The sequence below is a fragment of the Macaca fascicularis genome, chromosome 6, assembly GCF_037993035.2.
Source record: "Macaca fascicularis isolate 582-1 chromosome 6, T2T-MFA8v1.1".
NCBI lineage: Eukaryota > Metazoa > Chordata > Mammalia > Primates > Cercopithecidae > Macaca > Macaca fascicularis.
In genome coordinates this window covers 121,794,118-121,854,512 of record NC_088380.1, presented here as the reverse complement: position 1 = coordinate 121,854,512, position 60,395 = coordinate 121,794,118, and the positions used below count along the sequence as shown (strand labels likewise).

The 60,395-nt window shown below is 35.9% G+C and overlaps 1 protein-coding gene across 9 annotated transcripts; it reads left to right on the top strand.

Annotated features, from left to right (window-relative positions):
• Positions 1 to 3,288: 3,288 nt before the first annotated feature.
• On the top strand, positions 3,289 to 59,759 carry PGGT1B (protein geranylgeranyltransferase type I subunit beta). Of its 9 annotated transcripts, none has more exons than XM_065546653.2 (10): positions 3,289 to 3,442; positions 9,804 to 9,922; positions 26,114 to 26,181; positions 30,045 to 30,196; positions 31,522 to 31,654; positions 36,996 to 37,041; positions 45,983 to 46,167; positions 51,001 to 51,109; positions 55,442 to 55,524; positions 55,722 to 59,759. In XM_065546653.2, exons 1-10 carry the CDS (start codon positions 3,303 to 3,305, stop codon positions 55,818 to 55,820), a joined length of 1,134 nt encoding a protein of 377 aa, XP_065402725.1. In that variant the 5' UTR covers positions 3,289 to 3,302; the 3' UTR covers positions 55,821 to 59,759. The 9 variants fall into 9 exon arrangements, 7 of the variants coding, with proteins under 7 accessions (XP_065402725.1, XP_005557596.1, XP_015307290.1 ...); XM_005557539.5 differs by having other exon boundaries at positions 55,442 to 55,605; positions 55,718 to 59,759; XM_015451804.4 differs by having other exon boundaries at positions 55,718 to 59,232.
• Positions 59,760 to 60,395: the final 636 nt, after the last annotated feature.

Here is a 60,395-nt window from a genome sequence, read left to right as displayed (position 1 = left end):
ATAAAATATAGAGGCTGGGCGCAGTGGCTCAGGCTTGTAATCCCAGCACTTTGGGAGGCCAAGGTGGGCGTATCACGTGAGGTCAGGAATTCAAGAACAGCCTGGCCAACATGGTAAAACCTCGTCTCTACTGAAAATACAAAAATTAACCTGGTGTGGTAGTTCACGCCTGTACTCCCAGCTACTTGAGAGGCTGAGGCAGGAGAATCGCCTGGACCTGGAAGGCGGAGGTTGCAGTCAGCTGAGATTGCGCCACTGTACTCCAGCCTGGGCAACAGAGTGAGACTCCATCTCCAAAAATAAATACATAAATAAAATATAGAGCAAGATAAGAGAATTTAAAAGCAGAACTGAGAAGCTACAAGATACAAAAAACGTTTCTTACATATTGCTTTTTACATGTTGCTTTTTGTTGCACGGAAATGCAGCTTTCAAATTCCTGTATCTAAGGTAAGCATTCTGCATGATGTGATTCTTATGGCTTTGTTTTTTGATTTTTTTTTTTAAATAAAAGTATGGAAGTTCCTCCGAAGAAATCAGTTTTTCTAGCTGAATCTGAAATAAATGATGAATTTATTATATAGATCCTTTACATAAAAGATGTAAGATAAACACAAATATCTTCAGTTACAGAGTTCATAGAAGTTACAAGTTCATAAACTAGATGTCAAATAAACATTTCTTTTACTGGTTTAAAAAGTACACTAGCTTCTTCTCCGAGAAAACACCAAATCGCGGATGACGCCAGTGCAGCAGGCCTGGGATGGGGAACTGGGGTCACAGCTGGCCCTGAGATGGGGAATTGGGATCGCGGCCATAGAGTGGGTTGGGGCCAGCCGCGGAGCTCCCGGAGGCAAGGCCAAGGCCAAGGAGTAGATGCTTGTCACCAAGCTGGGCCGCCTGGTCAAGGACATGAAGATTAAGTCCCTGGAGGCGATCTGTGTCTTCTCTCTACCTATCAAGGAGTCTGTGATCATTGACTTTTTCCTGGGGCCTCTCTCAAGGATGAAGTTTTGAAGACATGCCAGTGCAAAAGCAGACCCGCACCAGCCAATGCACCAGGTTTAAGGTGTTTGTTGCCATCCGGCACAATGGCCACACTGATCTGGGTGTTAAGCTCCAAGGAGGTGGCCACTGCCATCCACGGGGCCATCATCCTGGCCAAGCTCTCCGTTGTGCGCATGTGCAGAGGCTACTAGGGGAACAAGATTGGCAAGCCCCACACCATCCCTTGCAAGGTGACAGGCTGCAACGGCTCTGTGCTGGCCCAGGTCATCCCTGCACCCAGGGGCACTGGCATCGTTGGCCCCCATGGCCAAGAAGCTGCTGCTGATGGCTGGTATGGATGACTGCTACACCTCAGTCAAGGGCCGCACTGCCATCCTGCGCAACTTCGCCATGGTCATTTTTGATGCCATCTCTAAGGCCTACAGCAGGCTGACCCCTGACCTCTGGAAGGAGACTGTATTCACCAAGGCTCCCTATCAGGAATTCACTGACCACCTCCTCAAGACCCACACCAGAGTCTCTGTGCAGAGGACCCAGGCTCCAGTGGTGGCTACAACATAGGGTTGTACAAGAAAAATAAAGTGAAGTAAGCCTGGAAAAAAAAAAAGTACATTAATAAGAAATATAGAAAAAACACTAAAGAAGAAACGTTATAAAGTACTCATAATTCCAGGGTAACTTTTACAAAAAACATACCTACATATTTTTAAATTGTTACAGTCATATAGTACATATTAATTACTATGCCATAATTGCATTACACATTTTCGTACATTTCTACATAATTCAGACATCATCATGTAGTGGCTAAATAATATTCAATTATATAGATGTTCTATCATTCCCATTCTGTTATGCATATGCCAAAAATCTTACATGGCTAAAATCACTCATGGAAACCTTTTACCAACCCAGGAGGCATTCTATATTATCTCTCAATGAGTCCCACATCGCAAATTTTTCCTCCAGATTTGGATCAGATTGCTAGTCCTTGAACTGAGAATCAGATGAAATATTTGGTTTCCCTAACTTAAGGGCCATGTTTATTAGAATTAATTTTCTGAGAATGTATAGAGTGTCCATAGCTGATTCCAGTAAGTTAAACGTGTATAAGACTCCACATTGAAAATCTTCAGGTATTTGGGGGTATGTGTGCTAAGTGAGAGATCTTAATTGTAATAACAGTGAAAACTCCAGACTGGGCATACCTGATGGGCAAGGACTGTGAGCTCCGTATTTGTAGGAAAGTACCGAGGACAACCTAGTATCCATCTCTGGCAGTTTGTTAATGTAGTATTTTGTAAAGACATGCAGGAATACCGCCCCATAGAGTATAAGAATTACGTTTTCTAAGAAAGCTAACAAAACTATACCCAAAATTTTATTAGTTAAGTTGATTACAGGTAACCTAGTTTAGTTCTATTATTGGGTGGATCCCCCCACTCCGCTACCCAGGAATGCCTCATGAACATTTAAAGGGCATAGTATAATGGCTAAAACAACTTAAATCCCTATTTGGGGGAGGGGGGGACTAGAAGCATGTTTAATTTTTTAGAATGCAGGTAATTGGAGAAGATGTTGGGTTTATTTTGCTGTTGCAGATTGATGCACCATTGATTCTTGATAACACGTTGACTCAAGGAAAGTAAAATCTAGGATTTGTAAAAGCATGACGCAAGCAGTCACACATAGATATGAATATGCATGTTGTATATGTTTGGGGGCATTATATACAGATTTTTAAGTGATTTCTGGTATCCAGAAAGGATTAGGATTAGGAAAGTCTCTGAACTTTCGTAGTGTCAATAAACATTTATCTCCACTGTTTTGTTTTTGCTTTTTGTTTCGTTTCCCTAACCGTTCAGCTTAAAACTGGCCCTCCAAAAATGAATCTGTTAGCAAGTTTATAGTGATCCATCCCCGTTTTCAGATATACCATCCTCAGGTTCCACAGAGCCAGCATTGTCTCAAAGCGAACTTGATGCTTTTGACCTTGGGCTTCCCAAGATAAAAATTCTGACGGAGGGATATGTGGACTGGATTTTCACAAGTCTGCGAGGTGTTTACAAGCCTCGAGGGCTTTGGGTAGAAATGGCTGGGTCATGCTCTAGCTAAGGAGATATGGAGAGAGGAAGTGCTGCACAAGACCCAGATGATAGCGGTTTCAAATACTGGCTTAGTCTGCGGCGAGCGCAGGTCCCCTCACCCGGCACCTCCGGGTCAGCCCAGGAGGGTTCTTTCATTCCGCGCGCCAACTGATTCCGGGTCGCGGCGGACGTCGCTTCCGGAGCAGCATGGCGGCCACTGAGGACGAGAGGCTAGCAGGGAGCGGTGAGGGGGAGCGGCTGGATTTCTTGCGGGATCGGCACGTGCGATTTTTCCAGCGCTGCCTCCAGGTTTTGCCGGAGCGCTATTCTTCGCTCGAGACAAGCAGGTAACTGGTGGCACAGTCAGCCAGGCTGGCACAAGGCCCGGGCCCCAGGGGAAAGGCGCGGCGGAGTTGGACCGCAAACTGGGCGCCCGAAGGGGACTGCGCCGCCGCCCACCTGGCACTGACTGGTTTCAAGCGGGCTTGAGGTTACTCTCACTCCCCCGCCGTACGGTGGGAAGGTCTGGAAGGCTGTACATCCAGGGCTGTAGAATCTCCAGTTTCCGCCGTTTTCACTTCCCATTATTTTCTGGCAACTCTGAGCTTCTTTTTTACTCCTTCTCATAGCCTGTCGCTTTGCCTCGTTACTTCCGAGTGTGAAAGGAAAAGGACAAAGTTTGTCGTCGTATTTTTAGATGAATACTCCTATGCATCTCTGTCCTCTGTAAAGTCATTAACTCTTAATAGAGTGTCTGTATGGTGTTTTATATGTAGGAGCGGCAGAGAACCTCTAAGGTCTTAGAAACTTCATGGGAACTGTAAATCTAATGGTAGGCGAAAGAGGTGCGGTGTTGCGTGAAGCAGCCTGTTCAAAGTATCGCAATAGCTGAAGAGTGTGATGCGGCAGAGGCTAAGCGACTTCATTTACAGTAGAAGCCGGGGATGAGAAGAAAGGAGAAGGCGATCTTTGCTCCGCAATGCTGTGTTTTGAAGTGAGGCTCAAAAGCTGCTTGAGACTGGATGGGAGGAAAGAGCAGATTGTTTTTGCTGTGTTCTCTCCCCACGTTTTCTAAATTCTGAGTTACTGGTGTATTTTGAACACTATATGACTGGATCAGTTTGGGGAGCTTTGCAGATTACTTCTGCACACTTGGTCAGGAACTATATTATGGTAGGTGCTGGAGTACAGCTGAACAAGACAAGCATTTGTATAGATTTCTGTGCTATATGTTAGTGTAGGGTTCATAAGAGTATATAGACAGGCATGTACATAATCCAGATTTCTTTAGAGAGGCCTTCCTTAAACACCCTTCCCAAAGGGACCACTTCCAAGACCACCTTAAACATTATGTATTTATTGGTTTATTTGTTTAATATCTTTCTATTACACTGGATTATAAACTTCACAAAGGTAACATTTTTGTCTATCTTGTTTACCTCTATACTTAGGACTGGGCTGCCCTGTCCAATCTGGTGGCCACTAGCCACATTTGGCTATTTCGATTTGAATTAATTAAATAAAATTAAAAATTAAGTTATTCTGTTTGCAGTAGCCACCACCCTTCAAGTGCTCAGTTGCCATATTGGCCGGTGGCAATTGTTTCTACTTCAACATTTGCAACATCTTAGTTTGCACTAGGTCCTTAAATAGTACCTGGTATATGAGAAGCACTAAGAAATATTTGTTGAGTAATGTGACCTGAGCCCTGAAGGATGAACAGATTCTTACAAAAGAGTGAAACGCGTGTATCCTTCCTTCTCCCATAGTTGTTGATTGATTAGCAGAGCCCATACTTTCACTGAAAGATTCAGATTTCCATATCGAAAGATTATGATTGTAGTGATATGAGATGTTTTAAAATGTTGATAAATCATTTATATCTTAATGGGGATTAATTTTATGTGATTCAAAGCGTTTGTATAAAAAGTCTTCCATCCTGTTTTTGTTATTGATACATAATATGCATATTTATCGTATACATACACTGTTTGGATACATGCAGTGTATAAGTCTTGTGAGCTGATTAAATTGTGATTGTTAAACAGTTGAACTTTGCTTGCAGCTATCACTGTAAGTCTGTGATTGCATTTTCAAAGTGCGAATGTGTTTGGCCTGTTCTATAAAATTCCAGCTTGGACAAATCCATATAGAATAAATGTACTTTGGCATTAAACTGTGTAATTCCGTTCACAGCATAAGTAAAACAGCACAAATTTCTGACTTATTTAACTTCAGTATAAGCATAGGGTCGACAGCAAGTGTTACGTATTAGATAACAGATATATAACACCTTAGTGCATTGGTTAAGCAATATTATATCTTTTTTGTCTAATGTTCGTCACATGAATAGAATTTTTACGTCATTTTGGTTTTCTTATAGCCCACATAACTGCATTTAAGATAACTGCATATATCGGTTTCTGTAGTGTTTTTTAAGTTTTTCTCTTTCCTAACTCACAGACTTTATTTTCCTTAGCACTAAGTTCTTTTGTGGTGCATGTGATTCATAACTGACTTTAAAATGCTTGTGAAGAAACTCCAACCTTTTCAGCAAAGGTGACTGGTCACAAAGTTTCTGCTGATTTTTAAGACAAAACAATACATTGGGCAAGCCACAAGTCTTACCTGGTTAATTTCCACAGTCATTCATAGAGTGCCTCCCCGTGTGTCTAGGTACAGGGATACAGTGTTAAACCAATGATTCAAGTGTTCCTCTGTTCATTTGTTTTTACCAATAGGTATGAAAAAGCTGACTTTTGAGAAGGCTAATATTAGACTGGATATTTAGACACTTATTTTCTGATTCACTATTTTGGCAAAATTACTCTTATTTTCCTGTTTCTTTTAGCCTGACCAATAGGAATAATTTTTACTTTTCTAGTGACGATAACTTTATGAAAATAAAAAGTGTATTGTCTGTTGTTTCATCAGAGATTTTTCTTTTATATTGACTTCTTAAAATGATAGTTACTAGTTTAGAACTCAAGTGAATATTATATCTTGCATTGGGAGCTTTATCAATCACCAGGTTTCTTTTATAAGTAGTTTAGGGAGTTTAGTGTGGTTTATGAGTTATTGTTGCCATATGTATTTGGGTAATAGGAATTAGAGTAGTCCTTTTTATTAAGGAACAAATTAGTGACAATTTTCTGTTATTTTTACAGTCAGCTGTTCTAGAAGAAGGGTTTAAGCAGTTAGCTTTTATTTCACAAGGCATTTACAATCTAGCTAGTCTTCGTATTCTCATGTCCCTCTATTTTCCCCTATGTATCCTGTGTTGTAACCTCTCTGCTGCCTCCCATTCTGCAACTACTTTGTTCTTTCATTTCCTCGCTTTTTTTTTTTTTTTTTTTTTTTTTTTTGAGACAGAGTCTCATTCTGTCGCCAGGCTGGAGTGCAGTGGTGCCGTCTCTCCTTACTGCAACTTCCGCCTCCTGGGACAAGTGATTCTCCTGCCTCAGCCTCCCGAGTAGCTGGGACTACAGGTGTGTGCCACCATGCTCAGCTAATTTTTTGTATTTTGAGTGGAGATGGGGTTTCACCATGTTGGCCAGGATGGTCTGGGTCTCTTGACCTTGTGATCCACCCGCCGCAGTCTCCCAAAGTGCTGGGATTACAGGCATGAGCCACCGCCCCCATTGTCTTAAATATATCACAGTCTAGCAGTACATCTTTGAAAGTGTATTGGTCGGAGGCTCTAAGTAATGACCTGTATGTGCTTATAAAAATGTACATACCTGGGCCGCTTCCCAGACCTTCACTGGATTCTGTATGGGCCTTGGGAGTCTGCATTATAACAAGCATCTCAGGTGGTTCTAATGCAGGCTAAAGTTAGAGACTGTTTGCCTTACAGTAGAAACAAATACGCAGTTATTACAGCAGTGATTCCCAACTCTAATGGGCATGTGAATCACTTGGGGATCTTGTTAAAATGCAGATTCTGATTGCATAAGCCTGCGTCATTGTATTTTTAGATGAATACTCCTGTGTATCCCTGTCCTCTGTAAAGTTATTGACTTTTAATGGAGTGTCTGTATGGTGTTTTATGTGTAGGAGCAGCAGAGAACCTCTAAGGTCTTAGAAATGTACTTTATGGGAACTATAAATCTAATGGTAGGCAAAAGAGGTGCAGTGTTGCATGAAGCAGTTTGTTAAAGTATATTGCAGTAGCTGAGGAGTGTGATGTTGAATGTGAGCTGAAGATGCTGCATTTCTGACAAGTGCCCAGATGATTCTGATATGGCTAATCCCCTGACTACACAAAATGATTGTGATATTCTGAGGGCATTCTGAAAGTACCTAAGTAGCTCCGCCTGAAGAGAGACAGGGACTAGAGAAGGCTTCTTGGAAGAAGTAACCGCAAAGCTAAATCTTAAAGAATGTGTTCCAGTGTTGTTTTGTTGTTGTTGCAAATGGACAATAAGAAGAATAAAGCTGGAGAAGTGAGTGTTGAGCAGAAAACTTCACTTAGTTCTCTAGTAGTGGTTCAAAATGTAAAGGGATGTGGTAGGAATGTAATCTAAAGAGGTAGGCATGCATCAGATCATGGAAAGCTTTGTGTGCTTATCTAGAAACATGAGTTGGATATCATGTAAGTGACAGGAATAGTCATTTGTATAGCCATATATCACATGGTACAGGACCAGAACCAAGGAGACCGATGAGGCCACTGATGTGGTACTCCAGGAGAGAGATGCTGAGGCAGTGAAGTAGGGCTAGAGAAGAGGGGATGAAGAAGAAGGAGTCGTCCCAGGATTCTTGAATTGGAACTACCATCTGGTCTGGAGAATAAAAGGCAAAAGGAGCCAGTTGAGAAAGGAAGAAGATGATTTCTATAATAGCACTTAACATGTAACCTCCTTAAGGTTAGGAAGCTTTATTCATTTTTGTCGTGACATCTAATCTCTAGTAGGTGTTCAGTAGATGTTTCTTACTGAAAAATTATGGTAGTACAAAAACTATTTTACAAGTTAAATAATTTCACAGATATGTGACTGTACTTAAAAGTATTTACCAGATGAATCAGCCATTGAAAAACAATTGTAAATGAAGAATAATGCTTCAAATTCCAGAATTCGTGCAGCCTTTCAGTCATTTGTTTCAAAGTATTATGGCAGCATCTATGTGCTAGTATTTTAACTTCATGATTAAGTCTAATATATCCTCTAAGGCTCTCTCTTCACTGACATGGTTATCAATTTTATTTGTGTTATTTCTTAATGTAGATGCTTGTTTATAATTTTAGAACTCTGCAATATGATGTAGCCATAGGCCCATCTGGTATCTAGGCATGAATGTAGTCCATTGTTTAAGACACTTGGAGAGACTAGGAAAGGAAGGGGTTGCACCAGACAGGGTCAGGACAAGTTGGTACAGATTAAACATCCCTAATCGAAAACTCTGAGAGGCTCCAAAATCAGAAATGATTTGAGCACTGACATGATGCTACAAGTGAAAAATTCCACACATAAGTACTGAACACAAACTTTGTTTCATGCACAAAATTATTAAACTATTATATAAAATACATCATGTGTGTAAGATGTATATGAAATTTAAATGAATTTCATATTTAGACTTGGGTCCTGTCCCAGTGGGATATCATCTCATTATGTATATGCAAATATTCTAAAATTTAAAAAAATCTGAAATCTGAAACAGTTCTGGTCCCAAGCAATTCAGATAAGGGATACTCAACCTGTAGTACTATTCTGTCTATCTATAGATAATACTATTCTAGATGCATAGGAGAGAAGTAAATTTGTTACATACAGTGGATACCTCAGGGCATTAAGGCTTCATTCTTTCTTAAAATCTTCATTGAAAAGGTTACAGAATACATCAGGTAGCTCTGCTGTAAAATTTTAGACCAGATAATTTGAAATACTAATTTATTACTATTAGTCATATAAATTGTTAGATTATGGAAGTGATATAACAGTACTCAAGCTATACTAGAGACTGCTTCTCAACATGAAAAGAATTATATATAACAGATTCTTTGTGTTCAGAGCAATCAGTAAGATACTGATTTTTATATGAAAGCACAGGTTTAGATTTCCAATTTATAGTGTACAGTCTTAGAGGGGGAAGGTTTTGCTCTATAGTTTTTCATTCCACCAAAGAGTGCTCCTCTCTGGGAAAACAGACTGTAAGTACATTTGTATTTTTTTAAATGTTTTGTATTTCTCAAAACTTATTATAAATCTTTTCCCAAGGAGTCATATTATTTGTTAACAGCTTTGAATTAAGATACTGTTCTCATATTCCTCCAGAATTTAATATAAGCTATAAGTATAATTGATCCTGACAAATTAGTGAAAATTGACATTTTCATATATTTCTAAGCCCTGTACTATTTGTACTGATTAGTTGTAGAGAATCCTTTTTTAAATCTACTTTAGCCTTCAGTTTGCTGATATTGTGGCTTTAGTGGGTCATGTTTGTGTCAGTGGGGTAGGACTGGTTTCTTAACTCCCAAATGTCCCCTTTTGAAAAATTGAAACAAAGGCTTGACTGATAATATTAAGTTACAAGAATATATATATATACACACACACACATATATATATATGCTTTTGTAAGGTGGAAGTATTGTTTAAATATTGGAAAATTAGAATGATTTTATTATTTTTCTAGACCAGAAAGACTTCAGACTTAAGTGGTTTGATAGTTAAGATGGAATTTTACATTTTTTTCTTTTAGGTTGACGATTGCATTTTTTGCACTCTCCGGGCTGGATATGTTGGATTCCTTAGATGTGGTGAACAAAGATGATATAATAGAGTGGATTTACTCCCTGCAGGTCCTTCCCACAGAAGACAGTGAGTGAGTTTTTAGCATTTTATTTTTAGTGTGACTAGTTGTACCTGACATAACATGCGTTGGACTAGAAAATCTTAGTACTTACTTGTATACTGTTAACATATTTTATTTATCTGTGATTTCCTTGTAATGCAGCATTGCCATTCTGTTGAAATATAGTACTTAACAAATCTGATCATAATCTCTTAAGAAAACAATTTAGAATTATCTGGAATTTAATAGAGATTCACACTTGTGGCACTGTACTATGCTTTTCCATATTAATGACTGATTGTTGATTATTTATAGTCAGTGTTTATTTTTGATTAGTTCTGTGGCATTAACTCTGTTTTTCATTCCCAACAACTCTTGTCTTTTCAGTGAAAAACTCTTTGCCATCAAAAAGTTTTCTTTCAGTTTCCTGGTTGTTTTCCCTCCAGTGTTTCATTAGCATTTTTAATGGTTTCTTAAAGCTCTTATGTATGCTTCAGTCATTTTTATACTTCATAACACTTTAAAATTTTTTATTAATTAAATGAATTCTCAGTTCATAAATTACATAATCAACTACAAATATGTACGTTTTATAAACTGTATTACTCTGTTAAGCATAAAATATCTAAGATAGATATAACTTATACATATTATATATTCTAACCTGAAAAACATCAAACAAATAAACTCCTAGAACATCATGCTTTTTTTTTTTTTTTGAAGTGGTCACCACTTACCTGTCTTTAAAGAGTTAGCATTTTGTGGTTCACTGGTTGGAGTAATCATATGTAAATCTCATCCAGTGAACTTTGGAGAAATAATAAGCTAAAACTTTACTTACAAAGAAAGATTTTCTCTATTTTACAGATGATCTTGAACATAGTTTGTGGCTATTTTATTCTTGAAGTTCATAGTGTCTGTTTTTATATAATTTTTTAATCTATGCCTGTTTACAAAGTCTTATTAAAAATTGATTAAGCATTTTGAACTAGGTCTATCAGAATTAAATATATAAATACCTAATCACTTTTTTTTACCAGCTCCATGAAAAGCATATATAAGAGTTTGGTCAATAGTTACAGATCTACCATGTTGACGAGTAGGATTTGTTGAACTTTCTGCTAAGAGTTCTACTCTTCTAAATCTGTAGAGAAGGGCTGTGATAAGTTGCAAGATATGGTCCTCATTTTCCAGGAGCATGTGGCTGAGGCCACGTCTTAGTCCTGGTCACTTGCAAAATAGAAGTCATTTATTGTTTTCCCTTTTTTCCAGGATGTCTTTTAATAGTTTAAGGGAAAGTCTGGGATTTTTAAGCAGTTAATTATTAGACTGATGTATGGTAGAATTATTACAGATTGTGCTTGGTTTTTTTTTTTTTAATTATAAGTACATGCCCGGTTTTTAAAGAAATGTATCTTCCATGGTACAGATAGGAAATTATATACACACTATGGCACATAGGAAAGCTCTGTTCTTGCTGAAATATATTTTTATGTTATTTTTTAATTAAAAATTTACTGAAACTCATACTCCTGAAATAAAATAGCTATTGTCTTTATAGAAAAGGATGGACCATAACATTTAATGAGAGAACTCATGATGTAGGTTATAGTTTCCAGACCATTGGTCACTTACTCACCATGCTTCCTACTTTGTCTTTTCTTCTGTTTCCCCCGACTTTTAAGGACTATTTGGTGGCTCCATGATTGAGCAATTTTTTGGTCTGTTCTTTAATAAGTGTTTACTTTCCCCCATCATTTTATTAGTGAAATGAGTTTTTTATAACACTATTATCTCTCTGTTGTTCTAAAAAGCTACATACTTCTCATTATTTAATCTTGTGTTGTGAGAGATTTGCTGTTATCTGGAGTTTCATATTATCCATAATAATTTTGTTTGTTATGTAATCACCAGAATGGCTAAAAATGAAAAAGGTGGAAAATAACAAGTGTTCACAAAAATGTGGCAAACTGGAACTCTCATTCACTGCTAAAGGAGTTTTACACCTGCTTTGGAAAACTATTTAGTTATATTTGCTAAAGCTGAACATGTGTATGTTCTACGACTCAACAGTTCTAGTGTATACCCAGCAGAAATTAAAACATGTTCCCCAAAAGATATGTTCTAGGATGTTTATAGAAGTATTTTTTATAAGAGCCTAGAACTAGTAATTATACAGACTACCCGTCTTCAGTATAATGGATAAAGGATATATTAGCATATTCACACCATGGAAAATGATACAGTAATGGGAATGAACAGTCTACAACTACGTTCAGTTCTTTGAGTGTCACAAGCATATTTTTGAGAGGAAGAAGTACATTCTATATTGTTCCATTTTTACAAAATACAAAAATAGCTAAAACCAGTCTGGGCTTTTGGGGAGTACTAGAAGGAAGTGGGAGAGGCTTCTGGAGTGCTAGTCATGTATTTTTTCTTGAGCTGAGCACTGGTTATACAGGTGAGTTTATTTTGCAAAAGTTCATGGAGCTTTTTAATTATTATAGGAGTACTTTTTTATGTTTATTACACTTCGGGGAAAGTTTAAACATTTTTTGGAGGTAGAGTTGCAGCTCACCACCCCTTTTGAGACCCATCAGAATTATCTTTCCTAGTAAACTGTCAACTCCATGGACTTCATTGGCTTGAAGCCCATTGCCAATTTTTTTCTTCAGTCATTACTGCTTAAAAGTTACTTAAAATATTTTTGCTTCCACCTGAATTGCAAACTTCTGGAAGGCAGATGAGTGAATGTGTCTTCTATTTCTTTTCCCTCTCAGTGCTTAAATCATTGTTGTGTTTCAGTAGTTGTTAGACTGTTGAATCACCTTCCCCTTCTCCAACTTTTTTCTCTTCCTCTTTTATATATTTTCTCATTTAGCCTAGGACCTCGTCTGGCTCCTCAAATATTTCCTAATTCGTAAAGCATTTGCAAACTGATAGAATATGCTTTCTGCAACTCATAGGTCTGTATTTGTCCTACTTTGAGATACCACGTAAAATCTAGGCAATTATAATATCTAAAAATGTTAAACAACCTGGGGATTATAAAGGAAAAATTTGATAGATTTGACTAAATAATTATTTAAATACTTTATGTAGTAAAAGATAACAAATAAGTGATGAATTTGCAGAAAATTATGGCATGTATAATATTAACATTGACTATTAAGAATTGGTAAAGATTCAGAAGAAAAAGATACATTGTCTTTTAGAAAATGACAAAATTTATTGAGTAAGTAGTTAACAAAAGAAGTACAGATAGTCAATCAATACATAAAAAGATGATTAACCTTACTAGAAATCAGGAAAATTCAATCAAAACAATGTTACATTTTTTTTTTTAACCTAACATGTCAGTTTTGCTAAAAGTTGCCAAGAATATGGGGGAGAGAGTACTTTAATATTCTGTTGGTGGAGGTGAAAATTATTACAGCCTTTTGAAGAGCAGTTTAGCAGTATATATATATATATATATATATATTTTTTTTTTTTTTTTTTTTTTTTTTTTTTTGCCCTATCTAACGTATTCTCATGTATGCTATAATGGGTCGAATAGTGGCCCCATAAAGATATATCCACTCAGAACCTCAGAATTTGACCTTATTTGGAATAGTCTTTGCAGAAGTAATTAAGGATCTTGAGATGAGATCATACTGGATTTAGGGTAAGCCCTAAATTCAATGACTGGTGACCTCATAAGTGAAAGGAGAGGGAGATTTGAGACACAGGGGGAAGGCTGGATGAAGAAAGAGTCAGGAATTAGATTCATCAAGCTAAGGAATGCCAAGAGTCCCACAGCCAACAGAAGCTAGGAGGGAAGCACAAATCGAATCAGATCTTCCCTCAGGGTATCCAGAAAAGCAACACTCCCAACACCTTGACTTTGGACTTTGGACTCCAGAACTGTGAGAGAATAAATTTCTGTTGTTTTGAAACATCAAGTTTGTATTAATTTGTTCCTGACCTCTGGAAACCAATACATGTGCACAAAAATATATGTAGATTTGGTTTGGGCATTGTTTGTTACAGTAACATATTAGAAGCAAAATAATTGTTCATCAGAAGTGAAAGTTACATAAACTATGGCCCAGTAAAGAATATTATGCAGTAAATAAGGTAGATCTCTATATATATACTGACATGAAACTGTCTATCATATATATTAGATATGAGTTTTAAATTTCTCTTCAAAGAATCAATATGTCAGTATGTTCAGTTCTTTGCCTCCTACTTTTATTTTTTTTTTATTATTATTTTTTTTTTACCTGAGAGCAGCTATTTATTTATTTATTTATTTATTTTTTTAAAATTTATTTATTATTATACTTTAAGTTGTAGGGTACATGTGCATAACGTGCAGGTTTGTTACATATGTATACTTGTGCCATGTTGGTGTGCTGCACCCATCAACTCATCGTTTACATCAGGTATAACTCCCAATGCAATCCCTCCCCCCTCCCCCCTCCCCATGATAAGCCCCGGTGTGTGATGTTCCCCTTCCTGAGTCCAAGTGATCTCATTGTTCAGTTCCCACCTATGAGTGAGAACATGCGGTGTTTGGTTTTCTGTTCTTGTGATAGTTTGCTAAGAATGATGGTTTCCAGCTGCATCCATGTCCCTACAAAGGACGCAAACTCATCCTTTTTGATGGCTGCATAGTATTCCATGGTGTATATGTGCCACATTTTCTTAATCCAATCTGTCACTGATGGACATTTGGGTTGATTCCAAGTCTTTGCTATTGTGAATAGTGCTGCAATAAACATACGTGTGCATGTGTCTTTATAGCAGCATAATTTATAATCCTTTGGGTATATACCCAGTAATGGGATGGCTGGGTCATATGGTACATCTAGTTCTAGATCCTTGAGGAATCGCCATACTGTTTTCCATAATGGTTGAACTAGTTTACAATCCCACCAACAGTGTAAAAGTGTTCCTATTTCTCCACATCCTCTCCAGCACCTGTTGTTTCCTGACTTTTTAATGATCGCCATTCTAACTGGTGTGAGATGGTATCTCATTGTGGTTTTGATTTGCATTTCTCTGATGGCCAGTGATGATGAGCATTTTTTCATGTGTCTGTTGGCTGTATGAATGTCTTCTTTTGAGAAATGTCTGTTCAAATCCTTTGCCCACTTTTTGATGGGGTTGTTTGTTTTTTTCTTGTAAATTTGTTTGAGTTCTTTGTAGGTTCTGGATATTAGCCCTTTGTCAGATGAGTAGATTGCAAAAATTTTCTCCCATTCTGTAGGTTGCCTGTTCACTCTGATGGTAGTTTCTTTTGCTGTGCAGAAGCTCTTTAATTTAATGAGATCCCATTTGTCAATTTTGGCTTTTGCTGCCGTTGCTTTTGGTGTTTTAGACATGAAGTCTTTGCCCATGCCTATGTCCTGAATGGTACTACCTAGGTTTTCCTCTAGGATTTTTATGGTATTAGGTCTAACATTTAAGTCTCTAATCCATCTTGAATTAATTTTCGTATAAGGAGTAAGGAAAGGATCCAGTTTCAGCTTTCTACTTATGGCTAGCCAATTTTCCCAGCACCATTTATTAAATAGGGAATCCTTTCCCCATTTCTTGTTTCTCTCAGGTTTGTCAAAGATCAGATGGCTGTAGATGTGTGGTATTATTTCTGAGGACTCTGTTCTGTTCCATTGGTCTATATCTCTGTTTTGGCACCAGTACCATGCTGTTTTGGTTACTGTAGCCTTGTAGTATAGTTTGAAGTCAGGTAGCGTGATGCCTCCAGCTTTGTTCTTTTGACTTAGGATTGTCTTGGAGATGCGGGCTCTTTTTTGGTTCCATATGAACTTTAAAGCCGTTTTTTCCAATTCTGTGAAGAAACTCATTGGTAGCTTGATGGGGATGGCATTGAATCTATAAATTACCTTGGGCAGTATGGCCATTTTCACGATATTGATTCTTCCTATCCATGAGCATGGTATGTTCTTCCATTTGTTTGTGTCCTCTTTGATTTCACTGAGCAGTGGTTTGTAGTTCTCCTTGAAGAGGTCCTTTACATCCCTTGTAAGTTGGATTCCTAGGTATTTGATTCTCTTTGAAGCAATTGTGAATGGAAGTTCATTCCTGATTTGGCTCTCTGTTTGTCTGTTACTGGTGTATAAGAATGCTTGTGATTTTTGCACATTAATTTTGTATCCTGAGACTTTGCTGAAGTTGCTTATCAGCTTAAGGAGATTTTGGGCTGAGACAATGGGATTTTCTAAATATACAATCATGTCATCTGCAAACAGGGACAGTTTGACTTCTTCTTTTCCTAACTGAATACCCTTGATTTCTTTCTCTTGCCTAATTGCCCTAGCCAGAACTTCCAACACTATGTTGAATAGGAGTGGTGAGAGAGGGCATCCCTGTCTTGTGCCAGTTTTCAAAGGGAATTTTTCCAGTTTTTGCCCATTCAGTATGATATTGGCTGTGGGTTTGTCATAAATAGCTGTTATTATTTTGAGGTACGTTCCATCAATACCGAATTTATTGAGCGTTTTTAGCATGAAGGGCTGTTGAATTTTGTCAAAAGCCTTTTCTGCATCAATTGAGATAATCATGTGGTTCTTGTCTTTGGTTCTGTTTATATGCTGGATTATGTTTATTGATTTACGAATGTTGAACCAGCCTTGCATCCCAGGGATGAAGCCCACTTGATCATGGTGGATAAGCTTTTTGATGTGTTGCTGAATCCGGTTTGCCAGTATTTTATTGAGGATTTTTGCATCGATGTTCATCAGGGATATTGGTCTAAAATTCTCTTTTTTTGTTGTGTCTCTGCCAGGCTTTGGTATCAGGATGATGTTGGCCTCATAAAATGAGTTAGGGAGGATTCCCTCTTTCTATTGATTGGAATAGTTTCAGAAGGAATGGTACCAACTCCTCCTTGTACCTCTGGTAGAATTCAGCTGTGAATCCATCTGGTCCTGGACATTTTTTGGTTGGTAGGCTATTAATTATTGCCTCAATTTCAGAGCCTGCTATTGGTCTATTCAGGGATTCAACTTCTTCCTGGTTTAGTCTTGGAAGAGTGTAAGTGTCCAGGAAATTATCCATTTCTTCTAGATTTTCCAGATTATTTGCGTAGAGGTGTTTATAGTATTCTCTGATGGTAGTTTGTATTTCTGTGGGGTCGGTGGTGATATCCCCTTTATCATTTTTAATTGCGTCAATATGATTCTTCTCTCTTTTCTTCTTTATTAGTCTTGCTAGTGGTCTGTCAATTTTGTTGATCTTTTCAAAAAACCAACTCCTGGATTCATTGATTTTTTGGAGAGTTTTTTGTGTCTCTATCTCCTTCAGTTCTGCTCTGATCTTAGTTATTTCTAGCCTTCTGCTAGCTTTCGAATGTGTTTGCTCTTGCTTCTCTAGTTCTTTTAATTGCGATGTTAGAGTGTCAATTTTAGATCTTTCCTGCTTTCTCTTGTGGGCATTTAGTGCTATAAATTTCCCTCTACACACTGCTTTAAATGTGTCCCAGAGATTCTGGTATGTTGTATCTTTGTTCTCATTGGTTTCAAAGAACATCTTTATTTCTGCCTTCATTTCGTTATGTACCCAGTAGTCATTCAGGAGCAGGTTGTTCAGTTTCCATGTAGTTGAGCGGTTTTGATTGAGTTTCTTAGTCCTGAGTTCTAGTTTGATTGCACTGTGGTCTGAGAGACAGTTTGTTATAATTTCTGTTCTTGTACATTTGCTGAGGAGTGCTTTACTTCCAATTACGTGGTCGATTTTGGAGTAAGTACGATGTGGTGCTGAGAAGAATGTATATTCTGTTGATTTGGGGTGGAGAGTTCTATAGATGTCTATTAGGTCTGCTTGCTGCAGAGCTGAGTTCAATTCCTGGATATCCTTGTTAACTTTCTGTCTCGTTGATCTGTCTAATGTTGACAGTGGGGTGTTGAAGTCTCCCATTATTATTGTATGGGAGTCTAAGTCTCTTTGTAAGTCTCTAAGGACTTGCTTTATGAATCTGGGTGCTCCTGTATTGGGTGCATATATATTTAGGATAGTTAGCTCTTCTTGTTGAATTGATCCCTTTACCATTATGTAATGGCCTTCTTTGTCTCTTTTGATCTTTGATGGTTTAAAGTCTGTTTTATCAGAGACTAGTATTGCAACCCCCGCTTTTTTTTGTTCTCCATTTGCTTGGTAAATCTTCCTCCATCCCTTTATTTTGAGCCTATGTATGTCTCTGCGTGTGAGATGGGTCTCCTGAATACAGCAGACTGATGGGTCTTGACTCTTTATCCAGTTTGCCAGTCTGTGTCTTTTAATTGGAGCATTTAGTCCATTTACATTTAAGGTTAATATTGTTATGTGTGAACTTGATCCTGCCATTATGATATTAACTGGTTATTTTGCTCGTTAGTTGATGCAGTTTCTTCCTAGCCTCGATGGTCTTTACATTTTGGCATGTTTTTGCAATGGCTGGTACCGGTTGTTCCTTTCCACGTTTAGTGCTTCCTTCAGGGTCTCTTGTAAGGCAGGCCTAGTGGTTACAAAATCTCTAAGCATTTGCTTATCTGTAAAGGATTTTATTTGCCTCCTACTTTTAAACTTAACTTCCTCATAAAGCAACCTTTTTCCATCACCTGCCCCACCCTGACTCATTCCAATTACCTGCTCCTCCTTGACTCATGCTGATTACCTGCTCCACCCTGACTCATTCTGATCTACCCTGACTCCCGCCAAACCACTCACCCTGTCTCTCTTTTTAAATTAGCCAATTAGAATTAGTTTAGCCTGTTTGGTCTAACTCTAGCCAATAGGGGAACCACACAGCAGCAGGGGCCACGTGCGTCAGGGATAAGAACCCCTTCCCCTCACTTGTCCAAGTGTGCACTCACCGTTGCTCCATCTGTAAGGGTGTACCCTTCTATAGAAGTAAATCGCCTTGCTGAGAAGAAAAAAGAAAATTCTATATTTGAGTGCTATTTCTTTTGTGGCACCGAAAGTTTACTTATATATTATTAAATGATAAATTTAAAATATATACAGAGGTGCTTTAACAATCTATGTATGTAAATGTACAGGAAAAACTCAGAAAGGATACATAGAAAATCTTTGTGGAGGGGGAGGTAGGTGGAAACAGAGGTGGGGGATGGCAAGATAAGATACTTTACTGTTTTTCTATGTATCTGAATTGTTTGAATGTTTGCCATAAGTAAATATGTTTCTGTATTTAAAGCTTTAAACTAGAAAAATACTTAACTTCTCTTCAAAACATACAAAAATAAAAACTAAAAGTTCATAGTTATACATAAATACTGGTATTTTTGCTAATGGAAGAAATAAGGCAGTACATTATTTACTATTTTATAATTTTCAAAGCACTGCCAAATACATAACCAGATAGATTTGTTCTTCACCTAATTGGCCTGTCCCAGAAGAGGAAACTGAGAGGCAAAGTGATTCAAAGACCTGCCTGAAACCTCACACAGATGATAAGAGATAGAATCGGATTGACATCCGGCACTTCTGACTCCAAGTTTCAATGTTGTTTTACTGTTTAAGTATATGGGTCCCTACTGGAAACAATCATGTTTGGCATATAAGGACATTGTGAATATTTAATTAAAATTAACCCTGACCTCCACTTAACTCCAGGATTATAAAGACCCTAGTGATTTCCTAGTAATAAGTGTATGGTGAGACCACTGGAGGATCGGGTCCTTCTCGTTAACTTCAGGAACGAAGTATTAAGGAAACACAAGGGGTTGGGTTGGGAATTGTGTGTGCCCTTCTTTGAGGGCACAACCAGAGAATTTTAGACTTAGAGTGAGGACTGTTACAGTCCATCATTTTACAAATGAGGATATTAAGGTTCAAAGAGATTAATAATTTGTCCTCAGTAATACAGCTAGTTAATGCTAGAGACAAGATTAGAATACAGTTTTCTAGTCCTTTGGATATTTTATTTATATGTGCTGATTCAGGGCAATAGGTGGTCTGTTTACCATGCATGTTTTTCTGTGAGGTACAGATTTTTCTCATGGGAACTCGGAGACTGTCTTATAGCTTTAAAGGAAAATCTAGTATCTGTTCCATAATAGATCCCATAAAGTATTAGGATTAAGTGTTTGGAAACATAGATAAGAAAGTTTAATATTAAAGGGTAAAATGTTTAATGCTTTCATTTTTTTAGTGGATTCTTCAGATTGCTCACTTTAAAAAAATAACATGGGGGAAGTAAGTATGGTTTCATGTGGCTAAGTCAAGCATGTTGCATATTTTAAAAATTATAAGTCATCTGTTTTGGAAATATTATAGATCAAGACATTTTGGCAAAAATAGTTTTATAGTGGTCATTTATATATCTAGCTTTCCCAGGTCAGATGTCTGGTAGACGATTCCACAGACCTTTTCACAGTTCAGCTGCAATTCTGAATTCTCAATTTGCTATCTTGTTGAGGGAAATATTTTTAAGTCTCTAATATCTGTGAAAGAATATCTCCTGTCTGCCTTTTCTTTAATTGGTGTAGGTTCAATTCTAAAACAAATCTGTGAAATTTGGAAAACAGGTATATTTAAAATTTCTTTTTAGCTATAGAATGTTTCATTTACCTTGTCTGGTACTTTCTTGATATCCTTAAGGAGTTGTGTAAGGCATGTCTTCTTATTAGGAAATTATGTTTCTTGAGATTTATGTGAAATTATTTCTCTATCCATAAAATATAAATGTTCATTTTAAAATCAGAAAGTAGCCACATTCCTCACTTGAATTCTGTTTACTTAGGGCAAAAACTTTTAAAATGAGGATTAGAAAGTTAAGAACATGATCTAATCAGTTTTGAAATATATTTAAGAAGCATAATTATCATTAACAGTATGGTGATATTTTGGCCCAAGAGCTGTCCTTTATTATACCTAAATATAATTTTGAATGTAATTTTATATTTCACAATACAGTTTATTACTTTTTATGAAAAACAACTCCCCTGATTAAAATAAACCTCTTTATACTCTCAAACTTTTATATTCCATAAGTTTATAACCATTTTTTAAAGAATATCTAAATGTACTGTCTGTCAGTGCTTGACATAAAGTTGGTTTTATGAGCTTAATAGTAAAACACTAAGTTTTAAAATGAGATATAACTCAGTCATCAGGCAAGAGTCAGCTTAATAAATTTCTTCCCTGTGCAAACGTGCAAATAAATGAATTATTCTTCCTTATAGTTGATAACTTTAAATACATTATATTATCTAATAGCATACCTCCTGCATACTTACACATAAACACACACATAGTACATCCATGTACATATTCCCATTTTTGCTACCTCTCTCATCTACCCAGTTTTCATTTTTCTTAACCTTAATTTTTATGATATAGTGCTATCTAAAGTACTTCTGTTTAACAGCATAAACTAGTTTGACTCTATGGTTCTACAAAAGTGGAGAATATATTTACCAAATCAGTAGTTCTTGACTGTGACTATGTGTCAAACAGGGATTGTTTTTCTTTTTAAATACAGTTTTCCAGGCCCTATCCTCATGTTTTTGTGGAGGCATGGGGAGGGGAGATGCAAGAGGCATCTCTGTTTTTTCAAAATAGGCAGTTGATTCTGATGGCCAGCCAGACCACACAAAGAATTTTCAGTTTGTTTTGCAACTGTTAAATAGGAACACTAGATGGTGCAGTTTGACAACCTGGAAAGAAATTTATCCTGTACCCAGAGTATGCATTCAGTGATAAATTTCCAATGAATTGTGTGTGTATACGTTCTTCATTATCATGAAAAGGTATGCATATTAGAATTCTAAAGGAAAGCACAAGAGCAGACAAATATTGACAGAAACCACAAAAGAGTACCTAATAAATTTTTTTAAGTGGTGATTTTTTGATTTTTTTTTTTTTTTTTTTTGAAATGGAGTATCATTCTGTCGTCCAGAATGGAGTGCAGTGGTGCAATCTTGGCTCACTGCAACCTCCATCTCCCGGGTTCAAGCAATTATTCTGCCTCAGCCTCCCAAGTAGCTGGGACTACAGGCGCACACCACCACACTCGGCTAATTTTAGTACTTTTAGTAGAGATGGAGTTTCTCCATGTTGGTCAGGCTGGTCTCGAACTCCTGACCTCAGGTGATCCACCCACCTCGGCCTCCCAAAGTGCTGGGATGACAGATGTGAGCCACCGTGCCCGGCCTAAGTGGTGAAAAATTTTAAGTGGTGAAAATGTTACCTCCTAATGAGCATCATTTTTTAAAACATTAGGATTTAAGTGTGTGACTGATAACTCAATTTAGTGAATGAGTAATTTTCTTGATTTCTTAGTTACTTTATCTTAGCTTTCCATAAGAAACAGTAAAACCCCTTACTATAGAATAAAGTATACACTTTAAAATAAATAAAGAATAAACTTCTTTATCCAGCTTCGTAGTCCACAGATGATTAAGAAGAGGGCAAGAAATATTACATTGTCTTTTCCCTATACTGTGACTGTGGTGCTTAAGATCCAAACACTTTTTACATGACAGTATACAGTCTTTCTGGAATAAAAGAAAAAAAGAAAAACATTTTTACTTTAAAAAAACTTTCCTTGATAAGTTGCAACAAAAGCTATTCATTTCTTCCCGTTTCATTTTTGATAAAATATAATTAACTGATTTTGAATGGTTACTGTTTATTAAGCCTTGTTTCACTTTGGTAAGTACAATCTAAACATGTCCTTTAACCTTTACAAGAAGCCTGAAATATATTACTTGCAATGTGTTATTGTTACTAGTTCAAAAATGGAGGGAACTGGCTCAGAGAGGTTGTTACTTGCCTGTAGAACTCATTGATAGGAAGAATAGGATCCTGAGTTTGATTCCAAGTGTCCATGCCATAATCTCCTAACCTTATATGGTACTTTTCAGTATCAATATTTCTGCTGCTTTTCAGAAAAGTTATTTATTTAATCAGGCTAAAAACAGAAGTGAGCAAACGGAAATGTCATTTATTGATTTACCTCTAAGAAAATGAATACATTCATTTATTTCTCTCAGAAGCAGATATTTGATTGAACCACTACTATATGTCTACCTCTGTGTAAAACGCCTGGCAGAATTGTTTAAGTTGGTGGGGGACTCAAGAAAGGTGTCCAGTTGCAAGTATAAATTCAGAACTGACAGATGGTATCAGAGCTGTCTTCCATCAAAAGTGGAAGATCACATTTTCATGGAGGACTGTTAGCAAATTAGTAATTTGAAAGGATGCCCTTTAAAAAAGACAATCCCAACAACAAAAAGAGAAAAAAAAGATTAAAAAATTTTTAATCAAATAGGAAAATATGCCTTTTGATACTGCCCCTCATCCAACTAGAGAGGGATTAAAAGAAGTGATGATAAAAGGATAGGCTGGGTGCAGTGGGCTCATGCCTGTAATCCCAGCACTTTGGGAGGCCAAGACAGGCAGATCTCTTGAGGTCGGGAGTTCGAGACCAGTCTGGCCAACACGATGAAACCCCGTCTCTACTAAAAATACAAAAATTAGCTGGGCATGATAGTGCATGCCTGTAGTCCCAGCTATTCGGGAGGCTGAAGCAGGAGAATTGCTTGCACCTGGGAGGCAAGGTTGCAGTGAGCCGAGATCATGTCTCTGCACTCCAGCCTGGGCAACAGAGCAAGACTGTGTCTCAGAAGTAAAAAGGATAAAGGAATTCATAACTTGGTAAGAGAAAGATAACTTTTTTTTTTTTTTTTTTTTCAAGTATAGCATGTACCATTTGGAATATAAGGGTTGTGTTAGGTAGAATTCTAAAGATGTTGCCCCAGGATTTCTGTTCCCTGGTAATTCAGTCAAATACTAATCTGGGTACTGCTGTGAAGGGACTTTGTAGATGGGAGTTAAAGTTATACTAATCAACTGACCTTAAAATAAAGAGATTATCCCAGGTGACGTGTGTACAGGTGGGCTCAGTAAAATCACATGAGCAGCAGCAGAACGCAGAAACGTTCGTCATGGCATTGCAGAGAAAGGGAGCAGAAGAGAGAAGGGAGAGTCAGAGAGGGTCTAATGGAAAGGATTTGAATGCCATTGCTACTCTGAGATATGGGGCCCACATATGAGAAATGGCAAGAGAGGATCTAGGAGCAAAAAGGGATACCTACCAGCAAAGAAATGCAGAACTCAGTCACACAACTGCAAGGAAGTTGATTCTGCCAGCATCCTGAATGAGCTTGGAGGCGGATTGTTCCCCCAAAGCCTCCAAGTAAGGAAGGTAGCCCTACCTACACCTTAACTTTAGCCTGATGATGCCTGTGTTAGATTTCTGACCTTAACAGAACAGTAAGGCAGTAGGTGTTTTACGTTGCCAAGTTTGTGGTAACACGTTATGGCAACAGTGACTAATACAGAGAACAAAATTCAACCTTATTCATGTTATCTCACACCATTAATATTATTTTGTTTATTCCCTTCCTGTCTTTGTTGATATGTGCCATTTGCTTAATTATAAACATAATAGTGCACATTTATTTTTGGATCCTACTTTTTTGCTTAACTTGATCAAATACTTTTCTCTATGTGTTGCTACATAGTTCTAATGATTATTACTTTTAATAGGAATATAGTATTTCTTTCAGTACATGAGGCATGATATGCTTAACCTGCTGGACTTTTATGGTGCTTCTAGATTTTCACTGTTATTAAACTGAAGTGTGCATTTCTTCTCATACTTGAAATTATTGGAATAGATTCTCAGATATATCATGACTGGGTCAAAAGGATATGAGTGTTTTTGTAACTTCTGTTATATATTGGCAAGTTTTAAGTAGCTTACCAATTTATAAGTCCTTAGGATAAGAGAACCATAATCACTGAAATTATAATCACCATTAGTATCTTTTTATTTTATTTTTATTTTTTTGAGACACAGTTTCACTCTGTCACCCAGGCTGGAGTGCAGTGGCACAATCTTGGCTCACTGCAACCTCCATCTCCCAGATTCAAGCAATTCTCTTGCCTCAGCTTCCCAAGTAGCTGGGATTACAGGCAGGTGCCACCACACCCAGCTACGTTTTGTATTATTAGTACAGATGGGGTTTTACCATGTTGACCAGGCTGGTCCAAACTCCTGACCTCAGATGAGCTACCCTCCTCAGTCTCCCAGAGTGCTGGGATTATAGGTGTGATCTACCAGGCCTGGCTACTAGTATCTTTTTAAAATACATTTTTTTGCCAGTAGAGAGATGATAATTGGTGGAGAGTTTAAATTTTAGTGGTTCCTAATTTGTTCAAAGAATTAATGTATAAACTACTGTTTTAAGTATTTTGGGGGGATAAGAAGCTGAAAAAGTATAGTACCTAATGAAGAAGTAGGAGAGTGAAAAACAGTTATAATGAAGTTAGTCATACACAAGTCATAATCTCTTATGAAGGTAGTTCTTCATATCAGAGACTAGACCAACTCAATTCTTTTTATCAGCAGTGCATTTACAGTCTGCTGATACTGCATTATTATTTTCAGCATCTATCATACTGATTTTCTAATAGCTATTAAAACCCTAATTATTGTATAGTTGATTGTTCTTTTAAGTTCCAACTTACATTCCATTGATATCTTGAGAAATGAAAATTTTTAGATAGCAAAAAAGTATGCATAAACATATTTTGATTGAGTCGAGAGAGACTAAGTGCTAACTTACAGTATTCTACATACTTCAAAGCCACGTGGATTACTGGACTCAGAACGAAGGTCTAGCTAATACGGAAATACAAAGTACATATTTTCTCTACAACTTTATACCTTTAGCTTGCTCCAGTGTAAAGAAGCAGTGAGTTAAAGTAAAAAGACACTAAATGAGTTAAAGTAAAAAGACACTAGACCCTATTGTGTTATTAACTGTTACCTTGAACATTCGCTTAACCTCTGAGCTTCTGTTTTCTGTTCTATAGAAAGGGGGATTGAATATGTTGATCATGTAAAAATTGATCTTACAGGAGAATTATGAAAGGACTTTATAGGCCGTGAGGTGGGCTATTAATAAAAGGTACATGATAGAAATCATTATGTTATCTGTGACTCGTATGGAAATTAAATGAGGAAATTCCCATAAGCACCTAGAACGGACCTGGCACATGGTAAGCATTCAGCATTAGCCAGTATGAAAATGGAGACTAGAATAGTCTGTTTCTGAAAGATTGTGTAATTAAACTGCTTTAGAATCTGTGCAAAAAATAAAGTGTACTTTAAATAAGCACATGCTTTTATTTTCTAGGATCAAATCTAAATCGCTGTGGTTTCCGAGGCTCTTCATACCTGGGTATTCCATTCAATCCATCAAAGGTTAGTTCTGTTCGGGTCAGAAGGAAGCAGAAGGGATGTAGGGATATTTTAGTGAAAGAGGAAGCTAAGAAATTACACAGAAAAAAATAGGCTTCCAGGTTTCAGTGTGACTAAATATTGTCTAATAATATATATATTATAAACTGAAACCCTTTAAAGGAAGCCTATACCTACCTTAATTCTTCAAAGAAGTGCACTTTCTTCCAGGAAGAATAGATGCAGTACATAAACACATAGAAATTTCTATTAATTGTTACAAAAAATTGTCTCAGTATCATGTATCTGTGTGTAAAAGTTATTGGTGATTTCCTGAGTAAAGGAAAGTAGAGCACTGAAGTGTTTTGATACTTGCTCTCTAAGAAGCCAGTAAACTTCACTGTGTTATAGAAAGACTCTACATTTAACTCACATTTCTTAGGAATAAAAGAAAAAGTCCTTCTAAAGGTAGTGATTGAAGACCTAGGTAGTGATTATTTTAATGACTTTTATGAGAATATGCAGAACTTCTTCATGGTTATATCCAAAGGCTTTGATACCAGCACATGCCAGTATAAAAACAGTGAGTGTGAAGAGGGAGGAGCTTGCTTTCTTCTTCAAAGGAGCAGACCCAGAAGAAACTCTGTAGCTGTTCCATATGTACACAAAATATCAATACTTTTCTACAGTATAAAGTGGAGAAAAGCATCATTTTTTCTAAAGAGGCCTCACAACATAGAAACTTTTTCCTTGATGGGGCCAGCCTGCTTATATAATGGTTGTTATTATTTATATTATAATATAATGGTTATAATAATAACCATTGTTGGACTGAGTATATCAAGATTTATATCCACTTGCAAGGTAAATGGAGAGCTACCAGTTTTTCCATAATCAGCTTCAAATTTTTGGAATAAATAGTAGTGATTTTGGAGAAGATGACATACTTTGATAGAGGTACTACTTCAGCTTTCTTCCTCTGCCTTAAGCTGTAAACCAACTTACCTGTGTTAAGGTCATATGTATTTACCAGCAGGACTCCAATTATGGGTGCCTACTGTATTTAGCAGGGAATGAGAAAGCAAAGGATTCAGAAAATTTGTCCCTTTTCATGCCTATCATATTTTCCAAATTAAGCTAATCCTGAATAAAGGTAATGTCTTCATTTAGTCATAATGAACAGAATATCATGCCATTGGTTATGATAACCGTTGTGTAGTACTATACTATATATAGATGTCTACCTATATTTGTTGCAGTGCTTTAATAACATTACTTTTAAAATATGATCCTTCCCCCAACTGACGCCTGCACCAAAACATTTTCAAAATAACAGGAGTAAAATTGAAGAAGAAACCATTATTGCCCTTGGTTCACAGAATCTCCTGAAACTCCTTTTTGGACCTTCATTCACCTGGACCCTAATATCTTCTAGGCAAGCTAGGTCTCACTTCATGCTGTATTACCTTCATCTGAATTCTGGGTGGTAAAAGAAACTAGATATTCCAAGTGGTATCACATAGAGCTGTCAGAGTGGTGGCCGAGAGTCTAGGAGACAGATTAGGCTGAGAGAATGTGAGGAGGCACATTGGTTTGTCCAGTACAGTATATGAATAAAATATTGTCACTGAGTTTTCTTCTGAAACCACCAAACTATCTATGGACCATTCATTGACTTACCTGATAAATGCTTGGGACCTTCAGTGGCTGTAGAGCACTTTTTGAGAAACTGATGGATCCTCCCACTATTCTCACGATTTCCTTTCACAAATCCCATGCTCTCTATCAAGTTTTGGGTTGTCCTTAATGTGCACCCCAGAATTTTCTTTCTCTAATTTGCTTTTACTTTTTCTTCTACCTATAATGCCTCCTCTTCATCTATAGCTGCCCAAGCTCCTCTTTTGCAGAAAATAATTCCTTTTTAAACCTATGTATCATTATCCCTCCCTTATGACTGCTCATTACATTTTATTGTAATTATTTGAGTAGACTTACCTTCTGCCCTTGAGGTTAAGGTCCACATTTAATTTATGTTTGGCTTCCGTGCAGTTCTTTTAACATAGCAGGTGTTTACTTTAAGTATCAAAAAGTTAAATATGCAATAGGAATTCTAAGAAGTCAATTGTAAATGTGGAGTAGGATAGCCAGGAGAACTGGAGCTTGAGTTCTGAGGAGGAACTTAGAATGAAAGATGTAAAGGTGGAAATTTGCTTGGTACATTTGTGAGACCATATAAAGAACTGTGTATCTGGCCAGGCACAGTGGCTCACACCTGCAGTCCCAGCACTTTGGGAGGCTTAGGAAGATGGATCACTTGATCTCAGGAGTTTGAAACCAGCCTGAGCAACATGACAAAAACCTGGTCTCTACATAAAATACAAAAATTAGCTGGATGTAGTGGCACGTGCCTGTAGTCTCAGCTACTTGGGAGCCTGAGGCAGGGCAGAAGGATTGCTTGAACCTTGGAGGCGGAGGTTGCAGTGAGCTGAGATTTGTGCCACTGCACTCCAGCCTGGGTGACACAGCAAGATCCTATCTTAAAAAAAAAAGTGTGTATCTAAAGGTGGGTAGGTGGGGTGGGTTCAGATTATTATAAAAAGAGTAGTGAACACCGTTCACACTCATTCTGTGAGGAGCCACAGAAGGTCAGTATGCAAGAAAATCTTACAGTTAAGTCATGGGTGGTTTCAAGACCCTTGAATCTTGACTCCAAAGAACTAGTGGCCCCTTTGATATTTGCCTTGCACTTAATCATCATTAAGATAACTAACAGCTTTTTAGACAGTAACTTATTTAATCGTCACAATAACCTTGTGAGGTGTAGGTACTAATATCTTCATTTTCTAGAATTAGGAACATTAAGCAAGCCAGTGAGAAATAGAACCAGGATTTTATGCCTTTCAATGATTGTAAAAGTTTACATTTATTATAGAAGGCAGAGGAGTTTATTTTAATTGTATCTTTTTTAGTTTCTTATGTGGTGATCACTACTGTGATATTTAACTTAGGTTTGTGCTATATAAAATAAGTTTTGTTTCAGAAATCTTTTTTTCTGGAAGGCTATATGCTTTTCTGACTTTATAAGACTTAAATTATAAGTGATAGAGTTGATTATCTCTATCATTACTTTTAAAATATGATCCTTCTCCCAACCGACGCCTGCACCAAAACATTTTCAAAATAACAGGAGTAAAATTGAAGAAGAAACCATTATTGCCCTTGGTTCACAGAATCTCCTGAAACTCCTTTTTGGACCTTCATTCACCTGGACCCTAATATCTTCTAGGCAAGCTAGGTCTCACTTCATGCTGTATTACCTTCATCTGAATTCTGGGTGGTAAAAGAAACTAGATATTCCAAGTGGTATCACATAGAGCTGTCAGAGTGGTGGCTGAGAGTCTAGGAGACAGATTAAGGATTAAGAATGAGGTTTAAGTCATTTAGCCAGATATGGTGGTTTGTGCCTGTTGTAGTCCCGGCTACCCAGGAGGCTGAGGTGGGAGAATCACTTGAGCCCAGGAGTTGGAGGCTGCAGTGATCTATGATTGCACCACTGCATTCCAACCTGGGTGACAGATAAGACGCTGTTACTAAAAAAAAAAAAAAAAAAAAGTAATAAATAATTTGGTTTACCTGAATATCATCACTACTTCCATAATGCCTGAGGTATCAAAGAATTAAAAATTAGGTAGCCTGGAATGTATTCAATCATATTCATGTTGAGATATATATAAAATGGAGATTTGTTTTTCTCAATAAGATGTCTATACAAATCAGTATAAGCCACATTTAATTTTACTATTTACTAAAACCTTATGTTAGATTTCTTAATGAAATAAGTTTTCATATCACTTCATTAATTAGTACTATATTAATTTTGTATTTAGGCTCCTGGAACAGCTCATCCTTATGATAGTGGCCACATAGCAATGACTTACACTGGCCTTTCATGCTTAGTTATTCTTGGAGACGACTTAAGCCGAGTAAATAAAGAAGCTTGCTTAGCAGGCTTGAGAGCCCTCCAGCTGGAAGATGGGAGGTATGAGTGATTCTTTGTTACTTTTTTTGTAATAAAAAAAATATTTTGGAACTAAAAAATGGATACAATACTATACTAGATCTTTAGAGGATCATACTCTTATTGTTAGAACTCCACCTAAAGCTTACAAGGTACATGATAAAGTGCGTAATCAAAAAAGTGACCCAAGATTTCTTCTGTGAGTGAAAATAAAAATAATTACAATAGCCAAACACCTTTCTCTTCCTTCTTAACAACAATGAGTACATAAATAAATGGTCGAATAATTTCAGGATTGGAATCTAATTTACATTCTAGATGAAAAATTGATATTTTGAAGGACGTATATGTTTAGTCTGAACTTCAGTTCCTTGCTTTATGCTGATTAGGGAAGAAAGGGGTGAACATTGAATATTATATTCCAGAGTAGGTAGGGTAGTTTCTCTGACGTTTTTAAAGAATAAAAAAAGGAGTTCATATGTTCATTAATATTTGGTGATTCACGTGGTATGTCTACAGATGAATCTTCCTGGAGCTTTAAGGTAGAAAAAGATTTTTAAGTCTGAGAAGGGATAAAGCAGTAGTGAAAAGGCTAAGGAAAAGACTGCAAACAAATCCTGCTGTGCTGTTAACTCTTTGTGTTCCATCTACTAATAGCTCTGTTTTCCTGTCAGTGTTTTCAAAACACTGCTCTTGATGAGGGAAAAATAAATGTAGACAATTAGAATAAATTGACATTAATTGGAAACACTATGAAACTAAATATTTACTTCAGCCAGTACATATATGGCTTATGTCTCAATATTTCAGAGTAGCCTTTGATTATTGCTTCCTTATTCTTGTTTATAAATACATACACAACATAGATTGCTACTTCTATACAACTAATGTGTAAAATTAAAATACAGTATGATCAATCGATTAAATGGTTATCTGTGTATACATTTAGAAGAAATTTCACGTAGAAAGACTTGGGCTTGGAAATTTCTTACTACCCAGTGGGTCTCAGGTTTTACCTTTTACATTTTCTGCCATTCTCAAGCCAGTCTACTGCAGCTGTCCCTGGCTGGGAGCAAATAAGCGTATGTTGAGTAAGCATCTGGGAGGGAGTAACATGGTAGTGTGTAAAATGACCAAGAAATCAAAAGTTTGTACTAGAATGATGATTTAGAGAAAGTTTAATATTATTTAAGTTAGTAGTCTTATTCTTTATTGAATAATAAAAGTGGAATAATCAACAGATTTTTCTGTACGTAAAGACACACAGGAGGTGTTTCTAACCCCCATGCAAAAAAAAATCAGAGTCCATTGTTAATAGAAAATCATACTGTTGTTATTATTTTCAGTTTTTGTGCAGTACCTGAAGGCAGTGAAAATGACATGCGATTTGTGTACTGTGCTTCCTGTATTTGCTATATGCTCAACAACTGGTCAGGCATGGATATGAAAAAGGCCATCACCTATATTAGAAGAAGTATGGTGAGTTCTATTGATAAAATTGACTATTTAGGTTGTTTTTGCTGGTACATGAGGGCTGTATTATAGTGTATGTCTCATCTCTTCCACCAACTATTTGAAAATGAGAGCACTAAGATTGCTTTTTAGGTAAATTGTGTATCAGACCACAATAAAGAAATGAAGTACAGATTGACTCCTTGACCATTAAAATTTAATATGATTTTATTTAAAGAAGCAGTATCTTTATAAGAAAGGGATTGATCGACTTAAAAGAAAAAGAAGTAAAATCTGAAAGTCAAATATTGACAGCTTATTCTAGCAGGAGTTAGTAGAGAGTCCTGACAAGCAAGCTGGAAGATTATGTTATCTTTGATGAGACTTTTTATTGGCATTAGTAAGGAAAGCTTAGTCTCAGCAGAACTATCCTTTGCTGTACTGTGTCATCTCTGTATAGAAGGAGAAATAAAACGACTGCTTCACAGGTTTATTATTTTCCAAATGAAGTGTTTCATTTTATAGATTAGAATATTTTGAGGCTGTTAGAATATTTTAGGCTGTTAATTCAACTTTTCGTAGGCAGTATTTCAAAGTGAAAATGTCTATGAGTTCCTAAGAAGAATGGAGTTGCATTTAAGTGAATGTGTAACTGTGGATCAGATTTTTGTAGAATCTACAACAGCACAAATCTTAAAAAGCCTGTGGATACAGAAAGAAGAGACCATTAAAGGAGTTTTAAGAGGAAAAGAGATTTATGTTTGATAGGAGGGTGGGTGATAAGAATTTTTGGTATGAATGCTACAGAAGTAATACTGGCTTCTCAGTGCACTGTATTTGGAGGTGCAGCAAGTTGATTTGCCCTATGTCTGCTCACTTGGCTAAGATGGCATATGCCAGAGTTTTCTCTGTGAAGTTAGTACTTTTCCCTTTGTAATTACTGAATATCTTGTGGTGAGATATCTGGAGACTGTAAATATTCAGTGAGTCCCTAATCAAATTTTTATCCAGTAGTGTTGTTAGTATGCATTGAACGTTTTCCAGCTCTCCAGCTCTCGCATCCTTCCTATAAATATCAGTTAAAATTCTACTGTTTGAAAAAAACTTTCTCTTTGCCTTCATTTATTTATTTACTTGTACTTACTTATTTATATCTCTATGGACTTTAGTTTCTAATTTTATTCAATGGGTTGTTATCTGTTACTGTCATTATTTTGATGCTCAGATTGCCCCAGATTAGGCCTGGGGGAACCCCTTTAAGTAGGCTCTATGCCCTTTTGACATGTTGAAGACCTCCTTGCTTTCTGGCACAAGATATTCCAGGTTTATCTTCTACTTTTCCATCCTCGGCTCTGGAATCAGTCATTTCTTTGAGGAGCCTTGGTTATTCTTGTTGAAGGATAGAGTTTAGAAACTTGAATCTGGGTACTAGGTATGCTCATTGGTATTGAGATGTCATTACTTCTAGGCCTTTTCTCAGGCAGAGATAGGAAATGTATGCATACATAGGCATCCCCTTACAGACACACACAATCTATATTTCTGTGTCTATTTATGTATCTATATATTAAAACCATGAATATCGTGATGCCTCAAATTTCAGTCTAACACCACAGGGCTCATTTTAACTTTCGTCCTTTCATTTGTGACTCCATTCTCTGAAAGTGACAAGCAATCCCGGCTCCTATTACCCAGAATATGTTGGTTCTTTTTGTTTTGAGTCTGAGGGCATATAGTCAGAATACTATATTTAAGAAGTACTCCAGTTACTTATTTTATTTCCCTCCTTTAATATGGTTATGTTATCTGCTTGAAATACAAGTAGGTTATTTGTTTGTCTTTGATTTCCATTTTAGACTTTCCCTTCACTTTTAGCTCTCTTCTGCCCACAACTTTGACTTTATTTATTTACTTAATATGTGAAAAATTAATTTGGTTCTTAACTTCAGAACTATACAAAAAGATACATACAGAGAAGTATGACTCCTTGCCCCTCACCCTCCCTGTCTTCCACCCTCTTCTTAACTCCCATACTTAACATCTTGTTCCCTGTCACCCTGTAGGTAACCATTGTCATTAGTTTTCAGTTTATCTTTCTTCCATTTCTTACTGATGAGAAGATACATATATTTTTAATGCTTTTTCTTTCTTCATAAGGTAGCATACCATACTCTTTTTTTGCTGTTTGGTTTTTTCACTTAACAGTATAGCTTGGGAGGAAAAAACACAAACAAAAAACCACCAGTACAATGTGAAAATTACTCCTTATCAGTTCAGAGAGATTTTTCTCTTTTTCTTATAGTTTCCTATTATATTACTCCACTGTGTGAATGCACCATGGTTTTTTTCAGCAATTCTATATTTAGAGCATATATTTTGCAATTACAAATAATGCTGTAATTAATAACTTTTTGCATATATATTTATATATTGTTATAGATACATCTTCAGAGTAAATTTCTGGTAGTGGAATTGCTTGATCAAAAGGTAAATGCATATGTAATTTTATTAGAGATTTCCCATTTTCTCTCCAAAAAGAATAGACCAGTTTGTTTTCCCACCAATATAGGAGAGTGCCTGTTTTCACATAGCCTCACCAGTAAAAAGTGTTATACTTTCTTTGTTTTTACCTTTTTTTCTGGTGGTCAAAAAATGATATTTCAGTATATTTTTAATTTTGCTCCCCTCCTCTCATGATTTTTCATTTTATTATTTCCTTTATTATGAGTGTAATTGACCATTTTCTTAACTCGAGGGCCATACAAATCCAGACTGCAGGCCAGAGTTAGCCTTTGGGCCATTGCTGACCCCTAGTTCTAGTCCATTATTTTGCATTTTCTTTTTTTTTTTCTTTTTTTTTTTTTTTTTTAGGAATTCCATTTTAGTGTCTGTTCTTTTTTTTGCCTGACCTTCTTTTCAGCCACTTTCTCTTTGACCTTTTTGATTTATTTATCTCATTTTTATTCTCTTGGCTGTTTTCTGCTTTTTTCAGTGTCCCTTGTTGTATTTTCATTTGAGATTATTCTTCCTTAGTCATCCTGTAATTTAGAATTTATTTCTTATTTTGTCTTTTTCTTCTATTTCTTTTCTAACATTATTTCTCTTTTTATTTCTGTTGTTTGTTCATCTGTTTTTAACGTTTAATTTCCTTTTTTATTTCCAAATGCTTGTTTGAGGATATGTATTTGAGTGTGGAGTGCTACATTACAGTTTTCTTCTGATTCATGCCTACTTCTTGGGAGTAGAGGCAGATTTTTATATACTTAGGTGTTTTCATTTCATTTGCTGTGTTTTCATCTCAGAGTTACTTTGTATGTTAGTAATTTTATGGAGTTTTTTTTTTTTTCTTAGAAGAATTCCTAGTTTAAGATTGTTCTCTTCATTGTAATGAAGTATGCTTTCTTTAACGGGTAGCTTTTCTTTGTAGCTGGGATGTTCCATGATTTTTATGGTAGGAAAACGGTTCTCTTTTGTTTCTCAGGTATCTGAATTTTGCTCTTTTGAGTTATCCTTTATTACCTGATTTTCAAAGGGCTTCTCCCTCTGTTTTTAATTTTCTTCAGCAAAATTTGAGCCCTGCCACCTTGACTTGCACATTCTTTTAAGTGCCTTCCATATAGCCAATACTGTGTTTGCCAGGCCTCTTTCAGAATAGGCTATCCTCATTTTGCATGATAGTGCCATGCTATGATAACCACACAAGCCGAAATGATACACAGTGATTTTAATCATCAATGGGAAAAATTATGATTGTTTTGTGACCTTTAAAATTTTTGTCAAAACATTGAAAACTCTTCCTGTCAGTTATAAATGTATAATGTTTTAAATAGTAAAATCAGCATATAGTATACTATAACGTTTTAGATAGTAAAATCAGTATATCGTATACTATAATTTTAAACATTGGAAATATTGAGAATATTGCCCCCTTCTCATTATATAAGTTATAAGATGGAGTCTTTTTTCTGTGTGTAGGCAAATGACCACAATCTAAGCTTCTGTCAGCTTCCAACGTATGTTTTGTGTTTTCAGTGTTGTGAAACCTCTGAGAATTCCTTTTATGTGAAGTTTTTTTTGCCCATAGCAGTTCCCTAGAACATCTTCATCTTTTTTTATCACAAGCCCTTCCCTTTCTTACAGATGTTTCACCTTCACTTAGTTCTTCTGACTGTATATCTAGAGTCTCAAACAGCAATATTATCAACTTCCCCGTAATAGCTATTTCTTCTATAACTCTAATTTTAATTTCATACCCAGTGTTAATGCTTTTTATTTCTTTACTGCACTTTCATCTTTGTTGGCCAAGCCCCTTTCTGTTATGCCTTTTAATAAAACATCATGTGGGTTTATCACTAAGAGACAAAGAGCACAACCACATCTGCTATCTGTGTGTGAACTGAATAACATGTGCAATGGCCAATTCCTAACAGACTTTGAAAAAGGTGGTGTGATTGATCACTGATCATGATGCACATCTCTTATTTATGTAGTGATCTGCAGACTGAAGAGCCAGTAACGGAGTTTTGTACTTTCTGCAATTGCAGTTAATATGCTGCTGTGGTTACTGAAGTTTGTTGTGTACTTAGCTAAACCATGGCAACTGGAATGTGTGCATAAGAGAACTGTGCAAAGTGAGAATTGCCTGTATTTCTCATATTTAGGGTGGACTTTCTCTTTTAGGCAGTGATTTTAGATCAGTCTCGGAACTACTGTTAGCTCCCCTCCTCATGATTTTTCATAAATCACCCTTGCTCTCTGCAAAGGTGTGTCAGAGTTGCAATAGATGGCTTGCTGGGATTTGATGTTTCTTTTTCTGTAGACAGGTAATCTGAAGCTTGAGTGTGTCTTCTTGCTTGCTAAGGTTTGAGTTTTCAAAGTTTTACTGTTCTTCTGTTTTGATTTTGGAGTGTATGTGGGGAGATTCAAATAATGGTACCCAGTAATGGCTATCATTATTCTCAGTGACCCCAGACTGCCTCAAATAGACTTGTTTCATGTTTATAATGTTCTATCAGTGGGAAATCCTTATATTTTCCTCCAACTCATGCATACTTGCAATGGTAAAGGAGTAAGGTTTGGAGCTTTTATTGAATTGAGATTGAATATGTAGATAACTTTGAACAATCTATTCTCAGAATGTGCCTAGTGTATACATTTAGTGATTTGGCTTGGTGAATAAGAAGACAAAATCAGGTATTTGAAAATGCCTAATTCTATTCTCCATGGGGAAAAACACATATTTTGGAAGATACAAAGGAGAAATAAAATTAGAAGAGACCACAAACTTAGTGCAATGGCAACTTATTTATTCATTTATTATTATCATTATTATTTCCCTATTAAACTGAACAATGTTTTTCTTTTTCAGTCCTATGACAATGGACTGGCACAGGGAGCTGGACTTGAATCTCATGGTAAGACATCTTAAATAAGTGAACATGTAGTTTCTTTTGTTCCCTTAGACAACATCTTGGTGTCTTCAGTATGGAGAACCTCAGAAGTTTTTCTCAACCCTTGGTGCAGCATAATTTTCTTCTTTGTCACTTTTCTGATTCTCTTTTGACACCATTTTGTATATTTGAAGCCTCTTTGGTCAGTTATCATTCAGGTATTACTCAGGCTGGGATGTTCATATGATATTTTCTAGTAATCTATTCAGGTGTTAGCTGCATGAAAATATCTTTGGATTGTTTCTTACTCTATTGTTAGAAAACAACAGGTTTTCTTTGGCATAACTCTAAAAGGCTAGACCAAATATAGAATATTAAATATGAACGAACAAGTTCATGAAGAAATGAAAATTTTTATTTACCTTCCTTAATAAAATTATTAGTCATAATCATAAAACATTTTGCTGCTTAGCTTATATTTAGTGCAAACATTAATACAGTCTTTTCTTTCGTGTTTTTTTCCACTTTTGGAAGAACTAGAATAATGTGATAGTCACTAAGTTTGTCAGCACATCAATAGCCTGAGTTCTCTCAAGTTGAAATTTCCATTTGGAAATAAATAAGCTTCCATTCTTCTTTTCTAAAAAGGAAGAGGCCAGGTCATGGAGCCTCTCTGAGTGAATTTCAGTTTCCTCCTCATCACAACAGTTTTCTGTATGATTATTTGTTATCTCTATCCCTTTGCTAGCATAATGGAGCAGAAAGAACAGAGCAGTGTTCTGGTCTCAGCCCTGACACCAACTGAGTGACCTTGGCTCCTCACTTAATTTCTCTAAGGGTTTCCTCATCAATCGAGTAGAAAGGATTGCATCTTTCTTTAGGATTGTTATTAGGATTATAAGAGATATGGGGAAAAGTGATTTGTAAATCATAAAACCTGTATAAAAAGATATTTCTAACAAATATTCCTTAACCCCATAGCCTTGTATATACTCTGGGATTTTGTCCTATCAAGTATTTCCTCCTCTTCTCACCTCTTCACTCCCTCCTTAAATTTAGGTAGTTGTAGACTATGTGTCTCTAAGGGGTATATAGAACACTGTCCTCTGAAGCCATACTATAATTATGACACCGTAGTTTTTGTATGTGCCTGAGTCTATGAGATGGAGGGTGGGAGGAGCTGGCAGTAACAATTATGTTACTAGTCATCGCCACATGATCAAGAGGGATGTAGTTATAGTTGTACAAAAAGGAAATCTGGTAGCTCTAAGAATTTCTGAGAAGACAGGATCTGGTGTTTACTATTGTAGGTGGTATTAATGTACACTCTGGCTGAGGAGTCACCTCACCTGTAATACAGTTGATATTCTTTCCAAGACATTGGGATTATATTCCAATGTATAATGAAACAGAGGGGCTTCCCAAACATTACACTGTCTAATGGGTCCTGTCAGGAAAAAATCTTCCTGAGTTATACAAGTCATGATTTTGAATTGGTATGACTTGAGTAGGCTGTACCCATTAGAGTCATTAGTGATGGACTATAGTTCGTGCCCTAAAGCTTGTATCTTCCCTCTATCTGTAACTTTGGCTTGGTAGATTTGAGGCCTAAAAGCCTTAGAGGAAGGCCTTTTAATCAGAGTGTCACAGTGTATTTGTATATCTTAAATAGGTTATTATACCAAAATAGAGCCCCTTCAGCCTTTGGAACAACCAAGCAGCACCTGGGTATCTGGAGTCCCTGGTAAGGTTGTCTCTGGCCAGGAGCATCTTCCTCAGTATTACAGTATGGCCTACAAATACCAAATATTTTAATTTTCTTTGTGTGCTATGAAGTTAGATAGGCTGGGAAGTGCTACCCTAAAGGATTTTGGTTTAGTTTTCTTTCCCCCTCTCATCACTATCTATACTAGCAAGTGAAACCTCTTTCTAAAAAGTCCTACAGTTTGGCCACCCCATCAAGTCACTGTGTTCTCTCTTTTTCTTTTTTATTGTTACTGTCTTTGGAAAAGTGGTCCAAATGTACTATTCACTTTTCTTCACAAATGACTTGTTCTGTCATTCTCTGTGTAAGCCTTCAGGAACTTAGGAAGTTTGTCTTTGAAAGTCATGAGTGATCTGTATTTCAAATCCAATATCTTTCTCATTCCTCATCTTATATTTATTGAAGCATTTGAGCTATTAACCTCCCCCCTTCTTTCTTAAAACATCGCATTCCACTTGTGCTACTTCCTCATGAATTACTTCTGGTTCCTTCACCATCTTTGTTTCTTCCTCTCATTTCTTTACCTCAGTTCAGCTTTCTTTTCTTTTGATAATTCTTCCTAAATCTCAAGGCTTTTGTATGTGCTGTTCCTTGTATGTAGAATCTTCCTCCATCATCCTCCACCCCCAGCATACACCTGGTTTTCTTTCACATCCTTCAGATCTTGGTTCAAGCTCCTGATTTAAAATTGCAAACCACCCAGATACACCTGCAGTATTTATAATAGAATTCCGAACAAACTACACATACACATCCCATTCTCTAACCCCCTTACTAGATTTATTTTTCTCCATATCACTTATTATTTTATAAATGACCTATGTTTTATCTATTTGTTTTTTGTCTGCTGCTTCTCACTTAAACCTCATGAGAACAGAGATTTTTGCCTGTGTTACACACTGATGTATCCTCTGCACCTGTAACATGCTTGGCACATAGTTGAACAAACTAACAGATGGTTCTTTTTTAATTATCTCTGTGTTGATGGCACCCAAAACTGTGTTTCCCAATCTGTACTGTTGCTTCTGTGCTGCATAGCCCCCTTTCCATTTGCTTGCCAGGCATCTTTCTCGATATGACTTCAGTATCTCAAACTGCATATTTTTAAAACCATCATTCTCCTCTTCAGCCTGTTGTTGCTATTCAGAGCTAACATAGATTTATTGATTTTTAAAAATATTTTTTGGCCGGGGGAATCCAGCAATCCAGAATTTTGAGTTTAATTTTAATCTCCTTTTCTATTTTTGTTTTTAATTTGCCAGTTACACCAGTTGTCGTCCATAAATTATCAATTTATAATCCGTGATCTACAGACTAAGAGGAAAATAATGTATTTATTAACCAGCTGCTGTGTGCCCACTACCATCTGATACTTTACATACAGTCTCATTGAATCCTCATATCAACCCTCTGAGAATAGACATTTTTGTTTTAGAACTCAGAGAAGTAAAACCACTATGAGTATTAAAGAATAAAGGCTGTAATGGAAATATTTTATACACAATTGTGGAAGAAGATAAAAGGGGTAGTTGGAGGGTCAGGGAAAATCATTGACAAGCCTTCTGAAGCAGTGGCACGGGTGGACAGGTCAGGCCACATAGGGAAATCTAGAAAGCCAGACACAGTCACCTGCCAGATTGTGGATAAGTCTGTGAAGGGCTGGTGCTCCTTCACAGTATGTGGGCCTGATGTAACCAGGGCAAGAGTAAGAAGGATTTGGATGCCAAGTTTATGGGAGAATAAGGGCAAGCTGGACTTAGCACCACTGCCTTTGTTGCTTATCTCCTCTAACCATAACCAGGGTAATGAGTGCTACTTAACTTCCACCTTACAAGTCTCACACAGATTTCTCTAACTTTTGACCATACAGGGAAGTGGATCCTGGGAAACAGAATTCTAGCTTAGCCAAGTTGACACAGTACAAAACCACAATAATTACTGTTATTTCACTCAGAGAAGTCACTTGCTTAGTAGGCTCACATATCAGGTAAGTGTCATAACCCACTTTAAAACCCTGTGCTTGCTCAGTAATCTTGTCCTGCCTGCATTTAAGTCCCTTAGTTTGTCTGTAATCTGATTTCAGTCTAACTTTGTAGACCCACATCTGAGTGACCCCTTCCATGCACTCTAGGTTATAAGAAAATATACTCTCCAAACATTTATACGTGGTTTTTCACCTCTGGACGTTGCTAATATTCCTTTTCCTTTGCTTGAAATGCTTCCTTTCCACCTGCTTCTGCTTGTTTCTCTTTTCATAACTGTCAAGAGTTTAATCTATCTATCTATACCTGGTTCCAGGGCTTCCAGTGTCACCTTCTCTGTAAAACATTTCATCATCTTTTGTCTCCCTTAGTTCTGAGCAATATTTCCCTTTTCTGTATTCCCATAATACTTAATTCATGCCATTTTTATGGTACTTACCTCTGTTTATCTTTGCTGGACTGTAAGTTGGTCATTCATGTCTTATTCCATATGCCCTTGTACACTGTACTATTTGATGAATTAGTTATCCTGTATTCCACTTTGCATCTCTTGCTTGGAAAGTTGAATTTGGAAGGTGTATTTCTGTTACAGTTTGTTATTAATTTAGTTTCTTCATGTGCCTTTCTCATTCCCCAATTTAAATATTATTTTATATATATATATATTTTTTAATTCAACTACTATTCTCCAACTGTTGCTTAGCTTGGAGCCCATTTTTCATGAAAATTAAACAGATATATTTTATCCTTTTAGGCCATGATCATCAAATGTAGTGATTCTCTTTATCCCCATGATTCCCTTAAGATAGTACATGTTGAGTATCCCTTATCCAAAATACTTGAGTCCAGTAGTGTTTTGGATTATGGAATATTTGCATTATGCTTACCAATTAAGCTTCCCTAATCTAGAAATCAGAAATTTGAAATGTTCCAGTGAACATTTCCTTTGAATGTCATGCAGGTGCTCAAAAAGTTTCAGATTTGGGAGCATTTCAGATTTCAGAATGTTGGATTAGGGATGCTCGTCTTGTACAGTTTTAGGGTAAAATGTTCCTTTTGTTTTGGAAGAATTGAATTTTCCTGCTTTGTTAGAGATAAAACTATTCTCGCTGCCCCGCCTACCCCCGCCAACTGAGGATTCATAATGCAGAAGTTCAGATAAATTAATTTGGTTCCATGATTCTTTTAAAATATCTCTACTTCTTAATTATATAAAGATAAATGTTAAATCTAAATATTCAACGCACATGAATTTATATCACTTGGCCAGGCACGGTGGCTCTGCCTGTAATCCCAGCACTTTGGGAGGCCGATGTGTGTGGATCACTTGAGATCAGGAGTTCAGGACCAGCCTGGCCAGCATGGTGAAACCCCATCTCTGCTAAAAATACAAAAAAAATTAGCCAAACGTGGTGGCACACACGTGTAATCCTAGCTACTCGGGAGGCAGAGGCACAAGAATCGCTTGAACCCAGGAGGCGGAGGTTGCAGTGAGCTGAGATCACGCCACTGCACTCCAGCCTGTCTCAAAAAAAAAAAAAAAAAAAAATTACTTCACCTTTTTAATATGGTGTTTAATTGTAAAATGATGTGCTTATTTATGTGCCTATTTATTGAGTTTTCTACTTTAGCTATACGATTGTTGACTACCTTAAGTTTCAGAGGACATGGATTCTTTTCTGATAACTTAGTATATACAAGTACTAAGAGAATATCTAAAACTGAACTGGAAAACCTGTGGGAGCAAAATAAGTTACAACTGTTAAACACTGTTAAAATATAAGTAGATCATGACATAACAGAGCTGAAGTCAGGAACACCTCCTTTACCCTGCACTTGGTAGAATTGGGGTAGGTTAAGAGAGAGTCTCTATGGTCCCTTCCATCTGTGATGTTTTATGACTGAGGTATTCTGCATATGCTAATTCTCCATGTAACTGAAGCACATCACGTAGGTGGCAAACTTTTAACCATTTCAGATGAAAATCTTTCTTATTCTTTTATTTGTATTTGCCTCAATATTCTTACTATTATCCTTAAAGTTTTGTTCATACTGTGTCTTCAACTAAGGCTTAATGAACACAGTTTCACCTTTTCTTGATGAACTCAAATCATTGTAATAAAGAACAATTCTAGTATTGTACTTTTAATATATGATATAATATGCTTGAAGTATTTTGAAGTGTGTACAGATCATTGATCTAATGACATCTAGCCCCAAAAAGATACTCCATTTTAGTTCTTGTGCCTGTTTTTAAATAGTATTTTGTAATCTACTTATTATCAAGATGTCACTTCTCTTTTCTTCTTGATTCTATGTCTGCCTTTAACACTCTTCTAACATACTACTATTTTTTTTTTTTTGAGACATGGTCTCACTCTGTCGCCCAGGCTGGGGTGCAGTCAAGCGATCCTCCTACTGCCACCTTCCAAGTTGCTGGGACCACAGGTGAACACCACCACGCCTGGCCAATTTTTTAAATATTTTTTTGTAGCGACGGGGGTCTCCTTATATTGCCCAGGCTGGTCTCGAACTCCTGAGCTCAAGCAGTTCTCTCACTTTGGCCTCCCAAAGTGGTGGGATTACAGGCATGAGCCACCATGCCCAGCCTAACATACTAGTTTTTATACGGGGTTTTATAACTAGTTTTTTAGAGATTTGTGTAAAACAAGAGACTTTTGGAGCAACAGGCTTACCTGTTGGTAAATGAATGTTAGTTTAATCTTAGACTTTATAAATGTTTCTGGCAACCCAGTGTCCAAACTTCTGTAGTTACTATTTTCAAAATCCATTAGTTTGGACAAAGTAAAGAGTGTTTTTTCTTTGAGTTGTGCCAGCTTGCATTAAGTAGTCCTAATAGGTAGTTTGGAGAGTAATTCTTAATTGCCTCTTTTTACTTTTTGGGAGTTTTAAAGGTTACTTACTGTCTATTAGAGACTTTATATTTAATGATGTAATAACACTTGAAGTCATGACTTGGTTATGAAAGAAAAATTGAAACTAATGAGTCATTTGGAAAGGAAATAGGATTAATAGTTGCTTAATAGAAATTATTTTAAAAGGTTGCAATAAATTTTTTTTAGCTTTTCTTTTGATTCACTCAAGAGTAATATAGATATCCCAGCTAATTCTGAAAATTAAATAGTTCCTAGCTGACCGTAACACTTCTAATATGATAGCTACCTTGAGTTTTCTAGAGGGAATGCTCACCTTTCCTTTGCCAGAGAATACATTCAAGATTTGTAACACCAAAAGGATAGTTAAGGCATGAGATATATTAGGAACAAGACATTTAAATTGCTAAAATTATTAAAAATCACTAGGTGAAGTCAAGTATAAGTGTATTCAAATTGTTTGGAGTTGACAACAAATAGTGCCAGTAAAAAGTGTTGTTTCTTTTCTTATATGGAAAAATACTGACTTTTCATTTCCTGAGGAAAGTACCTTTGTGAGTATATTAATTAGTTTTCTATCGCTGCTGTAACATTTTGGCACAAATATAGGGGCATAAAGCAACCCAAATTTATTCTCTCCACTTCTGGCCAGAGCTATACATCTGTGACTAAGCCTGAGCCGAGAATTACAGGGCTCAAATCAAGATGTCAACAGGGCTGGCTTCTTTCGCCAGCAGTGGCTCCAGGGAAGAATCTGTCCTTTGATTCTTTCCAGCTTCTAGTGGCTGCTGGCATTCCTTGCCTTTGGCTACAACACTCAAATCGCTGGCACCATAGTTGCATTGCCACCTGGCAGTGGTACCCACTGCCACCTCTCTGTTAGTCTAATCTCCTTCTCTCCTCTTGTAATGACTCTTGTGAGTACAGTTAGGGCCCACCCAGATAATACCGAATAATCTCCCCATTTCAAGATCATTTAACTTAATCACATTTGCAAAGCCTCTTTCTCCATATAAAGTAACATTCACAGGTTCCAGGGATTAGGACTTAAATATTGGGGAGGCATTATTCAGCCTACGCAGTGGGTATGAATACGTTTTGAAGTAATGCTGTGCATCTGCTTTCATATTTGGTTTCTCTCTTTCCTACCACCCCCATCCCCCATCATTCTTTTCTTCCTTAAAATTCTTTTTTTTTTTTTTTTTTTTAATATAAGTTCTAGGGTTCATGTGCACAACGTGCAGGTTTGTTACATATGTATACATGTGCCATGTTGGTGTGCTGCACCCATTACCTCGTCATTTACATTAGGTATTTCTCCTAATGCTATCCTTCCCCCAACCCCCCACCCCACGACAGGACCCAGTGTGTAATGTTCCCCACCCTGTGTCCAAGTGCTCTCATTGTTCAGTTTCCACCTATGAGTGAGAACATGCGGTGTTTGGTTTTCTGTCCTTGTGATAGTTTGCTGAGAATGATGGTTTCCAGCTTCATCCATGTCCCTACAAAGGACGTGAACTCATCCTTTCTTACGGCTGCATAGTATTCCATGGTGTATATGTGTCACATTTTCTTAATCCAGTCTATCATTGATGGACATTTGGGTTGGTTCCGAGTCTTTGCCATTGTGAATAGTGCTGCAATAAACATACATGTGCATGTGTCTTTATAGCAGCATGATTTATAATCCTTTGGGTATATGCCCAGTAATGGGATGGCTGGGTCAAATGGTATTTCTAATTCTAGATCCTTGAGAAATCACCACACTGTCTTCCACAATGGTTGAACTAGTTAATAGGAACACTTTTACACTGTTGGTGGGACTGTAAACTACTTCCTTAAAATTCTTAAGCTGACTAGTTGTAATATCTGTATATCAGCTTCTAAGTTGTTTATGTTATGTGTGAAAACTTGTCTATAGCTTAGGGGTGATGGAACCTCAATTCATCAGCAATATACTGTCTTTAAGGGACTTAAAAATCAGTTTCAAGTGATTGGGTTCTGGACAGGGAGTTAGTAGTCCCAGATTTTAGTTCCAAATCTGCCATTAACTGTGTAATTTTAAACAAGTCCCTTAGTCTTGTTCCAAGTCTTACTACTTTTTTTCATAAGTAAAATGTTTCTTATAGCTTTATGTTATTCTCTGTTTTATCAAATATTGAAGACTTGTGTATAGTGGTTATTTTAAAATCTCATCTTTTAAATTTAAATTTTATTCACTATTTTCTAGAATTATATAACCACTTTTTCCCCTCGAACATTCTGTACTGTTTTCATAAGCATCTAATTTGAAGTTTAAAACATTGTGTGGTTTTGATTAACAGGAGGATCTACTTTTTGTGGCATTGCCTCACTATGTCTGATGGGTAAACTAGAAGAAGTTTTTTCAGAAAAAGAGTTGAACAGAATAAAGAGGTGGTGTATAATGAGGCAACAAAATGGTTATCATGGAAGACCCAATAAGCCTGTAGACACCTGTTATTCTTTTTGGGTGGGAGCAACTCTAAAGGTAAGAGAAATAATAAAAAATGAGAAACCTATATTCTGTGTTCATATAAATTGTGCTAAAAAGTTTTGGTCTTTGTAATGTGTATTAAATATTGTTAGGTTTAGGGTACTGGATTTTCTCTTTTGCTCTGCCAAAGCTAGTCTTTCTATGGTTTTTCCATAGAATTCAATGATCTTTTGTGCTGCTTGAAAATTTTCATTCTTAGAAAACTCAGGTAACTCAGAACTTGAGTTTTATGCCTACTTAAACCTTATATAGAACATATTAAATACTTACTTTCTTGTAGATGTAAGGCAATAAAAAACTTGTAACTGGAACTGACTAGTTCATGTAAATCAGGGATCTGTCTGAAAATGATACCAGTAAAGGTTTTATGGGAAGGTGTTAATCTTAAAAGACAAACCATGGGTCATTTCTTCAAAAACCATGTAGGGACTTTTTTATTATTTATTTGTTTAAACCTTCTGAAACTCATCAATTGACGTGCCAGCACATTTTTTCCCATCTCTATTACCTTTTAATATACCTAATTCTGTAAGGTTACTTAGTCACTAAATACACACAAGTTTTCTCTATTTTAAAGTTGCCTTTTTATCTTTAAGAATTGTCACCTTGTTCTGATATTCTGCAATCTAACAGGAGTCTGTTAGAGGAGTCCATGTTTGTCTTCTCTGTAATATCCTAAATTTTTCTCTTAAAATTTATGTATAAGGTTGAAAAACATTGGGAAAAGAATGATTTAAAATGATGACAGTAGTCTCCCTGTCTCTCCTCACTTGGAGTACTATTTCTCAGGTTCATCATTTCAATTTTTTTTTGACTGTGGGAAATTTCAAGCATATTCAAAAGCAGGGAGAATGGTGTAATGAACACCCATGTGTCCATCAACCATCTCAACAATTATCAACCCGAAGCTACCCTTTCTTTATCTATACTCTAACTAATTCCCTTCCATTCACTGAATTATTTTAAAGCAGATCCCAGATAGCATTTTTTATATTCTTTGGAAAATTTTTAATGTAATCTCTAAATGAAAATAACTTTAAAAAAAAAAAACAGAACCCTAGTGTCATCACATCTAAACAATTAGCCATAATTGCTTATTATCATTAAATATCCAGTGATTTCCTATTGTATCACATATATTTCCTATTGTATCACACCAAGAGGCATGTAATATCCAATTATCTCTCCTTTTAATTAAAGAGCTCCAGAGTTGAAAATATACATAGCACATTATACTTATCACTTTAAACATTTGTAAGTTTGCAATTCACTAGTATTAATTCAATTTACAATGTTGTGTAATCGTCACTACCATGCAAAACTTTCTCATTTTACCCAGCATAAATCCTGTACACATTAAACAATAATTCCCTATTCTTCTTTCCCCTCAGCCTGGTAACCTCAACTCTACTCTCTGTCACTATGAATTTGTGTATTCTAGGTACCTCATATAGGTGAAATCATACAATATTTGTCCTTCTGTTTTCTGGCTTATTTCACTTAGCATAATGGTTTCAGGATTTATTTATGACATGGCATATGTCAAAATTTCATTTTTTTAATGGAATAATAATATTCCATTGTATATAAATACCACATTTTCCTTCTTCATTTATCTGTTGATGATCACTTGAGTTGTTTTCACCTTTTGGCCATTGCAGATAATACTGCTAAAAACATGGGTGTATAAATATATTTTCAAATCCCTGCTTTCATTTTTGAGGGGTATTATATGTATATAGAAGTGGAATTGCTGGGTCATATGGTAGTTCTTCATTTAACTTTTTCAGGAAATGCCAAACTTTTCCACAGCATCTACAACATTTTATGTTCCCTCTAGCAATGTATAAGAGTCCCAATTTCTCTACATCCTCACCAACATTTGTTTTTTCTGTTTGTTTTATATATAAAATAGCCATTTTTTATATGAAGTGTCGTTTCATTGTGGTTTTGATTTGCGTTTTTCTAATGATAATGAGTGTCTTTTTATGTACTTATTGGTCATTTGTATATCTCTTGGGAGAAATTTCTATTCAAGCCCTTTGCCTATTTTTAAATCTGGTTTCTTTTGTTGTTATAAGGTTGTGGGTGTTCTTCATATATTCTGGATATTAATCCCTTCTCAGATATATGATTTACAAATGTTTTCTCATTCCTTGAGTTGCCTTTTTACTCTGTTGATGGTGTCCTTTAATGTACAAAAGTTTTTTGATGCAGTCCAATTTTATCTAAATTTTTCTTTTATTGCTTGTGTTGTTGGTGTCATGTCCGTAAAACTATTGCTAAATCCACTGTCATAAAGATTTTCCCCAGTGTTTTCTTCTAATAGTTTTACGGTTTTAGGCCTTAATGTTGGGCCTTTCATCAATTTTGAGTTAATTATTGTATGTGATGTAAGGTAAGATCCAACCTCATTCTTTGACACCTGGATATCTAATTTTCCTAGCACCATTTGTTGAAAAGACTGCCCTTTTCCATTAAATGGTTTTGGCACCCTTGTCAAAAGTCAGTTGACTATATATGTGAGGTTTGTTTCTGGACTTCCTATTTTATTCCGTTGTTCTGTATGGCTGTCTTTGTGCCAGTACTATACTGTTTTTATTACTGTGGCTTTGTAGTAAGTTTCAAAGTCAAGAAGTTTGAAACTTCCAACTTTTCTTTTTCAAGATTGTTTTGACTATTTGGAGCCCCTTGCAATTTGATATAAATCTGGTAATTGAGTTTACCATTCCTGCAAAAAAAGTCTTTTGAAATTTTGATGGAAATTGCATTGAATCTGTAGATCACTTTGGGTAGTAGTGATATCTTGACACTGTTGAGTGTTCCTATCCATGAGCACAGGATGCTTTTCCATTTATACAGGAGGTCTTCAGTTTCTTTCAGCAATGTTTTGTAGTTTTCAACATACAAATCTTTCACTTTTTTATTAAGATTTAATTCTCAGTATTGAATCATTTTAGATGCTGTTGTAAATGAAATTGCTTTCTTAATTTCCTTTTGGATTGTTCATTGCTAGTCTATAGAAACTATCAACTTTTTATAGAATAGTTTTGACAAGCATTAAGGATCATTGCTTAAATCAGTTGTGGCATTAAGAGGTTATAAAACAGTGGTATTCTTTCATTCCATCTCAATTTATTAACTAGCATTGTTTTTTAAAGAAGAATTATTTTACCTTCCCCTGAGATATACTTTGTACAGAGAAGGACAGATAAATACCGAATTCTTTCCCTTAATAGTGTTCAACAAAATGAATTGGTTCCCTACCATCCCCTCAGCCTTTCCAATGAAATATTAGATTTTAGAGTTTGGGGTTTTTTGGTTTGTTTCTGGTTTTTTTTTTTTAGAATCATTGTGAATACATAGATTTTAACATTTTTTAGTCATATATAATACATATAATATATATTAGTCATATATGACTAAAATATATATATATATATTATGCTTAAATTGTCCCATCTTTAGTCGATAGGAACCCTTTCAAGTTGTCCCAAGTCTTTTTTATTTGACGTCAGTAGTCTTTGACAGCTTTCTGAAAGCAACCACTTTTAAACTTTTTAAAAATGTTTTAATTCTTGTGGACATTTCTGTAACTTTAAATCACAGACTAACTTCTTATCACCTTTAGATATTATTGATGATTCCCAACTAAGAGAAATTAAGATTTAGCCTCTCACTTTTCCAACAAATTGTTACCCGTTATGTTTAGTTCTGAGTCTTTTCCTCATCTTCTACCTTCCAATGCTATATAAAGTTACCTTTATTTTTATAATGTCAAGTTAGGAAGCATTCATATTTTTTTTCAGTATTAATAATCACATCTTTCAGGCTTTGCCTATAGGTTGATTCTAAAATTTGAAAACCAGTAACCAACACTTATTATGATAGTGCAAATATTGTTTATTGCTAAGCCAAGTGCAGTGTTAATATTATCCTTTTTTCATTTTTATTTAATGACCAATGTGCCACTGATGGAAAATGTTCCTAACATCAAGATTCAAAAAAGCCTTTTTCCTTATAGTCTATTAATTAAATCAATGTAAATGAATAAATTTGTTTCTTGTTTGTACCATAACTTTCTTATGAGTTTAGCTTTTCTTTTTGAGAAATAATGCTTCTTCATCAGTCACTAAAAGCTGTGGCTCTCTGGTTCATTGACATATATTAAATTGTTTGGTATCTTCAGAAATTTCTTGATCCCTCTTACCTACTGCGCACCTCATCTTGAACTTCACAGTGTTATTTACTTATTTATATCTTACTTTTATGGGATCTTGAGAGAAAAACCAAGTACATGTCCTAAATCATTAAAAACTATATAGTTTTTTATGTTGCGATCATTTTTGTCTTACCTTTTTCTTTCCTAATTAAAGAGCTATACTTCTTTACTATTTTCAAAACTGTCTCTAGCATCTGGTTAGTAATTTTTGTTTGCTCTTTTTTTAAAAAATATTTTTAGTTCCAATTACTACTAATTTATAACTAATAGCTAAAGAGCTTATCATAAGAGTTAAAATATGGGTAGATAAAATTTACTTTTTAAAATGACTGATTATGTTGAGTGGATTGGAGTTGTCTTTTGAATTTAGCTTAATGTGCTTCAAAGGGTACAGTTGGCCTGATTCAGAAGAAGGAAATAGAGGGTCAAGAAAAGGAGAGTAGATTTGATAAGAAAATAAAAAAGATAATGTGATTGACTCATTTCAAGTGCTCAAGGCCCCGTAGAGTTGGTCTGAGCACCTTAGCTAAAGAAAAGCATATCTAAATGACAAACATCTGAAATTTGAGCCAAAGGTTGATAAGAGTTTTGTCATGTCATTTCAGCTTCTAAAAATTTTCCAATACACTAACTTTGAGAAAAATAGAAATTACATCTTATCAACTCAAGATCGCCTTGTAGGGGGATTTGCCAAGTGGCCAGACAGTCATCCAGGTAATTATTTTCTTTGTGAATCCAGAACAACCTTTATTTCCTGAATAGATCTTCAAGCATCTTTATCAGAAAAGGCATATGATAGAAAAAGGCACAGTTTGAAAGTTACATTAAATATTATTTTTAAAAAGGTATATTGTGTAAGCTTAGGATAGATTTAGGGTATTGGGGAGTATAAAGGAAAGAGTTTATTATCAAGATGCATGGGTATAGTGTGCATTTTTTCCCAAATATTTTACTTAGTAATGTTTTATTTCATTTTCATCAATAACATAGATGGTCTGAATGGGTCCTTTCCAAAGAAGAGAATTATTTAGCCCATCCAAAACCATTAGGATTATTAGTCATGACTTGAGCTAAGGATAGTAAATTACTCCCGATCCTGAAGGAAATCAGTTCTTACTCTTTTCAGAAGTCATTAAATAGACCGAGCGCAGTGGCTCATGCCTGTAACTCCAACACTTCGGGAGGTTGAGGCAGGTAGATCACTTGAGGTCAGGAGTTCAAGACCAGCCTGTTCAACATGTTGAAACCTGACTCTACTACAAATACAAAAATTACCAGGTGTGATGATGCGTGCCTGTAGTCCCAGCTATGTGGAAGTCTGAGGCAGGAGAGTCACTTAAACCCAGGAAGCAGAGGTTCCAGTGAACCGAGATTGCACTACTGCCCGCCAGCCTATGTGACAGAGTGAGACTCTGTCTCAAAAAAAAAAAAAAAAATCATTAAATAAAATATTTCAAATCCTGAATATGTGTTTCTCACTTCCCATACTCTTGTTCTCCAAATTTCAACAGATTCAGACAATATAAATGGTATGGCACTCAAGGCCCTCCCAAAATTTGGCTCCTCTCCCACCTCTACCATCATTTTGTAGCCTACACCTCACCCGACTTACGTTTTCACCTCCAGCAAAATAACCGTATATACAGCTTCCCTATAAAAATCCATTTAAGAGTGTGTTAAAATAATTTCAAACACTGACACTTTTGATAAGCAAGTAAAGAATTAGTTACAAATATGAAACTAGACACAAGGAATGATTGTTTTTGCCAGTATTGCAATAGAGTCGTGGTTTTTATTATCAGCCTAGAAAGTGCCGTATCAGCGTTCATCTTCCATCACAGAACTGCTATAGTTGGAATGTGTACTTGAATCAGAATATAAATAAGGAGCTCTTGAAATCATATTTTTGTATTTGAAATGAGCAGGAATATTTCCTTACACCCCTACTTGCCTGTATTTTCATATAAAACATGTTTCGTAGGCCAGGTGCATTGGCTTACTCCTGTAATCCCAACACTTTGGGAGGCTAAGGTGGGCCAGGTGCATTGGCTTACTCCTGTAATCCCAACACTTTGGGAGGCTAAGGTGGGCGGATCACTTGAGGTCAGGAGTTTGAGACTAGCCTGGCCACTTGGTGATGAAACACTGCCTCTACTAAAAATACAATAATTAGCCAGGCCTGGTGGTAAGTGCCTGTAATCCCAGCTACTTGGGAGGCTGGGGCAAAAGAATTGCCTGAACCTGGGAGGCAGAGGTTGCAGTGAGCCAAGATCATGCCCCTGCACTCTAGCCTGGGCAACAGAGCAAGAGTACATCTCAAGAAATAAAATGAAGTAAAATAAAATAAAAGACCAGGTGTGGTGGCTCAAGCCTGTAATCCTAGCACTTTGGGAGGCTGATGCAGGTGAATCACTTGAGGTCAGGAATTTGAGACCAGCCTGGCCAACATGGCAAGACCCCGTGTCTACTAAAAATACAAAAAATTAGCCGGGCATCGTGGTGCGCACCTGTAGTCTCACCTACTCAGGAGGCTGAGGCAGGAGAATTGCTTGAACCCAGGAGGCAGAGGTTGCAGTGAGCCAAGGTCGTGCCATAGCACTCCAGCTTGGGCGACAGAGCGAGACTAAATCAATCAATCCATAGTAAAACATGCCTTCTTAGAGAAACTGTACATTGCTTTCAAAGTTGTAAGCCAAAGTGTGTTTTCAGAAGTTAATTTCTCAAGAAAAATAATATTTTGAAATTTTTTGTATCTCTAGTGCCTCAAGAAAACTGAGAATTATTTTGGACTTTATTCCATTTTTTCAATCAGTGCGGCTACTGGTTTAACAAATAATGGAAATAGGGAAATGACAATCTCTTAGAAAACATTTCTTATGTAAACATACTTGAAATACATTCAGTGTTTGCAATAGCTTTTTAAAAAGAAAGTTCTTGAGGCTTTTTCCGGAGAGATCAGTTGCTAACTTTAACATTTGTGTAAATATTTGGATGTACTACTTACTTTTTACAGATACATTACAATGTTTTCAGAGTATGCACTAGAAAGCATAGAAAGTGTTTGCTAAATTGAATTTATGTGTAAAGATCTGGTCCCAGAACCTTTACAATCATTTTAACGAGATTCTTTAAGCTTATTCTTGGTTTTAGTAAATTTAGTAGCAAATTTGACACAAAGGGATTTTATATACATTTATGAAAGAAATTTCTAAAGAATGAGCTTTTGTTATGGAATATATATATATTTCAGCATCTAAAGTGCTTTATTATGGAGTAAACATATTTCCACATGTAAAGTGCTTATACATTGCCACCTACAGATAAGGAGTTTTTTAAAAAAACCAATTTGAGGCTTGAAACAATTGAGTTCTGATCTCATTGGCTGTTACAAAAATCTTTTTGAGAAAAACATAAGTTTTATTTGTTACTTTACCCAGAGAGATTTTAGTATTACACAGTTCTATTTTATGTTATTATGGATGTATATTTTCTGTTGTAATTTTTCCTAGAAAAGGTTCCTGGTTTCTAGAAAACAGCTTAATGTTGCTTTGTACCCTTTGTAGTTTTAGAATAATTATATGGAATGATGTAATATTACAGGCGAAATCAAATTTATTTTTTATAGTCTGAAAGTCAAAGGAAAGTGAGCCAGAAGAAACCTAAGTATTTTCTGAAAAGGCCTAAAAGGTGATCAACATGGGCCTCTATTAGTGAAATAACGTTTTCACAATGGCATTGAGTAAGCACAACTATTTGTCGTTTCTGTTTTGTAAAAATAAGCGATACTCTTGTAAGTAAAGCTTTTCCTTTAACCCTTTTGACAAAATTTGATGTGGTAAGATGTTTTGAACTTTTTGTTGTTTTGAGACAGGGTCTCATTCTTTTGCCCAGGCTGGAGTGCAGTGATATAATCATGCCTCACTGCAGCCTCAGCCTCCCTAGGCTCAGGTGAGCCTCCCACCTCAGCCTCCGGAGTAGCCGGAACTACAGGCATACACCACCATACCTGAATAATTTTTGTATTTTTTGTAGAGATGGTGCTTCACCATATTGCCCAGGCTGGTATCAAACTCGTGTGGCTCAAGCAATATACCCTCCTCAGCCTCCAAAGTACTGGGATTACAGGTGTGAGCCACCACACCCAGCCTGTTTTGAACTTTAATAGCTCTTAAGGCCATAAATGTTGGCCAATTCAAAAGTAGAAAAAAATTTTTGACTGGTACAAAACTGTCTTTGTAGTGTTCCTATAACTGCAAAGCTCTGAGCTCTTCAGAAGTCTACATAAGACTCCTAGGCAAGAATGACCATGTGATTTCATTGGCCACTTTAATAGAAGAGGATTACTGCCCCCTGAAAGATGGGAAACTAGTGAGCCAGTGCAGAATTGTCATGGTATGAGCACTCATGTTATTTCAACCAAATAGAATGTGAGTTTGTTTTTATTGTCAGATCAGATATTTTTACAATGACTGACATTACCCTAAATAGGAGGATTAAATATGGCACAGCATTCCAGAATGGATTATTTTTGCGTAAGCTCCTTTTATTTAACACAGTGTTAGGATAGTCCTGCCTATGGTTTGGGAACTTTCAGAGGCAAAACATGGAGCAAGGGGTATTGCAACTTAGATTCAGAGTTTTGTTTTCATTTTAAAGAAAAAAAATTAATGATACAGCATTGAAGCTACTCATTTCCATGTTCTGTAGTAAGCAAAAAGGGAAACTCCCTCAAGTGAGAAGTCTTACATATGACTGCTGCTCCTCCTGTCTTTTCATCACAGAGGTTATGGATAGTATCAGCTCTTCAGTTGGAAACTGTTTTCCTTTGTTAATGATATTTTCATGAATAAAATATTTTATTTTGATCATCTGGGTTTTTTTTTAATTGATGTTTGAGACTTTGAGAAAGCAAATATTTTAAAAACTATATTAGCATTTCTCTAAACTTTTAATGGAGTGATGGGCCGGTAAATATGTAGCTGAAATATTTTGTAGAATGTACAAGCAGGAATGCCTGTTATGATGTTTTAAATGCCTTCTTTTCAGATGCTTTGCATGCATACTTTGGGATCTGTGGCCTGTCACTAATGGAGGAAAGTGGAATTTGTAAAGTTCATCCTGCTCTGAATGTAAGCACACGGACTTCTGAACGCCTTCTAGATCTCCATCAAAGCTGGAAAACCAAGGACTCTAAACAATGCTCAGAGAATGTACATATCTCCACATGACTGACTTTAGATTGGGAGGATGGGGGGATTTGTAGCATAACTGTAGCTCAAGTTTAAAAGCCATGTATAACCAAGTGTGCTCTTTTTTTAAAAGGTAGAGTCTTACAATCAAATCTCCTGCTGATGTCACTTTGGGATATGGTCTTGAGCCAGTAATCTTTTTACTGGGTTTCGAGAAAATCTTTGTTGAAGTTTGAACCACAACTTTGTCGTGGTTCTTAAATGTTTATACTGTATTTCTAAGAAGTTGTTTGAGGCAAATTAACTGTATGTGTGTAGGTTATCTTTTTAAAAACTCTTCAGTGCAAATTGTATCTTATAAAATTGACACGAATTTTCAAAACAAGTTTGCACTTCATATAGCATTGATAATCTTCAGGTGAACACTTAGTGATCATTTAAAAAGCTCACTGCTGATGGTGGAAAATTTGCTTTAATGAATTAAGTATCTGGGATTATTCTTTGAAAATAGATTACCATAATTTTTTTTAAAAAAGAGTGACTTATTTTGTCTTATTCTTAAGTAAAGTGTGCCAATTAAACCTTTGTGGCCTATATAAATGAAATTAATAACTTCACAGTAAGAATAAATAGGTTTAACTAATATGATAGTTTTCTAAAAGGAGATTATTTGAAGACAACTATTATGTAACTGAGAGAAAAGCAACTTAACTATATGTGATTGTGAATGAGAAAGTTTTGTGCTATGTGGGTCATTTATTTAGACATTGCTGTGGTGAATACCAGTTATGTTTGATTTTATTCTCAAATCATTAGTTGCCTTTTTTTTTTTTTTTCTTTTCTTGCTTTCTAGGAAGAAAACAATCTTTTTTATCTAGAAGGAAAGATACTTTGTGTTTTTATTTTTAGCCTTTTGAATTTTTTAATTCGTTGCCCCCAGTGTGTTAGCTACTCTAATTTCAAACTAATGCTTTTCTAATTTTTTTCAAACTAAATAAGTGAAAAATACAAAAACAGAACCATTCAAATAGATTCAGTGGTGCAACTCTATACATGGTCATTTTTATTCTCATATTTTCAGGTAAGTGAAAGGCAAATGTAACCATTTAGAGGGTAAGAAATAGGGTTTTGTTTTTGTTCATTGTTTTGTTTTCTTAAGTTTATGAACTAGCTAATTATAAAGGAGATAATATAAAAACTCTTCATTAGTAATTAATTAATCAATAACTCATATCCATTACTTGCTTAGTGACATTCAGAACTATGAGTCTAGTACTGAAATGGGGAAAGAAATCTCTTCACTAAAGGAGTTGGGTTAAGTTAGTCTTGGTGATAATAAATGTTGAAATATAAACATCAGTATAAGAACTATATTACTGGTATCACTGTTTAGGCATTGTAATATTTTAAATGTTATCTTTTTTTCTAAATTAGAGAAAAAAATGTCGTAAAATAACAGTCCTTCCCAAGGGAAACAGTATGTACTTGGAGAAATGATTCATTTATTATTGGCATGCTTAGTTTTAAACCTGAGTTTGCCAACTGTATGTTTTTTAATTAGAAATAAAAAAATCTTCTGATGGTGGGGGGAAAAACTAAGCTTACTAACAGATGTTATCCTTCTATGGGTTATTCCAATTGCTACTATTTAAATCCTGGCAGATTAAGACATCCATATCTCAAACTAAGTCATCTCTTAGACATTGGAAGTTGAAGTAGCATATATATAATGGCTTTAGTACTATATAAAAAGCCCAAATTGTTTTTTTTGTATCACCAAGAAAGGTTAGGAGGTAATAAAGGTAGTAACTGTATGACTGTATTCATAAATGTAAGTTACAGGAAAATTCCAATCTAAAAGTATTTCATAAGGCTAAATATTTTCTAACTCCTTAAAATTTAATACCATAAGATGATAAATTTTAGTATGCTTCTAATTGATATACCTGTGGGAGACTTCCTTGTGAAACTTTATGGACTAGTAAATGTTCACATTCCATAGCAACTTAATTGACCAGAAAATAGCAGGCCAGTGTGAATTGTGGAGAAACTATTTCTGACTTTTCTAAATAGTTATTTACAAGAAAAGTATTTATCGATTAAATAAATTATAAGCAATATTTCACATATATACTTTATTCCTTAACAGGAGTGATATAATGAGGGGAAATATGAAGTCTGAAATCTCAAAAAGCTCTATTTTCCTACTCCCTAATTGTCTCCTTCCTGCCCCCTAATTTTGTGGTATTTTTTTTTTTAGAAGGTAAAGAGGAGCTTTGTTTTGAGCATCTGCATACAAATAAGATTAGTCAGATCATATGGCATAATTTAACCTGTTTATCATTTCAGTGTTTTTAGATTTGATCTATAATATATATGTGTTATTAGATCTTTAAATAGTTATTTGTATTTAATCTAAATTCATATAGAAATCTTGCTGATGGTGGTATATAATTTGAAAACTGTTGGACCTGATCATTTTTGAGAGACAGTTAATGAGGAGGTGCTCTGGAATCAGATGACCTGGGTTTAAATCCCAGATTTGCCAGTTCAGTGGCATGATCTTGGACCCTAACTCTCCCATTGATAAAATAAGGAAAATAGGTAGAACCTAACTCACAGGGTTTAGGATTAAATGAGATAATGCAGATAAAGCACTTAGGATAGTACCTGGAATATAGCAAATTTCAAATTATAGGTTCTTTATAATGATCATAAAATTATTTTTGTAATTAAAACCTCTCCTACAACAGAAAGAGGTCTTAACAGTTTAACCTCAGGGAAAATGATGATAACAGTGTTGTTTTCTAATCTCCCCATAAAAATACAGAGCAACTAGGACACTATAGACACTATTACAACACTAGATGACAAGGTAGCTCTATGAACTTCAAAATACAACTAAGCGAGGACAAACCACTGACCCACATAGTTTCAGTATCTGTGGGAGGAAGTAGAAGGAAGGCAGCTGGTTTCTGACAGCTCTGCAAATTGGAGAACTACAACACTGCCCACAGTTTCTCACTACAAAGTGCAGTGGGCCAATCTAAGAACAGACACTGAAACTGGGAAGTGACTACCGAATCCCATTTGCAGATGAATGTTAAAGCAATATAATAAGGTCTGATGACTGCATTAGAGCAGTCTGGGTTTTTTTGCTGTGTACGTCTTGAAGCTTATGAGACAAAGCCCAGCACTGAGGACAAACTTCTAGAATTAGAATTCAAATGGGCAGGATGGGTAAAATAGGACAAAAGAAATATCTAGATAAGTATTGGGTAGAAAGGCCAAGATACAGAGACATTATATATATGTATTTTCATATATATACACATATATATATTCTTTTAAATCACTGTGAAAATGGGAGCTCTAAGGCTGTGAAGTCATCCTAGAGCACTCTTCCCACCTAAAAGTACAGAAAAACTCGTTTCAGTTAAGAGGAAAAAAAGAGTGAGTGAGCCAGGATTACAGTCCAACTCCATTCAAAGTTAGTATGAGAAATAATAAATAGATCAACATCCTCACAGACAATGAAAGCACACCAGAAAGACATGACGCAAGACAGATAAAAACCTAATATTTGCCAAAAAATAAAATGCAAATATGACAGGAAATTTATAGTAATTAATGCAATTATCAGTAAAAGGAAAAGGTGAAAATTAACCAAGTACCAAACACTTGGAGTAAAAAGCAAAATAAAGCAGAAGGAAGGAATTAATAACAATAAAAACAAGAAATAATTACTAGTAGCAAACCAAAACAATAAAGGCAATAAATCCAAGTTGGTGATGGATAGTGCGGGGAGTTGAGTGCGATAAACTACCAGCTAATCTATTTAAGAAAAAAAGGAGGAAGCACAAATACAAAAATTTAAATGACAAGGGGGAAATAGTAAAAGAGGAAATTTGTTTAAATTGACTACTTTGAGCAGTTTTACACAATAAATTCGAAAACTTTTGAGAAAAATGCAAATTGTCAAAATTTAGGTCACAACAAACCAGTTGCCATAGAAGAAACAAATAGTACCCCTTACCAAAGGAAGCATCAAGCCCAGATTGTTTCAAGGGGATTTCTACCAAACCTTTTAAGATTAAATAATCCCATTCTTGCTTAAACAATTCCAGAGACTAGGAAAAGAATCTTGAACCTCAAAGTGCCAAAAAAAAAAGAAACTGCTAAATTCATTTTATAAAGTGAATGTAATAGCATTGATTCAAAAACCTGACAAAGATTGTACCAAAAAGAAAATTATAGAGCAATCTCATGAATATTAATAAAAAGTTTTAATGATACATTAGCAAACAATCCAACAGCACTTTCAAAAGGTAATCATGACTAAGTTGGGTTTATTATAAGAATGCAAGGGTAATTCAATACTAAATAATCTATTAATATTCATCATATTAAGAGTTAAGAAATATCTTCATCTTTGCAGAAAAGACATGATAGAATTGAGCACTCACGTTAAATATGCTAAGTAGAAATTGATGAATAATCAATTAACATTGTACCTCTACCTAAAAGCCAGCATCTTAAATTTCAAAGCAAAAAAGACTTTCCAACTGAAGTCAGGAACAAGACATGCCCACTAACTCCTCTACTACTTAATGTGTTGAGAGTTTTAGCCAATGGAGTTAGACAAAATAAAGATGTGAATTGCAAAGGAAGAGTTAAAACTATGTGCAGATATGAATATGTATCTAGAAAGCCCAAAGGAATTTGTTGAAAAGCTAAACAATAAAAGAACTTAGTAAAGTAGCTATTAAATACAATTTACATACAAATATCAGTAGGCTTCACCAGAAGAG

Excerpts from the sequence above, each read along its gene's own strand:
- PGGT1B (XM_065546652.2), top strand. The coding sequence starts at position 3,303 with ATGGCGGCCACTGAGGACGAGAGGCTAGCAGGGAGCGGTGAGGGGGAG. Across the intron at positions 26,182-30,044 it reads TTCCATTCAATCCATCAAAG|GCTCCTGGAACAGCTCATCC; the intron begins GTTAGTTCTGTT and ends TTTTGTATTTAG. Across the intron at positions 37,042-45,982 it reads AGCTGGACTTGAATCTCATG|GAGGATCTACTTTTTGTGGC; the intron begins GTAAGACATCTT and ends TTTGATTAACAG.